The sequence below is a fragment of the Saimiri boliviensis genome, chromosome 2 (genome assembly GCF_048565385.1).
Source record: "Saimiri boliviensis isolate mSaiBol1 chromosome 2, mSaiBol1.pri, whole genome shotgun sequence".
In the NCBI taxonomy this organism is placed as follows: domain Eukaryota; kingdom Metazoa; phylum Chordata; class Mammalia; order Primates; family Cebidae; genus Saimiri; species Saimiri boliviensis.
In genome coordinates, this window is record NC_133450.1 from 43,101,105 (window position 1) to 43,173,193 (window position 72,089).

Genomic DNA, 72,089 nt, shown 5'->3' on the forward strand with positions numbered 1-72,089 from the left:
GAGTTCAAGACCAGCCTCACAAACACGGTGAAACCTCATCTCTAATAAAAATATAAAAATTAGCTGGGCGTGGTGGTGGATACCTGTAATCCCAGCTACTTGGGAGGCTGAGGCATGAAAATTGCTTGAACCTGAGAGAAAGAGGTTGTAGTGAGCCAATATCATCCCACTGCACTCCAGCCTGGGTGACAGTGCGAGACTCTATCTCAAAAAAAAAAAAAAAAAAAAAAAATTATTGAAAAGAATCTTAAAGAAACTTTCTTTTAAAGTGAAGAATTATTTTGTAACTTAAAAGTCATCTAATTTTTCAAAAAGTGAGAACATAAGTACATTCAATGTCCTTTCCTCATAGGATCTTGACCCATTTACAATGTTTCTATTAAGCAATTCTAAATATAATTTCTGAGGAATAAATTCAAATGTTTTCCTCTGAGGATTTTTCTACGTGATACAAATAAAGGTATTGTTTTTAAGAACCATAAGCAGACCTTTATTAAAGATGAGAAATAAAAATATATGTCACTGGAGTACTTAGATTCTGCTGTTATGTATTTTTAGGCATTATACAACATTTTTCATTTTTCTCCTGGTCAAGATGTTGTGTTTAGAGGATTTTAAGAAAATAAAACATTCTTAAAATGAAGACCATAAATCAATAAGTGGAGGTAGAACTCACTTATTAATAGCAGTAGGTTTGAAAGAACTCTGAAATTATATATATGAATAAAAATGCAGAATTGGAGGTACTCCTGTAAATACAAACAGGAAGAAGGAAGTGGGAAGAGAACAACTGCATAAAAACTCACATAGATTATTTATGGTTATGATTCCTGTAAAATGTGGATTGGCCATAACTTAAAAATTTAACTTTCTAATGTAAGACATTTGCTGAACTGAAAATCAGATGACACTAGGCCTAGATAGGACTGAATTACCTAGAGGGCATGCAGCTAGCACCCTGGGGATCTCAAGGGTAAGGTAGATGCTCTGTACAATGTCAGTCTTGGTTTTTTAGGACCATCTGACTCTGGGTTTAGCAAAATAAAAACAAAATGGTGAATTTTAACACTTCCTTTTGAGTTGGGAAACCAAACCAAAATCCACTTGACCCTCGTGGCTGTTATTTGCCTCAGGACACTGTGATCCTAAGCCTGTCTCTCCACGACTTTGAGGTCACATTTATTTTCATGATATTTCATAAGTTTTAAAAAAGGGATAGAACAGTTTGAAATGACAAAGATGAAGCATCAGTAAGGAATGAGCAGCCAGAATGGCTCCTGTAGGAAAATGCTTGATTGCACATACAGAAAAACACACTTAAGACAAAAGGCTCTCATATGGGGATTATGAGAAAACCTCCAGCTGTGATTTGGATTTTTGGACTCATGTCAGAGGAGCCTTAGGAATATGAAGAACATGGGAATTGTTTTAGTAAGACTTGCCTCTTTGTTAAGGCTTTCAGAGTTGAGGGGCAGGGGTGAAAGGAGACCTCATAAAAGACCATAAATTACCAGATTCTGTGAACATTTCTCTCCACAAATACAGTTAGTACCTAGTTTTGAATTATGAAGTCCTAAAAATGCTTTTGGGGATGAGAATGGGGGTGGGTGTAGAGTAAACATCTTTTATTGAAGAATAACATACACAGAGAATTGCACCAATAGTGAGACAGCTTGATACATTTTTACAAAGTGAACATATCCCACTGACGACTACCTAGACCAAATATAATTAATACATTATCAGCACCCTAAAAGCTGCCTTTTTGTTTCCTTCCAGTCATTACTCATCCTTACAAAAGGCAGACACTATTTTGACTTCTGTCACCGTAGGTTAACTTTTGATAGTTTTGTTCTTTATAGAAATGCAGTCGTACAGTATGCGCTCTATTATACTCATCCTTATGTCTGTGGAATTCATCAACTTTCTTTGCATGTGTAGCTGTAGTTTGTCCTTCTTGTTTACTATATTTTATTAGTCCATTGAATGCACTGCAATTTATTTATCTTTTCTGCTGTTGAAGAACATTTAAGTTGTTTCCAGATTTTGACTATTGTGAGTAATGCTGCTATTAACTTCCTTGTACATTTCTTTTGGTGCACACATATCTGTGAATTGCAAGAGTTAAATTGATGGAAAATAGTGTATTTGAATGCTCTTCTTTAGTAGATACTGCCAAACAGTTTTCCAAAATGGTTATACCTATTTACACTCTTACTAGCAATATGTAAAAGTTTTTGTGTTGCTCCGTATCTTCTCCAGTACTTGGTATTGCTAGTTTTTTTAAAAAAACCAACCATTCTAGTGAGCGTGCAGTGGTATCTCATAGAGGTTTTATTTCACATTTCTCTGATGAGTAATGATATTAAGTACTTTTTAATATGTTTATTTTATTTCAATTTTTAGAGACAGAGCCTCATGTCACACAGGCTGGAGTGCAGTGGTGTGATCATAGCTTACTGCAGCTTGAAGCTCCCAGGCTCAAGGGATCCTCCAGCCTCATCCTCCTGAGTAGCTAGGACTACAGGCACATGCCACCATGCCTGGTTAATTAAAACAATTTGTTTTGGTTGGTGCAGTAGCTCACACCTGTAATCCCAGCACTTTAGGAGGCTGAGGCGGGCAGATCACCTGAGGTCAGGAGTTCGAGACCAGCCTGGCTAATATGATGAAGCCCCATCTCTACTAAAAACACAAAACTTATCTGGGTGTGATGGCACATGCCTGTAATCCCAGTCGCTCAGGAGGCTGAAGCAGAATTGCTTGAACCCTGAAGACTGAGGTTGCAGTGAGCCAAAATTGCACCACTGCACTCCAGCCTGGGTGACAGTGAGACTCTTTCTCAAAAAATTTTTTTTTTTCTTTTGTAGAGATGATGGTCTCCTATGTTGCCCAGCCTGGTCTCAAAACTCCTGGGCTCAAACTATTCTTTCTCCCTGGCTTCTCAAAGTTTTGGGATTATAGGCGTGAACCACCATGGCTGCCCTTTATATGCTTATTGGTCATTTGGGTAGCCTCTTTTTTGAAGTGCTTGTACAAATCTTTTGGCTATGTTTTTGATTTGTCTTGTTCTTATTTATGGGAGTGGCTATGAGTTCTTTGTCAGATATATGTATTGTAAACATAGTTGTGTGTTGCTGAACAATGGGGATATGTTCTGAGAAATGCATCTGTTAGGAAATTTCATTGTTGCGTGAATGTCACTGAGTGTATATACATACGTCAACCTAGATGGTGTAATCTACTACACACTTAGGCTATATGGTGTAGCCTATTCTCCTAGGCTACAATCCTGTACAGCAGGTGTCCCCAAACTTTTTACACAAGGGGCCAGTTCACTGTCCCTCAGACCATTGGAGGGCCGCCACATACTGTGCTCCTTTCACTGACCACCAATGAAAGAGGTGCCCCTTCCTGAAGTGCGGCAAGGGGCTGGATAAATGGCCTCAGGGGGCTACATGCGGCTCTCGCGCCGTAGTTTGGGGATGCCTGCTGTACAGCATGTTACACTACTGAATACTTCAGGCAATTGTAACACAATGGCAAGTATTTATGTACCTAAACATAGCAGCATAGAAAAAGTACAGTGAAAATACGGTCTTATCATCTCATCTAATGGAACTACAGTTGTATAGGTGGCCTGTTGATGACCAAAACATCATTATGTGGTGCATGACTGTGTACACTTCCATTCTGTGGCTTGTAACTTTTCACTCTTCATGGTTCTTTTGATAAACAGAAGTTTTAAATTTTAACAAAATCAGATTCATCAGTATTTTCCTTTATGGTTAGTGCTTTTTGTCCAGTTTAAGAAATCTTTGCCTATCCATGGACATGAGATTTCTCTGCAATGCTATTTTCTTGATCTAGAAGCTCAATTGTTAAAATTTCTTGTTTCAGCTCCAACATGTAAGGAGCTTGGAAGTCATTATTTCTGTCCTTACAACAAAGATGAAAATCAATTACTTTTCTTAATATTCTGTAAGAGCATTGAGGTCACAGGACAAACCAGCACCCCAAAATCTGGAGTGACAGATTAATACAGAAAATCATAGCTGGGATCAGCTTGCTGGGATAAGAAACCACTGGAGTCATAAACTGTTAAGAATGCATAAGCGGTAACTTTGATTAATTGTTGTAGACTGAATTTGAATTAGCTTGGAAGTGAGAAACTTCTGAGAATTGAAGTCTTAGGAAGTCTCCTTTTATGAGTTTTACCTCCAGAAATTCCGCCAGATTCTCACAGTAAAAAGCTAAGCAAAATCTTCATGTTTCTGGAAGGCAAAGAGAAAAGCAACCATGGTGAAATACATCCAGAGTATTCTCCATAACAGAGGCATACTCAGGAACAGAAAAGACTACCAGAGCCTTATCTGACATGAGGGAAGGGAAATTCCCCACTTCCAGCCTCCTCTACACTTTGAGCCTCACCTAAGGGGAAAAAAGAGATTACAGCCCAGGGACAGGCTCCTTGAAGGACTTAATCACAGGGCTATAGAGCACTTCCTCACCACTCTTCTGGTTGGATACCTCAATACCTCTCCTTCAGTAATTGATAATTCACACAGGCAAATAATCAGTAAGGATGTAGTTGAGCTGAATAGTGTCATCAATCAATTTGATCTAATATTGACATTTATATAATACTTCATCTAACAACAGCAAAATACACATGCTTCTCAAGCTAACATGAAATATTTGCCAAGACAAACCATATTCTGGACCTTAAAACATACTTGAATAAACTTAAAAGAATAGAGATGATACAAAGGTTATTAGTATGTTCTCAGACCACAATGGAATTAAATCAGAAATCAATTTAAAAAAATCCAAAATATTAAACAATGCTAAATAATGCATTGGTCAAAGAAGAAGTCTTAAAAAATTAGAAACTCTATTATTTTATCTTTGTTGTTTAGGTTTATAATCTATCACAAATTGACTCATTTTATGGAATGAGGCAGGGATCAACTTTTGCTTTTTTTCTCTGTGAATATATGTCAAGCATATACAAGAGAAGGCAAGGCCAAGAGCAGAATGATTTGGTCATAAGGATACAATGTGCTACTTCTATATTCAGACAGTTTATTACTTACATAGACAGTGAAAGGGTGAAACATAGACAGTGAAAGGGTGAAAGCTCTTCCATGATTCTTGTCCCACACACCAAAAAAAAAAAATGGGGGACAACGAAACAAAAGGGATCAGAGATTTGTGGGATATCTCACTGTAAAAGAAGCCAATTCTACACTGCAGATAAGTGGTTTTATATTCTGCAGCTCTATCTGAGGTGAAAGGTGAAGCAGAAAGACTTGAACATCATCAGAATCCAGGAGGCAGTGAGAAACTGTCTCACAACAGCTTCTCAGGGGAGATAAGGAAGTAATTAGAAGATAGAATTGGAGCAGACCCTCACAAGCCTTCCATGCTCTTATACTCTGGGTGGGTCACAAAGTGTTCTTCCTTGAGAAGCCAAGACACAGACTGGCTATGGTTTAGTTCTTTTCCTGCATGGCCTAGATAAATACATACAGGGTCACCTGATTACCCTGGAGTGCCCATTTCTGCATAATATCTAACTGATGTAGCATTTTATTTTTTATTTTTTGAGACAGAGTCTTGCCCTGTCACCCAGGCTGGAGTGCAGTGGTGTGATCACAGCTCACTGCAGCATCAACCTTCTGGGTTCAAGCGATCCTCCCACCTCGGCCTCCCAAGTAGCTGGGACTAAAGGTGTGTGCTACCGCTCTTGCCTAATTTTTAATGTTTTTGTAGTGACAAGGTTTCCTCATGTTGCCCAGGCTGGCTTCAAATTCCTGGGCTCAAGGGATCCATCTGCCTCAGCCTCCGAAAGTGTTGAGATTATAGGCATGAGCAACTGCACCCAGCTAGATGCAGCAGCATTTTAATTAAAAAACACACACACACAAAAACAACAACAAAAAAACCTTTTCCTCATTGAATTGAAGTGGCAATTCAGTTTTGACTTTTGATTCATTAATTGATTTAAGTAGCAAATTCGAAAATCAAAGTTACAAGTACAACATCATTTGTCTTAGTTTGTTTTCTGTTGCTGTAACTGAATACCTGAGACTGAGTAATTTATAAAGAAAAGAAAGTTATTTCTTACAGTTCTGGAGGCTTGGAAGCCCAATTCCAAACTGACATCTAAGCCAGCTTCTGATGAGGGCTTTGTGCTATGTCAGAACATGGCAGAAGGCATTACAGGGTGAGAACTCAACTGCCTCAGATCAATTCCCATGATGATCCATTAATCCATTAATTAATGAATTGATTAATCTATTCATAAGGGCAGAGCCCTCATGACAAAGTCACCTCTTAAAGGCTCTACCTCTTACTACTGTTACATTTAGATTAAATTTCAACATAACTTTAGGAGGAACAAACATTCAAATGATAGCACCGTCTAAACCTCTAAGAGCCATATCAGATGTTTGATATTTTTAAAGAAGCATAATGAATTTACAATAGGGCAAATAACATGGTCTTTGAGATGACACAGATATCTGGTTTTAGCAAATTAAATAGCCAGATTTTATTACTGAGTAACTCTGTAGTTATCTGTGAGAAGACATCAGCACCTTCACTTCTTTTCTTTTCTTTCTCCTTCCTTCCTTCTTTCTTTCTTTCTTTCTTTCTTTGGTTCTTCCTTCCTTCCTTTCTTTCTTTCTTTCTTTCTTTCTTTCTTTCTTTCTTTCTTTCTTTCTTTCTTTCTTTCTTTTTCTTTCTTCTTTCTTTCTGAGATGGGGGTCTTGCTATGTTGCCAAGGCTTGTCTTGAACTCCTGGCCTCAGGGGTTCCCCTGCCTTGGCCTCCCAAACTGCTGGGATTATGGTTATGAGCCACTTCACCCAGCCAGAACCTTCATTTCTTTCTTTTTTTTTTTTTTTTTTGTTTCAAGTTTTAATCAAAGCTTGTATATAAGATTATTTTATTCCTGCATCTTCTTAATTGTTTCTTCCTTGTATTTGCCTTTTTCCTTTCCTACTTTGCCAGCTTTGGCTTCTGTTCAAAGATCTTTTTGCGATCTTTATCCAGTTTTAGCCTAGTGATAACCACCTTGCTGGGGTGAATGCTTACATGGACAGTTGTGCCATTAGCCTTTTCCCTCTGCACCCGTTCAATGGAGATTACAGATTTCTTCCTGTAAACCTGGACTACTTTGCCAATCTGCTGACCTTTATAGCGTCCTCGTACAACCTGAACTTCATCAGCCTTTTGGATGGGCATGGATCGCATGTTGTACTTCTGTCTCAGCTCTTTGGAAACAGGAGAAGACATAATATTCCTGCGAATGTTGGAAGGTGCATTGAATGCCTTTTGTTGTTCTTGCTTTGGTCGGAGGTCACAAAGGGATTGAACTTCATTTTGGTTGCTCCCACTTTGGTGATGGCAGAAAAAGGGAAGAGCCAGAACCTTCATTTCTTAGTCCATTTGGGCTTCTGTAACAAAATATCATAAATCCAGGTGGTTTATAGACAACAGAAATTTATTTCTCACAGTTTTGTGTGTGTGTGTGTGTGTGTGTGAAACAGAGTTTCACTCTGTCACCCAGGCTGGAGTGCAATGGCACCATCTTGGCTCAATGCAACCTCTGCCTTCCAGGTTCAAGTGATTCTCCCACCTCAGCCTCCTGAGTAGCTGTGCTTACAGGCACCCACCATCATGCCCAGCTAATTTTTGTATTTTTGTAGAGAGAGGGTTTCACCATGTTGGGCAGGCTGGTCTTAAACTCCTGACCTCAGGTAATGCTACCACCTCGGCCTCCCAAAGTGTTGGGATTACAGGCATGAGCCACCACCCCCAGCCTATTTCTCATGGTTTTAGAGGCTAGGAAGTCTAAGGTCAAGATGCCTGTAAATTCAGTGTCTAATGGGGGCCCACTTCCTTGTTCATAGATGGCCATCTTCTTGTTGTGCCTCACATAGCAGAAGGGGTGAGAGAGTACTCTAGGGCCTCTTTGATAAGGCCACTAATTACATTTATGGAGTCCACCCTCATGACCTAATCATCTCCCAAAGGCCTCACCTCCAAATACCATCAAATTGGGGATTAGGTTTCAACATACGGATTTTGGGAGAGACAGAAATATCTAGTCGATAGCAATTAGTTTTTCATCTATGAAATGGAAACTATATCTTTCACAATTATTAAATGAGATAATGTATGTAAGTAGTACTTGGCAAAGGGCACTTTATATAATATATGTTCAGAAAATGTGCAAAGGTGGTAAGTAATTGGGATACATTTTATTCAAGATTGATAACTCCTTAGGGTCCCCAGTTTATATAAGCACAGGTATAAAAGGAAACATGTACTTGTCAGGGAATATAACTCAAAAATATCTGTTTCTAATATTTATCAAATGTCTGTTGGATAGAATAATGTGTGTGTGTGTGTGTGTGTGTGTGTGTGTGTGTGTATGTATGTGTGTGTATTTTAGAGATGAAGTCTCACTATGTTGCCCAGCTTGGCCTTAAACTTCTGGGCTCGAGTGATCTTCTTGCCTCAGCCTCTCAAGTAGCTTGGACTACAGGTGTACACCACCACACCCAGCTTAATACCTATTTTTTAAAAATAGGCTGATTCTAAAGTTACTAGTTAAAATATAATACATGAGTCTAGCTAAGCTATGAAAAACTACTAATAGGTAACAGAATCAGGGGAAACTTGCTCTAACAGGTATTTAAAACATATCTATACTAATTAATACCACTGACAGTAGTGAAGGAACTTATCAGTGGAGCTAAGGAGAGTATCCAGAAATTGGTCCAAATATGTAATTAGTGTATGAAAAAGGAAACTTCAAAATAAATAGTAGGAAAGATGGTTTATTTGATGAATAAATGAGTGAATAGCTTTAAGGCAACTGGCTGGTTATTTGGAAAAAATAACTCTGGTTATGAATTTCACTTTATAACAAAAGAAATTCTAAATGGAACCACTGCTTAAAAATTAAGTCATAAAAGTACAGGACAAAAGTGTGGAAGTATTTTTATATGAGTTGGAATGGAGAAGGCCTTTTAAAGCAATATCTCAAATTTAAAACCCACAATGTAAAAAAATGTTAGATTGGTTTAACTACATATTAATTTAGAATAACTGCACTGTAAAATATATCATAAACAAAGTCAAAAGAAAAATGAGTCTCTTGGGGGAACATAGACTAAAAAACTGACGATGGCTTCCTTCCTTCCTTCCTTCCCTCCTTCCTTCTTTCCCTTTCTCCCTCCCTCCCTCTCTCTTCTTTTTCCCTTCCTTCCTTTCTTTCTATCTTTCTTTCTCCTTCTTTCCTTCTTTCCTTCCTTCCTTCCCTTTCTCCCTCCCTCCTTCTCTCTTCTTTTTCTCTCCCTTCCTTAGTTCCTTCCTTCCTTCCTTCCTTCCTTTTTCTCTCTCCCTTGCTTGCTTGTTTGCTTGCTTGCTTGCTTTTATTCTGTCACCCAAGCTGGAGTGTTACGGTCCAATCTTGGATCAGATCACTGCAACCTCACCCTCTTGGACTTAATTGATCCTCTTTCCTCAGCTTCCCAAGTAGCTGAGACTACAGGCACATGCTACCATGCCCAGCTAATTTTTGTATTTTTTGTAGAGATGAGGTTTCACTATGTTGCCCAGGCTGGCCTTGAACTCCTGAGCTCAAGCAATCTATCTGCCTTGGCTTACCAAAGTGCTGGGATTACAGATGTGAGCCACTGCACTCAGCTGGCTAATATTTTTAGTATATAAAAGTCCTTAAAATTAATACAGAAAGTATCAACAAATCAATAGACCGTATTTGTATGCATGCATATCAGAGGAAAGTAAATACAATGAATTTTTTAAATAAGCATAAATAAAACATCATTTCACTGAAACTAACATTGATTAAATAAAACAATAATAAAGCCTAATTTTGTGCCTAATCTGTATTGCTCAGGGCTCTCCAGAGAAAAAGAACCATAGAGAAACAAAACCATATATATTCATATATATATATATATATATATATATATATATATATATATATGTAAAGAGATTGTTATAAGAACTTGCTCACATGATTATAGAGGCTGAGAAGTCCTGTAATCTGCCATCTGCAAGCTGGAGACCTGGAAAGCTGGTGAGATGTTTCCTGTCCAAGTCCAAAGGCCTGAGAATGAGGAGAATACATGATGTGAGTTCTGGTCTAACTCTGAAGGGCTGACAACCAGGAGTGTAAGTCCCAGTCCAAGGGCGGGAGAAGATCAATAGTGTTTAATCAAGTATTTGGTCCCCTCATAACTCAGTAAAGCTGACCCATAAAATGAACCATCACAAATATCCATTGATAAGAACAGGTTAAGAAGGTCTAACATTCATTTAATTGGAGTTCCAAAAGGGAAGAATAGAGAGTATGGGAGAGACATTATTCAAAGAAATCTGTGTAATGATTTTCAGAATTGATGAAGACATAAATCTTCAGATTCAGGAGATACAATGAATTCCAAGTAATACTGTATAACACCAAAGACAAAAAGAAGTTTACAAAAGCAAGAAAAAAGAAAAGCCAATTTACTTACAAAGGGTATGATAATTACAGTGAGAGAATTCTCATCAGTGATATAGAAAATAAAAGGCCGTGGAATGATATATTCAAAGTTGTGAGAGAACAAAACTGTTAATCTTAGCTCAGCTATCATAAAATAAATATGCTTCCTGACTAACAAATACTGAGAATTTTTTACCTTCAACTTACTTACAGATCCTTACTAAAGGTACTTCTAAAAGGATGTACTTCAGGAACAAGAAAACTGTTTTCTCAAAAGAAAAGCATGAGATGTGACGAGAAATTGTGAGCAAAGAAAACAACTGAATAAAAATACTAGACAGGAATAATATGTAACATGATAAGAAAGGGATCCTAACTCACATGCCAGGTTAAATACAGTTTTCAGGAAAACAGAATATGGAGCTAGACTTCCTGGATTTGAATCTCAGTCTCGTGAATTGCTATCTTTGTAACCTTGGCAAATTACTTAACCTCTGAGGCCTTGAATGACTTCTTATAAGTAAAATGCATAGGACAGTCCCTAACAAATAGCAGGCAACCAATAAACATTTTTTTTTGTGTGTGTGATTGTAAAGGTCCTGAAATTGTTTAGAGAAAAGTTGACATATGAATACCTTTACACATCAACCCAAGTACAAGAGTTAAAAATAGAAGGATAATTATTAAAAATACAGATATAGAGGTTATACTTTTCTCATCACAGTGAGAGGGAAAAGTCTCTAGTTAATCCAAAATCAGACAGTAAAAGTAATTTAAAAAGCAGCTTATAAAAATAAAACATCTTGAAAATTCTTGAAACATATGGTGGTAGACATTCATGTAAGAAAATGAAATGTAAGAAAATATATGTGAATCTACTCGTTGTGCAAAAGAAATATGGAAAGGATAAACTAGAAATTAAAGAGGTTGGTGGGAAAGGAATTCTCCAGCACACATGGAAGATTGTCGAAAATTGAACATCAAGCAAGTCTCAAGAAATTTCTAAGAATTGGTAATATATTGATCACATTTGCAGAGTGTAATGCAATTAATTTAGAAGTCAACTACAAAAAATAACTGACCCTGTTGGTGGGAGTATAAATTGATCCAATCACTTTGTAAAAAATGCTTGTAAAAAAATACTATATCATCTAAAGCTGAATATACATATAACCTATGACCCAATAATTCATTTACACTAGTGGAAATGCCATGCATATGTTCAACCAAAAAATGTGTACTATAATTTTAACAGCAACACTATTCTGAATACCTTGAACTGGAAACTACCCAGGTGTCTATTAACAGTAGAATGGATAAAGAAATTGAGGTGCATTCATAAAATGAACTACTCTGCAGCAATGACAATTAACAAACTATAGTTACATGCAGCACTATGTATGAATCCCAAAATTTAAAGTTGAGCAAAAGAAGCCAAGCAAAACAGCCTACATATTGCATGATTCCATTCATATGAAATACAAGAGCAGGCAGATCTATGCTATTCGAAGTCAGGGTAGTGTTCACTCTTGGAAAGGGATAGTGATTAGAATAAAGCATATGAGTGGCTTCTGGAGTTCTGGCAAAGTTCTCCTTCTTGGTCTTGGTGTTGATGACATAGTTTTATTTCATTTGTGAAAATTCACTGAGCTGTGTGTGTTTATGATATTTTTTATGTATATTATTTTTCAATGAAAAAACTAAACTCATGTAATGCTTATATATTTGGAAATTTAAAAGCATTTTGCTAAATAATTTATGAATAAGAATATAGGTAAAATTAAAATTTGTAATGCTTAGAACTACCTATAAAAATACTAAATTGAAATTCATGAAATATAGCAAAAGCAGAGGAAATTTCTATTTTTGAATGTTTACATCAGAAAAAAGAGAAAGTTGAAAAAAAGCTAATCATCCAACTTAAGATAGCAAATGATCAGCAGGATAAACCCAAAGAAAATAGGAGGAAAGAATAAACATAAAAATAGACATTAATGACAGAAAAAATAAGATAAAATAAAGTTCTTTGGAAAGGCTAATAAAATAGACAAAACTCTGGCAGACTGATAAGACAAAAGAGAAAATAAATAAATAAACAGTGTTAGAAATGAAAAAAGATATTGTGCACTTCAGCAGAAATTAAAGATAAGTGAAAACTACAAAGGACGTTATAACAATAAACTCAAAAATGTAGATGAAATAGACAATTTCCTAGAAACATATAACTTGCCAATATAAATTCAAGAAGAAATAAAAAGACGGAAGAGTACCAAAGAAATAGTGTTAAACAAATTGAATCAGTGATTAATAATTTATTCTTTCTGTCCTTCCTCTACCCACATAGATACAAGATGAGATCTAGTAATTTTCCAGAGGATTTTATCAAGCATTCATGGAACAGATAATTCCAAACCTACAGAAACTCTTCAAACAACATTTTAAAAAGAACTGTTCCCTACCTAGTTTAACCAGAGAAGAACGTTGAGGGATGAACATTATGAAAAAAGATGATAATAGGTAGTTGATTTAGATTATCATAGATATTGTAAGTTGGGTTAATTTCAGAAAGAAAAAGATAGTCGAAAATCTGTATAAGTAATATAATTGACCTTTTAGAAATATTAAATGAGAAAATTAATATGATGAGTTTTTCAATGGATATAGAAAAAACACTTGATTATGCTTAATTCCCATTCATAATAAAAACTTCAAATAAATTAGAAATAAAACTTTTTTAAGTGGGAAAAACATAACTACCAAAAACCTACAGCAAACATAATACCTAACGGTAAATGTGATTTATGTTGGTGCAAAAGCTATTGCTGTTTTTGCCATTGCTTTTACTTTTGCACCAACCTGGTAGTACTATTCACTTTAAAGTAAGAATGAAATAAGTATACTTGGTCTTATTACATCTATTTAACATTATACTAGAGATCCTAGATAATGCAGTTGGATAAGAGAAAGAACTAGAAAGGAAAGAAATATCGTCAACATTTGTATACAATATGATTGTCTAAATAACCTAAGAAAGTTTATAGAAAGACAATCATAAAATTATAATCGATTTTATAGTTCAGCAAGATGGCTGGTATGAGATATAAGAGTAATGTATAAATATCAATTCTAAACCTAAAAAAATGGCTGCAATGTATAATTTAAAAATGATGCCACTTACAACAGCAACACAAGCATAAGATATGTGAGAATAAATTTATCCAAAGATATATATGATTTGTATGTAAATGTCTATGAAGCAGGCCAGGTGTGGTGGCTCACCCCTGTAATCTCAGCACTTTGGGAGGCCAAGGCAGGCAGTTCACTTGAGGTGAGGAGTTTGAGACCAGCCTGGCTAACATGGTGGAACTCAGTCTCTACTAAAAATACAAAATTAGCTGGACTTGATGGCATGCACCTGTAATCCCAACCACTTGGGAGACCAAGGCAGGAGAATCAATTGAACCTAGGAGGTGGAGGTTGCAGTAAGCCAAGATCACGCCATTGCACTCTAGCCTGGGCATAAAGAGCAAAACTCTGTCTCAAAAAAAAAAAAATTGTGAAGCATTACTGAAGGGCATTAATAAGCATCTAAAATTCTAAATAAATGGAAACATATATCATGTTCTTGAATGGAAAGGCTCAGAATACAAAGCTGATAATTCTCCCCCAAAATAATGTAAAAATTCAGAACAATATTAATTAAAACCCTTGCAGAGTTTTTATTTATTTTTGTTGGACGCAAGAAGTGTGGAAAGAGAAAGGAGAATGTGATGACTTATTCTCAAATTCTTAAGAAAGAATAAAGGACCAAGAATAGCCAAAATAATTTTGAAGAAAAAAAATACGTTCCTGGAGTGGTAGCTCACATCTGTAATCCCAGTACTTTGGAAGACTAAGGCAGGAGGATTACTTGAGTCCAGGAGTTTGAGACTAGCCTCAGTAATATGGTGAGGCCCTATTTCTACCAAAAAAAAAAAAAAAAAAAAAAAAAAAAGTCAGGTGTGGTGGTGTGCCCCTGTAGTCCCAGCTACTAGAGGAGATGAGGTGGGAGGATCACTTGAGCCCAGGGTGTTAAGGTTGCAGTGAGCTGTTATCCTGCAATTGTATGCAGTCTGGGCGACAGATTAAGACCATGTCTTTAAAAAAAAAATAAAAAAGAAAAGAAAAGAAAGAAGAAATGTATCCCAGATTATCAAAGCTTAATCATGAAGCCATAATAATCAAGATGGTATGATAATGTGGCAAAGTGTACAAAGACAAATGAATGTAATACAGAGTCTAGAAACAGAACCAAATAAATATGCATATTTGATATATGACAATGGAGCATTGCATAATGGTTGAAGAAAGGATGAACTATTTAATAACGGTTTGGAGCCAACAGACTATCCATGTGCAAAATTCAAATCGTATCCCTAATCATCATCCCACTCAGAAAAATAGCTTTGAGATTGATTAAAGAGCTATACAAATAAAAACTCTAAAACATGTAGAAGAGAATATAAAATAATATTTTTATTATCTAAGGTGAGAAAATATTTCATTAAGCAAGACAAAAATTTTTAAAGGAGGAGTGTAAAAATAGAAACATTTGAAAAGTAATGGAGAACTTAAAGCTTCAGATCATGTCAAACTGTCACTCAAACTCAAGGACATAATAAACATATTCTCATTCATACAGGCCTCTGAAAGTTTTCCAAACACAAAACCATAATGAAAACAAATGCAGGAGATGTGACACTACTATATGTACTAAAGTGATCAACTATTCTCGTAAAGTTTGTTATCTTTAAAATATAACTAAGTCCAAATTAAGTAAAGAACCTAATTCTGTAGGCCAGAATTAAGTCTACATAATATCCATGTGATGAGGGTTGGATTAAAGGAAGTAAAGGCTTAGAGGTGTAAAAGTATGCTAATTTTTTTTTTTTTTTTTTTTTTTTAGACAATGTCTCACTTTGTCACTCACATTGGAATTGAGTGCTGCAATTATGGCTCACTGCAGTCTTGACCTCCTCAGCCTCAGGTATCTTCCCACCTCAGCCTCCTGGGTAGCCGGGACTACAGGAAAATACTACCAGTGGACCAGGCTAAATTTTGTATTTTTTGTAGAGATGGATTTTCACCATGTTGTCCAGGCTGGTCTTGAACTCCTAAGCTCAAGTGATCTGCCCCTCCTAGACTCTTAAAGTACTGGGATTACAGACATGAGCCACCATGCCCAGACTAAATTTCTTTTTTATGAAGGGGGATAGGTGGGTATTGTAATTTTTGTTTTTTTCTTTTCTTTTCTTTTCTTTTTTTTTTTTTTTTTTGAGACAGAGTCTCCCTGTCAAGCAGGCTGGAGTGCAGTAGCATGATTTCGGCTCACTGAAAACTCGTCCTCCTGGGTTCAAGCAATTGTCATGCCTCAACCTCCCAAGGAGCTGGGATTACAGGCGCCCGCCACCATGCCAGGCTAATTTTTTTTTTTTTTAAGTAGAGACAGGGTTTCACCATGTTGGCCAGGCTGGTCTTGAACTCCTGACCTCAAGTGATGCTCCCACCTTGGCCTCCCAAATTGCTGGTATTATAGGTGTGAGCCATCACACCTGGCCAGTTTCTTTTTAAGAAAAAATAAAAAAAGAAAGGAACAATCTAAAGTTACAAATTCAAGTGGTGAAATAGGTCAAAATATATCAATAATCATAACAATAACTAAAAATGGACTAAGTTTATAGTTAAAAGACAAAGACAGTTGTTTTTCAACAAATCTAGACATGTAAGGGACACATCTTAAAATAACAACTCAAAATTCGAAAGCAAAAAGATGAATAGAGACAAATTGGGTAAAGCCAAAAGAAAACTATTGGCCTATATTACTATCAAATAAAATGTACTTGAAGATAGAAAGCATTATTAGGGATGCACAGGGTCATCGTATAGTGAATATATTATGATTTAATATATGTTTGCACTGAATAAAACAGCCTCAAAACATATTAAGCAATTCTATAGAAAGAAATAGATATAAAATCCAAAATCCATGATTACAGCGTTACTGTGGAAGATTTCAAGTAATTACTCGTAATTGTTGTTAGACCAAGCAGACAAAAAGCAGCAAAGATAGAAAAACTGGGTCAGGTGTGATCACTCATGCCTATAATCCCAGCACTTTGGGAGGCTGAGGTGGGTGGATCACTTGAGGCTAGGAGCTCAAGACCATCCTGGTCAACATGGTGAACCTTATCTCTATTAAAATACAAAAAATTAGCCAGGTGTGGTGGTGTGCACCTGTAGTCCCAGTTGCTTGAGAGGCTGAGGCATGGGGATTGCTTAAATATGGGAAGCGGAGGTTGCAGTGAGCCAATATTGTGCCACTGTGCTCCTCCTGGGAGATCACGCCACTGCAATACAGCCGAGGTGACAGAGCTAGACTTGGTCTCAAAAACAAAACAAAACAAAGCAAAACAAAAAAAAAAACCAAAAAACTGGACAGCACAATTAATAAGCTTAATCTAATGCATGAATATAGAGTTCTGTATCCCACAATTATCAAGCACTTTTGAAATATCTTCAAAAAGTATTAATGTACCACTGATAATCTCTGGCCACAGTGCAACTAGATTGGAAATTAGTTACAAAAATATAAAAAATTGAAGACTGACTGCATATTTCAAAATCTGTAAAACACAATTTGCTGAATAACTCATAGTTTTCTTAAAAAGCATAAATTAAAAAAACCCTAGAAGTGAATAATAATTACTATGTAGAAGCCTGTGGGATGTAAGAAAAATTTGTGATTCTAGGAAATTTACTTGAAATTAATGACATTAATGCCCATTTTAAGGTATTGGTGAAAGAAAAAAACAATATGCCTACAGAAAATATAAGCAAAAATACAATAAAAGTGACATATAAAGCAAAGATTAAATAGAGGTCAATAAAGACAAAAGTTAATTTTTCAAAACAACTAACAACATGAATTGCTGACAAGATTTATCAAGAGAAGGAAGAAGCTATAACCAATTTTGTGAATAAAAAGAGGAACGTAAATAAAGTAGAAATTCAAAAATAATGATACTATCAACAACTCTATGCCAATGTTTTTGCAAATTTAGTTTAAAAGGATAAAACCCTAGAAAAAATATGATTTGCTAGAAGAAAGGAAAGACCTGAAGAGTCTTAAACTATTGCAGTAATTGAAGTAATTAAAACAGTGGTTAAAATCTTCTCACAGAAATAAATAACCCAACTAAAAATATGGGCAAAGGATCTGCATAGACATTTCTCCAAAGAAGACATAGAAATCATGAGCAGGTATATGAAGAAAAAAAAAATGCTTCTGTAATCCCAGCACTTTGGGAGGCGGATCCACAGGTGGATCACCTGAGGTCAGGAGTCCAAGACCAGCCTGGCCAACATGATGAAACTCAGTCTCTAATAAAAATACAAAAATTAGCTGGACTTGGTGGCATGCACCTGTAATCCCAGCTACCTGGGAGGCCGAGGCAGGAGAATTGCTTGAATCTGGGAGACAGATGTTTCAGTGAGCTGAGATCACGGCATTGCATTCCAGCTTGGGCAACAGAGCTAGACTCTGTCTCAAGAAAAAAAAAAAAAAGCTCAACCAGGGTTGAATCCTTTGTTCTCACATAGCAGAAAAAAACGGACGGGTCAGGCAGCTCTCTGAAATCTCTTTTATTATCCTATTCATGGGAGTGGAGTGCTCATGACTTAATCACTTTTTCAGAGGCCCCATCTCTTAATACCATCACCTTTGAGTTTAAGTTCCTACATATGTACTTTTGGAGGGACACATACATTCAAATCATAGCAGTATGTGAGGAATGTAATGGATATGCTAATTAGCTTGATTTAGCCATTCCATAATGTGTACATAATCAAAACATCACATTTTACAATTTTTATTTGTCAATTAAAAATATCTTTCCACAGAGAAAACATAGATAGTTATATAGAAAATTTTTATGAGTTTTTTAAAGGACAAATAAAATACTCAAGTTATTTCATATAATAGAAAGAGAAAGAATACTGCCCAATTTGTTCTACAAAGGTAGCATACTTTCAAAACAAAACCAGGAACACGTTATGAGAAAGAAAAATTATAGGCCCATTTTCTGGTGAATACGAATATAATAATCTTAAATATTAGCAAAATGAATCCAACATTGTATCAAAAATAGTACATAGTAATAAAGTTGGATTTATCTTAGGTATGCAAGGATGGTTTGCTATTAGAAAATCTATAAACAAAATCCACATTTATACATTAAATGAGAAAAATCCATTTGTTCATATCAAAGCTTGAAGAAAAAGCTTTCATCATTAAAAATAAACACTTAGAAAATAGCAATGGAAGGGAACTTCTTTATGCTGATAAAAATATTCATTAAATACATAGTGCAAATGTCATGTTAAATAGGGAAACATTTATAGGTCCTTTAAAATCAGAAATGAGACAAGTACGCACACCATTACTACTTGTATTCTACATTGCATTTTCTTTTTACATAGACAGTATAAGGAGACATGAAAGAGACAATGGAAGCTTTAAGATTGTCTTTGACCAGCAGAATGTGGTAGAACTAACTTTCTGGGACTTCCAAGCCCAGTCCTTAAGAAAATTGTCTACTTCTATTTTCTGCCTCTAGATGTTCAGCCCCCATGGAAAATGTCCAGCTCCCTTGCTGGAGAGACCCCATAGTGAAATTACGTGGAGAGGCCACATGGACAGAAATTGTAGAAACTGAGAACTTCAGCCAACAAGAACCAAGGCCCCACAAGTATGACCTCAGTTGGCTGTTCCAGCAAGTCCCCAGCCATTTGAGCTGTCCCAGCTGAGGCTGCAGACATGTGAGTAATAATACCTTCTTGGGCATCCTGGCCCCACAGACATCTGGTAGGGAAGAGATAAGCTAGCCTGCTTTGCTGTGGCCTGTCCAAATACTGACCCACAGACTCATGAGCAAGATAAGATTATGATTGTTTTAAGTAGCTAAGCCTTTAAGTAGTTATCATAGATATTTGAGACACCAGGTGTCTAACTTCATACACTTTCTCTTAAGCTCTGTGATAGTATGTGTATGGTATGTGTGTGTGTGTGCCAATGTATTTCTCTATCTATCTGTCTATCTAGATATGTACCTATACAAATGAGAAATGTTTAAGGCCTTTTATATGAACCCTTGCTATAGAAAAGTTTTCATTTAGTTGACAATTTGTATGGTATAATATGGATTGTGTCAGATAGATGCCAAAGTGACCCCCAATGATTCCCATCTCCTAGTTTTTACACTCTTGTGTAATCAATCCCCTCCCCTTAAGGGTAGGCAAGACTTATGGTTTCCTTCCAACAAAATGTAAAAAGATGATGGAATGTTACTCCAGTGATTAGGTTATGTTATGTTATAAAGATGATGAAACATCATCCTGTAATTATGTTACATTATATCAGACTTCATCTTAGTAGACTGGAGCTAGAGATTCCCCTTGCTGGATGAATAAACAGCCATATTGAGAAAGCTCATGTATTGAAGACCTTTAGGCAGCCTCTAAGACCTGAAGGAGTCAATTACCCCAGTCAATTGCCAGCAAAAAGTCAGGGCCCTCAATCATACAGTCACAAGGAAATGAAGTCTATCAACAACTGGAAGAGCTTAGATTCTTCTTCCAGTTGAGCCTCCAGATGAAAATGTAACCTTGTGAGACCCTGAGCAGAGGATTCACACAAGCTGTGCCTAAACTCCTGACCCATGGAAACTACAAGATAATAAGGGGGTTTTTTTGTTTGTTTTTTACTGTTTTACAAGACTAGTGAATGTGTGTGGTTTTTTAAAGCCACTAAATTTGTGGTAATTTGTCACATAGCAGTAGAACACAAATACAGGAAAATTTGTTTTGGGGTAAGTATTGATGGAGCATTCCTATGTGACCAGCAAGGAAGAGCATTGCTAGGCAAATAAAAGAGATGTAAATGAAATGGCACATATCTCTTTGTTCACAGAATATAGCTGGTAGTCATCAATATGCCTTTTGATTTTGACTCAGGATTAGAGAAAATGGTGCAAATAAGTACAAATTCATTGCAATAATAAATGCATGGATTTATTTCTGGGTTCTCTACTCCCTTTCATTGGTCTATGTATCTGTTTTTATGCTAGTATCAGGCTGTTTTTGTTACTATAGGTTTGTATTATAATTTGAAATCATGTAATGTGACGCCTCCAGCTTTGTTCTTTTTGCTCAGAATTGCTTTGGCTTGTGGCTCCATATAACTTTTAGGATTATTTCTTCTATTTCTATGAAGAATGTCATTGGTATTTTGCTAGAGATTGCATTGAATATGTAGATTGCTTTGTGTAGTATGGACATGTTAACAATATAGATTCTTCAAATAATTGAATATGGAATATCTTTCCATTCTTTGTGTCCTCTTCAATTTCTTTTCTTTTCTTTCTTTCTTTCTTTTTCTTTTTTTTTTTTTTTTTGAGATGGAGTTTTGCTCTTGTTGCCCAGGCTGGAGTGCATTGATGTGATCTTGGTTCACCACAACCTCCACCTCCTGGGTTCAAGCAATTCTCCTGCCTCAGCCTCCCGAGTAGCTGGGATTACAGACATGCACCATCATTCCTGGCTAATTTTGTATTTTTAGTAGAGATGAGGTTTCTCCATGTTGGTCAGGCTTGTCTCTAACTCCTGACCTCAAGTGATTAGGCCTCCAAAAGTGCTAGGGTTACAGGCATGAGCCACCATGCCCAGCCCCTGTTCAATTTCCTTCATCCATGTTTTATCCTTTTTGTTGTAGAGATCTTTTACTTTGGCTCAGTTTATTTCTAGGTATTTTATTTGCAACTATTGTAAATGGAATTACTTTCTTGGTTTCTTTCTCAGAATGTTCACTGTTGGCATATAGAAATGCTACTAATTTTTGTACATTGATTTTATATCCTGTAACTTTCCTGAATATGTTTATCAGTTCTAGTAGTTTTTTGATGAAGATTAGGCTTTTCTAAATTATTTTTACTTTTTCTGAAGGGCTTATTTTGAACAATTCAAGGGTGTTATTTGAAGAAGTCATATAAAACTGTGTCTTTCAACTACTCCCCAAAGGCCTCCCTCAGCATGGTAATTCACCTCAAATAAACATAAATCTAACTTCAAGCATCAGTATTGGGGTTCATTAGAGTCTTCTGGGCACAGAGTGAATTTCTTGGCAAATTATTCCCCCAGAGCTCCCAGCAAAACTTCCCCCAAATCCTTCTGCACAGCTTTCTCTCCCAAGTCACATACTAAGCTACATTTTCCTCCTCATCTCTTTTACTTAACTGCTCCTCAAAACTCTGCCCACCTCTCTTTCCTCCTCTTTCTTCTGCCTCTTAGTGGAGTCTTTTCTTCAAGAGAGGATTCATGCTGCCACTTTGGTAAATCATTCTGCTCCCTTTTCTCTTCCTTAATTTTGGACCTTTACCTATTAGCCCTGGCAACACATAAAATCATCCATGTGCAGTCACAGAATTGTCCTCAAAAGGCAACTGAGGGAGACAGCCATGGACAGGGACACTTGAATATTCCTCCCCCTACCCCCTACCTAATGCATTGGGTTTTCTAGAGAAGCAGACCAAATAGGAGATCTATCTATCTATCTGTTGTGAACATATATGAATATACACATATAAAGAGATTGATTATGAGGAGTTGGCTCAAGTGATTATAAAGGCTAAGATGTCCTGAGATCTGCAGTCACTACACTGGAGGCCCAGGAGGGCTGGCTTTGTCGTTCCAGTGCAAACACCAGCATGCTCAGGACCCAAGAAGTGTTGATGTTTCAGTCTGAGTCTGAAGGCAGGAATAAAATGATGTCTCAGCTTGCAGGCAGTTAGGGAGGAGGAATTCCCCCCTATTCACTTCAGGGTCAGCCTTTTTGTTCTATTCAGGCCTTCAGTTGATTAGATGAGACCCACTCCTGTTGGGAAGGGTAGTCTGCTTTACTCAGTTTACTGATTCAAATGTTAATCTTATCCAGAAACACCCTCACAGACACACACCTAGAATCAGTTTGACCAAATGTCTGGGTGCCCTGTGGAGGAGTCAAATTAACACGTAAAATGAACCATCCTACCTCATCACATTTGCCTCTCTTGCACAGTTCTTTATCATATGGGCGGGCTTTCTAGTCTCATTTCTTCTCATTTCCCTTCCCTCCTCTCTTGCTCCTTTCACAGCAGGAGTGGTTCCCATGTCCTGCAGTAGACTCTTGCCTTGCAACCTTTCTGCGCTTCAAACACTGTGGCTTTAAGATTGAGCTCACATGTCACTTCCTCTGTAAAGTGTTCCTTGACTCCTTCCCATCAGACAGAATTGCTCTCTTTTCTGCATCCCCAGCACTCTATGTGACTCTCAGTCAGGTACGGATCACAGATGACTTGTGTTCTATTTATGTCTGTTTCACATGTCTGTGTTCTCTAAGTGATCCCCTAAAAGTTGAGAATGTAGTTGAAGTGATGAGGAGGATATATGTCATATATGCATAGAAATGGTATCAGTAATTATATTTGGCATGCCAGCAACTAGTTTCTCTTCATCTATAAAGACACTTTAGTTGAACTTGGTTTAGCTTTTAAGTAGAAATGTTAGTAATAATACACATGGCTAAAACATAAAATCCTTATTAACATGTTGGGTAGTACTCAAGTTATATATGTTTGCATATATGACTTTATTTAATCATTACATTAACACTAGGTGGTAAGTCATTATAAACCCACTGTACATATGAGAACACTGAGGTAGAGAGCAGTGACATAGCTTAGCAAGGTCACAAAGCATGTGGATATGGCATAGGAGTTTGTACCCAGGCATAAGTGTGTAATACCCATATAGTCACTGGGGAAAGGCAGAGGTCTATCAAGTTTTCCAAGAGGAAAACTGCACATCTATGCCATCTATTATACAGAGTCTTGATTCACCAGACCCCTACAGAGCATAGCATTCTTTTTGTACTTTTATTATTGTTATTATTGTTTTTTTGAGATGGAGTCTTACTCTGTCATCCAGGCTGGAGTGCAGTGACATGATCTGAACCTCTGCCTCCTGGGTTCAAGTGATTCTCCTGCCTCAGCCTCCTGAGTAGTTGTGATTATAGGCATGTGCCACCATGCCTGGCTAATTTTTGCATTTTTAGTAAACATGAGGTTTCACCATGTTGGTCAGGCTGGTCTTGAACTCCTGACCTCAGGTGATCCACCCGCCTTGGCCTCCCAAAGTGCTGGGATTACAGGTGTCAGCCACTGTGCCCGGCTTTTCTTTGTGCAAAGGTGTTTCTTTGTTCCTTTTCTCCTCCATTTTCTCTCCTTAGAAATGTTGCTATTATGATACAACCCTTTCTGGAAAAGCACCATCAGGAACCACGTGCATTCCAAACCTGGTTTTCATTACCAGATTTGCTTTCTACATATGCTTCTCACAGTGAGCATGAAGTTACAGTGTCTGGCCTGTGACTGTGCTTTGTGGTTGGTGCTGCCAACCTCAGGATTAAACAATAAAGAGCCAATTGTATATTTCAGAATTATTATACCATTTAATCAGGATTTTTAAAAATTGTATTGAGTAATGGAATCTGTAAATGTGTTTATAAAATTAATGCTAATTTCATTTTACTGAGTAAAAACACATTGTGTGAATTATAAAGGGAGAAATTTCTTAATTTTTCTTTAGGAATGAGCAATTTTTTATCCAGAGTCTCCCTTCCCCAAACAAACAAACAAAAAAAACCCACTATAATTTTCTGTTAGAAAAAAATGGGAATTAGTCAATTAAAATATATTTCTATACCATAAACTAAATAAAAACAAAATAACTAAACAGGAGGATATTACCCACATTACTATACACAAATAACTTTAGTGTCTTTAAGTTTCATACTGCAATTAACTAAAAACTACTGAAATGAAGTAAATATTCTTATAACTTAATTCTCGTCTTAGGAATATTCTTACCAGGATATTGTAAAATGTGCTATCGTACAGATAGCTAGGACATTTACCTTGGAGGAAAATGATCGTCAGTATCTAAGTAGCTACTGCTTATAAATCATGGTATTTTTAGAGCAAAATCACAGCTCTTTCACATTTTTTGATTAGCAAATGAGATTAAAGAAAATAGCTTCACCTCTCACAAATCTCTTTTTGATGTAAGAATGCATAAATTGGGCATTTAAATGTAAGAATGTGGGAGTTTTCAAGAGGATTCTTTGGTACTAGACCTGTCCATATGTGGCAGTCTCTGGGGCCAAGAAGTGGAATGTCTTGTGATAGTTTTGCTTTGTGGGACCATCATGGGTTTTAGTAGCAAGCCACTTATTATGAAACAGCTTGGGGAAGTCTTCCAGAGAAAATATGAGAAATCTGCTATGCATTTGGAAATACCCTTTTCCAGACATGGAAGCGACATTACTTGCAAAACTAAAATATTTTGGAAGAGAAATATTTGGCCCATATCCACTTAATTAAGATGTTTCAAGAGTCTTTACCCTGGTTGGCATAGAGAATAACTTCTATTTCACATCAGCCTGATATCCCAACCAAAAAAAAAAATCGCTTCTGCCTTTTAAATTCTTTTTTGGTGACTTGTTAATTCAGACTATTTTGAGAAAGAAAAAATTAGAGTTGTCAAATTGTAATAAAAGTTTCTGGGGCCAAGTTTAGATTGACCTTGGGCAAGTCATTTACCTTTTTGGGTCTGGGTTTTTTTTTTTCTGCCTGCTGTGTTTAAATAAGTTGGATTGGATCCCAGATTTGCTGGTCTGATAAAAGAGGAAGATATGTCCTTGGCTGTAGAAGTAGAAGGTGATGTGATAATTTAAGTGGCTTAAATTAAATTAAAGCTTTATCTTTAACTATTAAAGACTTGCTTTCCTAACTAGAAAGTTAGAATGGTGATATGTATTTGTTAAGAATTTAATCATGAAATGAGCAGCAATAATAGGTGTGCAAAGTATTTCTTCTTTGTTTCTTCTCTCAAAGATCATAGGTATAAGCCTGTCTCTAATTATATGTCATTTAGATGTAGCACTTTCATTAGAGGATGTCAAGGTGTTTGCAAACATTAGTTAAGACTTATGTCTTCCCGGTGAGTGATTATGATTGTTTTCCTGCTACATAGAGCAAGAAACTGAGACATAAAGCACTTTAGAAGCTGCCCAAATTACCCTCATGAACACTGCCATTAAGAACCACAAGGATTGTTTGTAGGTTACTCGCTCTAATCTGCAGCATTATATAGTTACTTGGTAGAAGTCAGCTAAGACATTTTTGAAAGAAGGCCAATCAGCCTTGGTGCCACTGACTAAAGTTCTCAGACGTGTCGAAATTCTTGTCTTCTATGCACAAGTGGAGGCAATTTCATCTAAGTGAGGGAGGGAAAGTTACCATGAGACTGACTGGCTCTGACTTCTTTTCAGAAGCTACAGGCTTCATTCCCACCTGGCATCTGGGTAGATTCTATAGCATTAGGTGGAATTCACAATGGTAGTGTTTCTGAAGAATGGAGATGTCCTCCAAGGTATTACTGTGAATACCACTGGGGGTTCCAGGGTCTAAGGGAGCAGGCTAAGGATTGGATAAATGGTACCTATGCTGCCTAATTTCACTTTTCATAAAAGCACAAGCGGTAGAAATCACCCTGGAGACTGCTGTAGTAATCCCTAAATGCCTTATAGGATTATTGAACTATACTTTTACAGGTTCTTTCTCTTGTTCTTTTTTTTTCTCTTTCTTATTTAAGAGATGATGCTCCTTTAAGTTGTCTAGGCTGTCCTTGAACTCCTGGGTTCAAGCAATCCTCCCACTTCAGCCTCCTGAGTAGCTGGGACTACAGTTGCATGCCACTGGCCCTACATTATTGATTCTTAATGTGGGAAGATTTTGCTTTTTTGAGTGTCCACTTGGTGTCATGTGGAGAAATGGCAGACAGACAAAAAAAGTACTAGTTGCAGTAGAATTTATTCATTCTTCTTCTGTCATTGCCTCACTCCTAGACCACTGCCTCAGGAGTTTTCTCATTTTCAGTTATTCCCTCTTCAGTCCATCCTGTGCCCAACAGCCAAATTAGTTTACAGAGCACTGCTTTTGTGGCACAACTCCTAGACATCTCCTATGGCTCTTCATTGTTCAATAACATCAACAATAACAGCAACACAACAGCAACTAATATTAGCCAAAGGTTCAATTATAAGTAGGCATTGCACGAGGGGCTTTACATATTTTAATTATAAACATTTCTGCATAACTTTGAAGATTCCATTAAAATTGGATCTGCTCTTCCCATCTCTTTGGTGTCGACCACAGAAGCGATATGATGAAGGGAATGTCATTGTTTGGAAAGTGTCACAATAAGATGCACATGTTGTGCCACTGCTGCAGCTTCAAGGTCTACCACCTTCAGAAGTCAACCTGTGGCAAACGTGGCTACCCTGCCAAGTGCAAGAAGAAGTGTAACTGAGGTGCCAAGGCTAAAAGACAAAATAGCACCGGGACTGGTCGAATGAGGCACCTAAAAATTGTGTACTGTAGATTCAAGTATTGATTCTGTGAAGGAAAAACACCTAAACCAAAGAGGGCAACTGTTGCAGCATGCAGTTCATCTTAAGAATTTCAATGATTTGGCTGGGCTTGATGGCTTATGTCGGTAATCCCAGCACTTTGGAAGGCTGAGGTGGGCAAATTAAAAGGTCAGGAGTTCGAGACCAGCCCGGCCAAATGGTGAAACCCTGTCTCTACTAAAAATACAAAAAATTAACTCGGTGTGATGATGGACACCTTTAATCCTAGCTACTCAGGAGGCTGAGGCAGGAGAATCTCTTGAACCCAGGAGGCAGAGGTTACAGTGAACTGAGGTGATGCCACTGCACTCCAGCCTGGGTGACAGTGCAAGACTCCATCTCAAAAAAAAAAAAAAAAAAAAAAAAGAATTTCAATGACTAGTCACCCAATAAATGTTCTGGTTTAAAAATAAAATTGGATCTTACCCACCTTTTACAGTTTTATTTCCTTCTATTCTAACGTGAACAACCTGTTCTGGAGAGACGGAGTCTCATTTCTGTGCCCATCCTTGGCTCATCCTGTTTTCCATTCACTGAATGAGCTTTCTTTCCTCTGCACATCTTTCAATTCATCTTCCAAAGGAGCAGGTTGAATTCCAATTCAGGGCTTCTATCAACAGTTCTATTTCTTGTCTCTCTATTTTTTCATTATAATTGTATTGTTAGCACTCAATTACCTGCCATCTATTTTTTCACAGACTATCAGGGCATATTGAGTACCTATGTGTAAAATGTTTTTTGATTCTTCCATTTTCTCTTGAATCATGTCCTTCTAGACTTGACTTCTCTATCAGGCAGTATAGGCTAAGTTATGTTGCAGTAATAAGTAAACCCCGAATCATAATGGTTTATGGTAATAAAGGTTTATTTGTTACCTCTATTACATATTTATTGTGGATTGGCTGAAGGCTGTGTTTCATGTCTCCTTGTTTTGGGACTAAGGCTGATGGAGCAGTGACATCTGGAACATTGCCTAATGCAGTGACAAAGCAAAAGCGATGTGGCTATCAGTGCACTAGCTCTTGAAGCTAGACACATATCTCTTCTGCTCACTTTTCACTTGTCAAAGCAGGTTACCTGGCCATGCCTAACTTCAAGGAAAACAAAGAAGTACAATTCTACCATGTACCCGGCAAAAGGGAAACCAGAATATTTGCCAGACACTCTGACAACACAACTTCCTTGTCTATATGGCCTAGAAAAGTGGTTTTCAAACTTTTTAAACATATTCCATAAGAAAAATTACCTTTCACATTACAACTTAATATATAACGTGTGTGTGTGTGTGTGTGTGTGTGTGTGTGTATTTAACTGAGACAAAAGTTGCTAAATGTGATTCAGTTATTTTCTGTTCCATTTAATTTAGCTTCTTTTTTTTTTTTTTTTTTTTTTTTTTTGAGATGGAGTTTCACTCTTGTTGCCCAGAATGGAGTGCAGTGACACAGTCTTGGCTTATGGCAACCTCCACCTCTTGGGTTCAAGTGATTCTCCTGCCTCAGCCTGGGATTACAGAAATGCACCACCACACTCGGATAATTTTGTACTTTTGGTAGAGATTGGGTTTCTCCATGTTGATCTCGAACTCCCGACCTCAGGTGACCTATCTGCCTTGGCCTCCCAAAGTGCTGGAATTACAGGTGTGAGCCACCGCGCCCGGCGTTAGCTTCATTTTTAAAAAAGGACTGGATGTGACTCACTAAATTGATTTGATGAGTTATAATATAGGACTTGAAAAATATTGGCCTAGAAGCATGAGATAAGCATACTTAACCCTTTCTCACTGCAAATCCCAAACATTTTCACTGCAAATCTCACTCCATACATCCACCTTCTCTGTATCTATGCCCTTGCTGCTGAGTACTGCTGGTGAAAAATAACACACTTAGGAAGACCCAGTGGAAGCTGGAGATAATATATTTGTAGAGGTTGATCTGCATAATAGTGTAATTTCTTCTAGCAGCTCCTCATGTGTCCTATCCCATCATTATTCCCTCTCAAGCTAATGTATCAGCCTGCACACATAATTGAGGCCATTGGGGAACATGTTCCTTTAACAGCCCACCTCACATATATGACCTAATCAGTATCTATATTCTCTCTCATCTTTCATCTCTCAGAGAGGTAGGTGCTGCATTATGATGTCTTAAGTGCTCTTATTATTATTTATTCAGGTGTTCAGCTGCTTCCTCCAGGAGCAGTTCTGTTTCACTGGGCTTGCCTACTTTCCCCCCCTACATTTTTTTCCCTGAGACAGAGTCTCGCTCTGTCACCCAGGCTGGAGTGCAGTGGCAGACTTACGGCTCACTGCAGCATCAACCTCCTGGACTCAGGAGATCCTCCTACCTCAACCTCCCGAGTAGCTAAGACTATAGATGCATGCTGCCACACCCTGTAATTTGTGTTTTTTTTGTAAAGATGGAGTTTTGCCATGTTTCCCAGGATAGTCTTGAACTCTTGGGATTAACCCATATGACTGCCTTGACCTCCCAAAGTGCTGGGATTATAGGCGTGAGCCACTGAACCTAGCTGGGCTTGCATTCTAATCATTCTACCTGTTCCACCACTTTCTGGCTAGTGGACAACCTTAGGTAAGATATTATTTTTCTCTCTGGCTCATTTAGAGCTTAGATCTTCTTGCTATTTTTTTTTCCCCTCCTAAGACAGAGTCTCATTTTGTTGCCTAGGCTGGAGTGCCGTGGCGCAATCTTGGCTCACTGCAGCCTTGACCTCCTGGGTTCAAGCATTCCTCCCACCTCAGTCTCCCAAGTAGCTGGTACTACAGGCGTAGGCCGCCATGCCCAGCTAATTTTTTGTATTTGTAGAAACAGGATTTTTGCCATATTGCCCAGGCTGGTCTCAAACTCCTGAGCTTAAGTGATCCTCCCAACTCAGCCACCCGAAGTATTGGGATTACTGGCACACACTGCTGCACCAGGCCTGCTGTGTCTCAAACGGTGTGTCTCAAATGGCACAGAAGCAAGGCAAAGGGGTCTTTGACCTGGTAGTTGATGCTGTAGAGGCCTGTAGAGTAGAGATGCTGGAGGAGGCCTTCTGCTGCCTGCCATTCCTGTACCCTGCTAGCTTAGAAGTCAGGGAAGACATAGGCCTACCATTAGCTCTCTCCTGGCTTTTGTGGAACAGGGAGATGAGCGTATTCACACATGGAGTCAAGGTTGATCATTACCGGAAGCCATAGTTTGCCGAATGACAAGCTCTCTCCAGTATTCACCTCTATCAGCCTGCACACATAATTGAGGCCATTGGGGAACATGTTCATTTAACGAGTTCATTTTACTGGGAAGGAAACACCACATCATGTTGTTCTACTGTGACCCCGTGTAGCCGTAGCCTCATCTATACCCAGTTGCCTGAAGGTCCTAGCAGCCCCATGACTCAAGAGAGGCAAATAGCTTGTGGGAATGAACAAGAAGGAGTTGCCTTCAGGATGCCTTTTTCTGGGATCCAGATTAGCTAAGTGTCTGCCTAGTTACCTCATTTATTTCTTTCATTCACTACTAAGCTGCTAAAAAAATAAATTGTACCTGTTTTCTCCCTTTCCATCTCACGTTTGCTTTAGAATCCACTACAATAAAACATCAGTTCTACCACTTTCCTGAAATTGCTCTGACAAAGGCAACCATTGACCTCCTGGTTGCCAAATCCATTGTAATCTTCATGGTTCTCAGGTCTTTCTTGATCTCTCAGGTGCATTTGCCCTTGCTGGCCACTTCTACTCTCTTTGTGACTCTTTCTTTGGCGCCCATGATAATATTGCCTTCTAGTTCTTCTCTTATCTCTCTGATCCTTCTTAGCCTCCCCTTCTTGTTTTTACATCTCTCCTATCCTCTTAATTTTGGAGTCATCCATAGTTTTATTCTGTTCTTTTCATGCTCTCTTTGCCTTGCGCTGTATTTTGCCATCTTCATGTGAATGATTCCTAAATTCAGGTCTCTAAGCCAAATCTCTCTTCCAAACTCCTCATTCACTGATGCAGTTGTCAGCAGGACATTTCCACCTGGACAGTCCACAGGTATTCTGAACACAACAGTCCAAAACGGAAAGTAATCTTTTTCAGTAGTATTGTATAGTTCAGAGGTTACCAAACTGAGGCCCATAGGTCAAATCTGGCATTCTGCCTGTTTTCTGTAAGGCTTGCAAAGTAAAAATGGTTTTCACATTTTTAAAAGGCTAGAAAAATCAAACGAATGATAATATTTCATGACACATGAAAATTATATGAAATTCAAATTCATCATTTATTAGGAAAGTTTCATTATAACACGATCCCACTCTGCTTTTTGTTATTGTTTATCTTTGGTTATAGCTTTCTTACAATAGCAGAGAGAAGTAGTTGAAACAGATTGTATGGTCTGCAAAGCCTAAAATATTCACTATGCCGTCCTTTACAGAAAAAGTTTGCTGACCCCTGGTGCAGTCAAATGGACCTAGCTTGAAATCTTGGCTCTGCCACTTACTCTCTGTGTAACCTGTACAAATTACTCCGCATCCGTAATTTTGGTTTCCTCATCTGTAAAATGAGAATAATTATATTTACTGCTGAAATTCTTTTGTAGATTAAAAGAGATTGGCCAGGTGTGGTGGCTCATGCCTGTAATCCCAGCATGTTCAGAGGCTGAGGTGGGGGAAGCACGAGGTCAGGAGATTGAGACCATCCTAGCTAAGACAGTGAAACCCCGTCTCTACTAAAAATACAAACACTTAGCTGGGCATGGTGGCATGCATCTGTAGTCCCAACTACTCAGGAGGCTGAAGCAGGAGAATTGATTGAAACTGGGATGGGGAGGTTGTAGTGAGCCGAGATCATGCCACTGCATTCCAGTCTGGGTGACAGAGCAAGACTCCGTCTAAGAAAAAAAAAAGAAGAGCTCATGCATGTAAGATATTTGGCATTGTAGTGCCTAATGCATATTGCCCTGTAAGTGTTAACCACTGTTACTTCTCAAACTTACTCTTCCTCCTGTTTTTACTATCTTTGTGAAAGCTGCATGGTCTACTGGTCACCCAAGCCAGAAACCTGGGAGTCATGCTAAGCCTTACATCCTATTTGTTGTTGATTTTACCTCCATGAAATCTAACATGTCTGTTTTTTTCCTTTATATTCACTGATACTGCCTTAGCTCACACCTAGTCTTCTCTTACCTGAGCTCTTTCCTAACTTGTCATCTACAAAAGACTATACTTTGTGCATAGTTGAGTATGCCCCCCTGATTTTTTTTTAGAGGCAGGGTCTTACTTAGTCACCCAGGTTGGAGTGCAGCAGTGCAATCATAGCTCACTGTAGCCTCAAACCCCTGGGCCCAAGTGATTCCCCTGCCTGAGCATTCTGAGTAGCTAGGACTACAGGTACCACTACACCCAGCTAATTTCATTTTTATTTTTTGTAGAGACAGGGTCTCACTATGCTTCCAAGGCTGGTCTTGAACTTCTGGCCTCAAATGATTTCCCCCCTACCTCAGCCTCTCAAAGTGCTGGGATTACAGGGATGAACCATTGCCCCCCACCCAGCCAGACATTCCCATCTTTGGGTTCCCATAGACTCTTATTTCCTTTAGTTATAACATGTAATTATGATTCTGGGCTATAAGCTCCTTGAGAGCAGGATACATATTCAAATCCCAAAGTTTAGTATAATGGTTGATACACTGGGAAAGCTTACACATGTTTATCAAAGAAAAGAATAGGTGGGGTGTGGTGGCTCACGTCTGAAATCCCAATATTTTGGGAGGCCAAGGCGAGTGGATCACTTGAGGTCAGGAGTTCAAGACCAGACTGGCCAACATGATGAAACCCCATCTCTACTAAAAATACAAAAATTAATTGGGCATGGTGGTGCATACTTATATTCCCCACTACTCCGGAGGCTAAGGCAGGAGAATCACTTGAACCCCGGAGGGGAGGTTTCAGTGAGCCAAGATTGAGCCATTGCACTCCAACCTGGGTGACTAGAGCAAAACTTCATCTCAAAAAAAAAAAAAAAAAAAAAAAAAAAAGAAAAAAGAAAAGAAAGAAAGAAAGAATAAACAAATTCCTGTAAATGTATAATAAAGATACACACATAGATACTGAAATGATCATTTATCTACCTGTCTTTTCACTCTGTGATGTTTCAGAAAATCAAAATAATTCTCAAAGTGTGGTCTCCAGTACCAGCATCATCAGCATCACCTGGGGATTTATTAGAAATGCATATTTTAGGCCCCACCCTTTTCTTCCTGAATCAGCAGTTCTGAAGGTTGGCCCAGCACACCAGTTCAGTAAGCCGTCTAGGTAATTTTGATGCATGCTAGAGTTTGCAAGCCACTGCTCTAGACAAGTTTTTCTCAAACTCTGACTATGGATTCCATGTATTAGAATCACCTGGGCTGATTGTTTAATGATACCAGACCCCTATTCCAGAGTCTCTGAGTGCATGAAATAGCTGTGGTTTCAGAGCTGGCTGCACATTGGAAGTCACTGGGCAGGACTTAAAACAATAACCAGTACTCTGACTTTATTCCCAGAGATTCTGATTGTTTGGGTTTGGTGTAGAAACTGGCACAGTTTTATTTTATTTTATTTTATTTTTGAGACAGAGTCTTGCTGAGTCACCCAGGCTGGATTGCAGTGACAGTATCATGGCTCACTGCAGCCTCAACCTCCCGGGCTCAAGCAATCTTTCCACTTCAGCCTCCTGAATAGCTGGGACTACAGGTGTATGCCACCATACTCAGCTAATTTTTTCTTTCTTTCTCTCTTTCTTTTTTTTTCTGTGTAGATGGAGGTTGGAGGAGTCTTACTTTGTTTTCTGGACTGATCTTGAACTCCTGCCTCAAGCGATCATCCTGCCTTGGCCTCCTAAACTGTTGGGATTACAGGCATGAGCCACCATGCCCAGCCAAGTTTTTTTTAAAGCTCCCAAGGTGATACAAATGTACAATATACAGCCAGGGTGGAGACCTACTGCACTGTGAACATGGGCTCTGGGGTCTAACGCCTGTCTTCTAGTCCTGATGTCACCACTTCCTAGCAGTGACTTCTGGCAAGTTAACTCTCAGTTTCTTGTCTGTAATGAGGATTAAATTAGGAGATATATATGTGTGTGTATATATATATATATATATATATATATATATATATATATATATATAACTTAACACAGCCTAGCCTATAGCAATCTCTTAACAGACATTAATAGAACCCTTACGGTTCCTTATGTACACACATTTAGGAACTATGGAGCTAGAGAATATCATTATTCTCTGAAACCGATTGAGTGCTGAAGGAATTTCTTTGCTCTTAAGCAGATTTAATCAGGAGCCGTGTAAATGCCTCAACTTTCAGTTCTGCTGTTTCATCTGGACAATCAGTCCTGTTTCATTCTGATGGTGGTGACAAAGTGCAGCTGTACCTACAGAGACACAGAGATTGGAAGTGCTTTGAAAGTGTGTATCATGCCTTCTTACTCATACGTGTTTAATAAGTGTATCTTTTCTTCCCAGATAAATTCTGAAGCTTGTGGGAAGGGATTGTGATATGATATTTTCATCTCACAGTGCCTAGCAGAGTGCCAGATACATGAAAGACCCTCAAATTGACTGAAACATGGGCTACCCCTGCCAGTTTTGGTCATGCCTGGTGTAATCCTGATGGTTTCTAAATTCCCTGTGTCTTGACATCCTCATCTGAAAAAGGAGGGGGTTAGCTATTTCAATGTACTTCCTGAGGCTGCTCTGACAATTAACAAACACAAATGTCCACATAGCACCTTAGCAATTCTAGTGTGCCCTCAATTTGCAAATATTAAGAGAAAATAGACACAAAGTTTCCCCACAGCTGTTGTTGGAGCTCTGAGTATTTATTTTAGGTTGGTATTGCTGGTGTTACCAGGTATCTTAGCACTGCCTTTTTTCGTTGTGATACCTCATTGTGAATGTATAAATGCCCATTATAAAAAATTAAATTTTCAGACACAACTGTTTTCCAAGACTTAATATTTCCTTTTTATTTTCTTCCTCTTGAAATCTAAAATGATATCTATTTTCTAAGATTTAATTGGCACCTTTAAGAAGGAAAATCTTCATTATGTTAGAAGCACAGAGGGCCACCATTTAAATCTCATATACTTTATGGACTAAGAGTATGTTAAACAGATGAAAACTGTGATTTTCATCCAAGATGAAATATATACCCTTCTCCCCCAGGACTTTGGTGTAGCTATTTCAGTCATCAGGGCTTTATTAATGTTGCCACCTACATGATTTTTATTATTGAATCCAAATAGGAATGATTGTCCCCTTTGAAGATTTTTTTGGTCAGAAATCAGTACATCAGAGACTAGTTTCTTAGAACTGTTGTTAAAGCAGAACTTCGAGAGTCAGAAGCAGGCTGGGGTTATTCCCAAACTGACCTCTCCATACTACCGCTATGTTCTGTACTTTGTTCTATCCCTACCTAAATCACATTGTTCTCAGATGTTTATATATACTTATTATAGTGCTTCAGGCAGCTGGTTTTTATTTTCATTAGGATTAGTCACACTGTTCCCTGGCCTTGGAATTTGTAAGAGGTTTGGATGGAGAGACTGCTCTTGGACGCTGAGGCCTGTGTAATTTTGTTAAAGTTTTCTTGGCTTGCTGAATTCACTGCTGTGGTTCTTGATAGATGAAGGATGTGTGTGAATTGCCTGTAATTTTTTTGTTGTATCAGGCAAAACTCCACATTGGGTAGCTTTTAATAATTCAGTTTTATTTATTTTCTGAACGTTTGAGCATTACATAGGACTCCTAGAAAGAAGCTGAGTAGTTGTAAGTGCTCTTAGATTGTTTTATCGCTGTAAGATTGCCCAAATTGTTTCTAAAGGTATACTGATATGTGACATGTATTTAGGTGTAGGATAATTCCAGCAAGTTGGTTTGAGTATTAGGTCTTTATTACCTATTTCCAGAAATGCTTGCTTTCATAATTCATCGTTCAGGCAAGTCAATTAGAAATCACTTAATTTTTCATTGAAGTTTCCAGACACATCAATGTACTTTTGTGTTTCAAACTTGGTTTCGTTTCTTGTAATTGGTCAAATTCTAAAGGTAAATTTTATAACGTAACCTGCAGAGCTATTTGCAGAAAAACATTTAGTATTGATGTTAGATCTAATTTGTTTTCCCATCTAAAAATTCTACTGAGTTCTTTACATGTATCAGATATTTGTTAAATCTCTACCATGTGCCAACTCTGTGCCAAAGGCTGGGATACTCTGGGAATAAAAAGATGGAACAAAGTCTCTTCTTTCTGGGAGTTCAGGGTCAACGCGCTGCCAAGTGAGTAAACAAATCGTTACAACATGCTAAAGACTATACTGGACATAGTGCTTACAGAAAATTCCCAAGATTTTGCCCCTCTGGCCAGTTTAGGTCTTTCTCTGTCTGCACCTTCTTCTGAAAATCTGGCAAAGACTCTGTAACTCAGAACGCAGACAGTGTAGGCTTCTAGTTGATTCTTGAGGAAACAAAACAAAACACTTTTGCACACGAGGTGGTGCTGCTGCTCTGCAGCAAGAACTAGCCGCCACTCAGAAGCGGTGGAGATTGTCATCTTTTGGCTTATGCTGAAAAGCTGAGTTCTAGGTCTTTACCCTCCTTGACCTTAGAGGGTTTTTAATTCCCGGGTACATCTACTTTTGGAGTGCTTTTGCTTTTGCTGAAAGTTGTCACAGCTTTCCTGAAAGTGTTCTTGAGAAATACGGTATTTGCTACCTAAACGCCCTGAGTTTTTGTTTTGTTTGATTGGACTGACAAATTTTTGGCATAGTCTTGGCTCTTGAAAGGCTTTTTTTGGAAGGGGGCAATGGAGGCAGGAGAGGGAGTCCCAAAGCACTAAATTGCATTAGAGATTGTTGGGTTTTTCTTTTTTTAAACAATTGCTGTAGTATTTCTGGTAAGAAAAGTTATTAGGTGTTTATGGATGTTTCAAAAGACCAAGGGAAAAAATGCAGATTCCATGATAAAATATCCACCTGGGGACCCTTAACACTCAGAACAGAACCTAAGCTGGGAATGCTAAGGGGTGTGATCAGCGTAAAGCAGCAGTTGTTTCTCACATGGGGTGTTAGCTGGATTCAGTCCAAAAGAAAAGGGGTTGCCAGAAACCTCCCCAGGGGTGGATGGGTTGGGTTGGCCAGGTAGATCAGGAATATAGGGTTTCTTCCTATTGAGCCACAACCACCTTCTCCCTAAACAGGGAAAGGCCAGGCTAGTTGGAGGGATCTCTTCTTATCTTCCTCCTCGGAATTATTGTGGGAAGCAGGTTTATAAGAGGAGGTAAAAAATTAGAGTTCTACATGTAGCACATAGAGGAAGTATTTCAGGCTAATCATTCTGGGTTGCTGTTTTAGAATAATATGAATTTCTCCCCCTTGGGGATAGGATGCTTTAAATTATTTTTTGCAGGGCAGGTGAAGGAGTGGCTTTAGCTTGGTCCACTCTTATCTGATCTACTTTAGAATCCACAGATCGTATTTGCTGTTCAGAATCTAGCATTTGATCACGGTTTCGCTTGGCATTGAAGTTTTGGAATATTTTTCGGGGGGAGGTTTTGAACATATGTTTATCCCCCAAATACTGTTTTGAATAGTTGTGTGAATAGTTGGACTCAATGTTCATATATTTCTAATCTCTTCAGTGCCAAGTTCATAAAAATAGAATGTACTGCCACGTAACATCTCATGATACTGCTTGTTCCTAAATTGGTTATACATATGCTTTCTATATTATATAAAGTACCTGTAATATATGCATATGAGACAATTATATAATACATTGTGCATTAGAGATTTATGCAATGTTCATATAGGTATATAATGCATACTCTATGCATTAATGTATGCAGCTACCTTTTATTGTATGTTGTGGGACGACAGCAAGCAATAAAAAGACTACCATGTATTCAGTAACACTTAGGGTTATATATATTAGTAATTACCTATTCTAAAGTTTAAATCCAATTAAACTTTAATTTGGCAGACACTCTCTGTAAAACTGTTTCCTAATCACTATTTGGCATATGCATAAGTTCGAGACAAAATTATGAAAAATTAAATAAAATCAGCCAAACCCCAACTTACAAATGGGTTATGTTCCAAAAGTTTCTTTTAAATATTTGTTTTATAGGAACACATTTCCACAAAAATGATCATGTATGACAGTTAGTTTTTCTGACTAGTCAACAAAAGCTCAATTAAACCATAATGACTTTCACAATAACTGTAGTCTGATTTCTGGGGCTTGGAGAAAGGAGCCATGCAGTAATAGAGGTGAGAAGGAAGTAGAGTCTTTTGCTTTTATGAGGCAGAACCAAACCAAGGCAAAACATTTTAAAGCAAGAACAATTTCTATTTGTACAGTGCCCACTTTCTTTTCTGCACCCTTCTCCCAGGATGCAGGACTCCCATGCTATCTTAAATGCTTCCCACCTGTGGTTTCCCATTCAAGTCTAACATATTCCCAATGTGCTTTGTGCTCTAGAATTACGTGCCCCACTGATTATATCAGAGTTAGGAAGTATGGTCCTTCCAACAGCTTGCATTGGAATCCTCAGTGGTGCTTGTTAAATACAGATTTCTGGAACCTACTCTAGACCTGCTGAATCAAAATATCCGAGGGAGAGGGGGGGCCTGCAAATCTATCTGGATTTGTAACAAACTCCTTGAATCACTTATGCACATTTAGATTGTGTGCCTCTGAAATGAAATCTCTCATTTCATCAGAAGAGCTAATGTTGGAAATCAGTATTTCTCAAACTTTGGCATGCATCAGAATGCCCTGGTGGGCTTATTAAAACACAGATTGCTGGGCTCTGATCCCCTGAATTTCTGGTTCATTTCAACCTAATGGATCTCAGACAGTGGAGCAATGCAAAATGAAAATGAGAAGTGAAGGATTAGAAGCATTGGGTAGAGGCTGAGGGTGTGTGTGTGTGTGTGTGTGTGTGTGTGTGTGTGTGTTGTGGTGATTGGGCATCTGAGATCTATCTAACTAGAAATCTGACTCTTTTTTCCTCCCAAGTCAAAGTCTGTTTTTCACAGCTTTTTTCTAATTCTCTCTAATATAATCTCAAATCTTCCCCTAGTAGTTCCAAGAACAGTGATACTAAGAGGATAAACTGGGTGAGGAGAGGGAGGGCGTGGTGCTCCATTTATTTAAATTTTCTGAAATTAGAATTTTACTTTGGCCACCAGGGGGCTCTCCTAACATCGTATAATGTGGAAGAGAGGAAAAAAGGATCCTTTAACCTTAAAAGACTAGATGACAAAATTTGCAATTAGGGAGTTTCTACACTATTTGATATCAGATTTTCCCTGAAATTATAATAATATTTAATATGCTATAAATATTGGTAAATAGATAAGGACTATACAAACTGGTAAACAGATACTGTATCTCTTTGTAAACAGATTAGAACAATTTATTAAACAAATGCAGGCTTGAAAGTTTGAATCTTTACTATAGATGTTGGCTAATAAAATTTGTAGTGTGATAATTGCCAGATGCATGGGACAGAGATGTGAGAATTAGTAAGTTTTTAAAACAGACTATTCCATACTCAAGAATTTTTGTTTTTTGTGTTTATTTATTTATTTTTGGGGCACAGTTTACTCTGTTACCCAGGCTGGAGTGCAGTGACTGGATAATGTGATCCTCCCACCTCAGCCTCCTGATTAGCTAGGACTACAAGCATGCTTCACCACATCCACTAATTTTTGCATTTTTTTTTTTTTGTAGTGACGGGGGTCTTCCTCTATTGCCCAGGCGATCCACCCACCTTGGCCTCTCAGTGTTGGAATCACAGGCATGAGCTGCTGTGTCCAGCCGCTTGTTTTATTTTCTAGACCAAGAAGTCTTCGTTCAGAGTTAATATTTCATAGGTAAGTTTTTTTTTCATTGTAGAGGAGGTTATGAAGTGAAATTCCCAAATGTCTCTACAAAATCATTCTATAGTTCTTCCTTGTATTCATCTTGACAGAGTGAGGGACCTTTCAATGCAAATCAGGCTGTTTAAATAGACAATGATATTGCTCAGAGATTAGTTACTTGTTAGAGATAACAGTGAATACCACATTGAGAAGATGACATATTTCCTCGCCATTCCAAAGAAACTACTTCACTACTTCCTAAAAAATAAAAGTTTGGTTTAGTAAAGAGTGGAATCGAGGGCGGTTTCACAGCCTGTGACTTGTGCAGTCAGACAGGGCCCTGTAGAGGAACCTCACGCTTGGTTTAATGCTTGCCTCTTCTCATCTTGAAGTCTTAGTAATTTTGAAACGAGGAGACCCATATTTTCATTTTGCACTGGGCCTTGAAAATCATGCAACTGGTCCTGAGTGGAATAGACAATTGTTTTCAATCCTCCTGTTGACTTTTCTTTAGAGAAGTCGTTCTCAGCCTTAGTTGCACTTTAGAACTGCCTGGGGAGTTTTTAAAACTCTTAATGTCCTTAATGTCCCAGACCACTTACATCACAATCTTCAGGGGTGGGTACCCGGCATTGGTATTTTTTAAAAATTCCTCATATGATTCCAGTGTGCAGCCCAGATTGAGAACCGTGGTGCATTTGGAGCCTAGCTTCTAGAACCTTCCTTCCACACTAATCTTTCCTGCTTGAATTGTTCTTGCAGTTCAATGAGTTTGTAAGATTTTAGATTCTTCACACAGGCTTATGTGTTCCAAGAATAAAAGTGTATGGAATTTGAATTCTTTATGTGATATGTTTTATTTTTATTTTTATTAAAGATTATGGCACTGCAGAGAAAACTATCTTTCTTAAATGTGGTTCTAATCACCCTATAGTCTCTTTAAAGTAGCAAATTAATTACCCAAGAAAAAAAAAACCTCAGATATTCAGGGAAATTAAAACCGAACAGGGAAATACATAGATTTTTTTTCTCTTTTGCTAATGGCTGAATATTCACTAAGAAGCTTGCCCTGGCTGGGCCTGCTTCAGGTTTCATTAAATACCTCTTTTCTAGCTGAAGGGTTTTTGGGGCACTAATTGTTTTTTCCTTTTGAGTCACCTGTGGGCTTTGGCAATAATCTAGAAGCGTCTGGTCTCAATCCTTCTGGATTACAGGAATTGAAGGCCCCAATTAGAGACCTGGGGTCCTGCAAGGGCAAATCCTTTTAACCTTAATTCACTGGGGGCCTGCTCTGAACAGAAGCTGTTTTTCTGCCTTCAACTTTACAAAACAGCACAAAAGGAATTGCTTTTTACTTAGTGTGTCTTCCTAAAGTTATATATTCGTACAGGTAATTTAGGGATTAATTCCAACCCTACATATTTTATGAGACAAGAATTACATTAAATCTTTCCACTTGTTTAGCCTTAAATTGGGCATTGAACAGAGAAATAGTAACTTCATTGCAAAGTGATTAAATGTTTAATGAAAATATTTGTAAACTGGAACCCAAAGGAAGATGAAAGACAAAATTATCCATTGACTCCTGGAGCTTAGAGATTCGGACTCAACGTGGAGGCAGGCTTTATTGCTACGATTTATGAGCAAGTTAGATTGATGGTGAAAGCAAAGTTTAGTATAAGGTATTTTGGTATTAAACAATTTCTCTTCAGCAGAGTCATTGGTAAGAGTGACCTACATAATTTATGTATATAATTTCAAATTTTGAAAAGTGAATGTGTTCTTTACATATATTATTCTTTTAATTGAAACTGTTTTTTTTTTCTTTTTTTCTTTCTTTCTTTTTTCTTTTTTTTTGTTGAGACAGGGTCTTATTCTGTTGCTCAGGTTGGAGTGCAGTGCCCTGAAGACAGCTCACTGCAGCCTCAACCTTCTGGGCTCAAGTGATCCTCCTACCTCAGCCTCTCAAGTAGCTAGGACCACAGGTGTGTGCAACCAGACCTGGCTAAGTTTTGTATTGTTTGTATAGATGGGGTTTTGTCACATTGTCCAGGCAGGTCTTGAACTCCCAGGCTCAAGCGATCCACCCACCTTGACCTCCCAAAGTGCTGGGATTATGTACATGAACCACCATGCCAGGCTGAAATGTGCATTTTTTTTAGGTTCATGAGAATACCATTTGATAAGCACTCACTGGAAACCAGACATTATGTTAGGTGTTTACACATATTATCTCTAAACCTCAGAACAACCATGCAAACTAGTGATTATTGTCTCATTTTATTCTTTCTTCTTCAAGCTTTTAGAAGAGTTTGAGAATTGGTTTAATCCTTTAATTGCTGGGTAGAATTCAGTAGTGAAGCCATCAGATTCTGGGCTTTTCTTTGATAGGATTCTTTTTATTATGGATTTAAAGCCCTTACTCATTATTGATCTGTTCAGATTTTCTATTTTTTCCTGATTCAGTCTTGGTAGGTTGTGTGTCTAGGAACTTACTCATTTCTTCAAGGTTATCCAATTTGTTGGTGTACAATTGTTTACGGTTGTCTTTTACAATCCTTTGTATTTTGTGGTATCAGTTGTAATGTCTCCTATTTCATTTCTGATTTAATTTATTTGAGTCTTTTTAAAATTTTATCTTTTTAAAAAGCCACTCTTAGTTTTACTGTTTTTTTTTTTCTACTGTTTTTCTAGTGTCTATGCCATTTATTTCTGCTTTGATCTTTCTTATTTCCTTCTTTCTACTAAACTTTGGGCTTAGTCTGTTCTTTTTCTAATTTATTGAAATGTAATACTATGTTATTTGAGGTCTTCTTTTTTTGATGTTGGTGTTTATTGCTATAAACTTCCCTCTTAGAACTTATCTTTTCGGTATCCCTACTGTCCCATATTAGACATGAGAAAACAGAACCTTTGAGAGGCTAAATGACTTTCCCCAGGTTACACAGCCTGCAAGTACCAGAACTAGGACTCTCAACTACCTCTTATCTTCAAACTTGGCCTCTCTCTATTATAATAGAAGTTGTAGGCATAGTATTTCTTTAATGTGATAAAATACACATAATGCAAAACTTACTATTTTAAGTGCACTTAAATTATTGTGGAGCTGTTACCATTACTTATCTCAAGAATGTTTTGTTTGTCTCAAGAAACTCCGTATCTGTTAAACAGTAACTACCCATTTCCCTTTCTCCCCAGTTTCTGGTAACTTCTATCCTACTTTTTTGTCTCCATGAATTTGACTGTTCTAGACGCCTCATATAAGTGAAAGAATGTAGTATTTCTCCTTTCTTGTCTGGCTTATTTCACTTACCGTAACGTCTTCAAGGTTCATCCATGTTGTAGCACATATGAGAATTTCATCCCTTTTTAAGGCTGAATAGTATTTCATTGTATGTATATACCATATTTAAATTTTTTTTAATTTTAGTTTTTGTGGGTACATAGTAGGTATATATATTTACGGGGTATGTGAGATGTCTTGATACAGGCCTGCAATGTGAAATAATCACATGATGGAAAATGAGTATCCATCCCCTTATGCATTTGTTTTTTGTGCTACAAATAATCCAATTACACTCTTTTAGTTATTGTATAATGTACAATTATTATTAACTATAGTCACCTTGCTGTGCTATGAAATATTAATAATAGGTCTTATTCATTCTTTCTATTTTTTGTACCCATTAATCATCCTCACCTCCCCCATCAACCCCCCACTCCCTTTCCCAGTCTCTGCTAACTGTCCTCTACTCTCTCTGTCCGTGAATTCAGTTGTTTTGATCTTTAACTCCCACACATAAGTGAGAAGAGACAATGTTTGTTTTTCTGTGCCTGGCTTATTTCACTTAACATAATAACCTTCACTTCCATCCATGTTGTTGCAAATGATAGGATCTCATTCATTTTTATGGCTGAATAGTACTCTATTGTATATAAACATCACATTTTCTTTATCCATGTATCAGCTGATAGACCCTTAGTTTGATTCCAATTCTTAGCCATTGTAAAAAGTGCTGCCACAAACATGGGAGTGCAGATATCTCTTTGATATACTGCTTTCTTTTCTTTGGGGTATACACCCAGCAGTGGGATTGCTGAATCATTTGATAGCTCCATTTTTAGTTTTTTGAGGAACCTCCAAGCTGTTCTTCATTAGTGGTTGTACTAATTTACATTCCCACCGATGTGTACAGGGGTTCCCTTTTCTCCATATCCTCTATACCATGTTTTATTTGTCTGTTAATCTATTGATGGTCACTTGGGTGGTTTCAACCTTTTAGCTGCTGTGAATAATGTTGTGAACATTGGTGTTCAAAGATCTGTTAAAGTCCTTGCTTTTGATTATTTTGGGCATATACCCAGAATTGGAATTGTTATATGTTTGGTAAATTCTGTATTTACTTTTTTGGGAATTACTCTACCGTCTTGAATGCATGAATTTACATTAAAGCATGTGATTTAAAAAGCACAAATCTTCTGTATAGAATACTGAGGTACGATCCAACTACAGAATAGCAAATGGACCAACAGGACCAGGTGTGTCTCCTTGGTTTGTGGGTTCTGATCAGGAATAGAATTAAGGGAGCATGGAAGTCAGTGAAGGGGAACATGATGAAGAAGAGATCTTCCTTGCCTCACTGTGAGTCCTTTACCAACAAGTGGTCAGCCATTTCTGTCTGGTTCTTGCCCTGGATGTTTGAATAAAAGGAGGTTCTTCTGAAAGTATGCACTGGTAGGGTTATCTTTCTTAATAAAACTAAATACAAACATTCTTTCCAGGCTCTGGAAAGAGCAAGTGTGAATCTCTGATGATTTTATTCTGCAAATTACAGATATACAGAATCACCCTGCAACCACACATATTGCATAATCACATCTTAAAACTAGTTGTCATGTTTTCATATCATAATAGTGCCAATAGATACAGCTGCTGTTAGGCTTCTATGTGTGGTGAGGCCAAGTAAGAACCAGTGGGAAAAAAAAATAAAAACAGCATTTGGCAGGGTGGATGTTGGACAATTAATGATTATTTACTAATAGATTTTAGTTGTGCCTCTAGTGCCTTCTGCATTAATGGATATTTAATGATGTCCTATGAATTTGCTTCGACAATAATCGTGTGCACCCATATTTAAGTCAGCAAATGTTTATTGCGTGTCCATTCTGTCATGCTACTAGGAATAAAGAAACAAAAAAACTACAGGGCACACCAATGATTACTCATATACTTTATCCGATACTTTTCCCCCTAGGTGTACACCCATAGAACTTGAAGGAGATCATAGAAGTTATCCAGTCTAATCTCTGTCTTCCTGCTCTGCTTTCTCAGTCTGTTACAGGTGAAGAAACAGGCCTGTAAAGATGGAGTTGTTATGAACACAGTTGGAGATCTGGGTTTGAATCCCTACTTATGTGTGAGGCTTTTGAGTAATTTACTTAAGTTTTCTTAGTCTCAGTTTCTTCACCTGTGAAGGTGAGCTTCAGACACTCCCTTCATTCTGAAACATTCTCTCCACTTGGCTTGTGTGATACCATATCTTTCAGATTTTTCTTCTTTTCCTTGTGTTGTCTAGTCTCTCCTTTCTATAGTCCCTTCTTGGCTTGTCTCTTAAATATTGGAATTCTTAGAGCTTGAACCTCCACCCTCTTCCCTCATTACTTTATACTCTTTTCTTGGGCAGTCTCATACATTCCTGTCTATAGGCCAGTGACTCCTAACTCTGTATCTCCTGCTGTGAAATTTCTCCTGAGCTCCAAACATTATACCCATTTTTCTGTGGGGATGCTATAAGCACTTCACTTCAAACTTCACACAATCAAAACTGATCTCAGGATCTTTTCCCCTGCCTTTTCTCCAGTGTTTTGTGTTTCAATAAAAGTCACTGAAATTCACTGAGTTTTCCAAGTTGGAAATAGAGGAATCTTTTATATCCAATCAAATTGCCAAGTCCTGTTGCTTCTATCTACTGCATATCTCTGGTATCCATCTATGTCTTCATCCATACTGACACTCTGTTACCAGCATCTTCCTTCAGAGTCCCATCATTCCCTGCATACGACCACTATCTCCTAAATGATCTTCTCACTTTAACTCTTACTCCCCTCCAATCTATTCTCTACATTATACTCAGAGAGATCTATCACTAAAACACATCTGATCTATCACTCAAATACGTCTTAAATAGAGGAACACCTGTATTGAAAACCCTCTCATGGATGGCCTTCTGTTGTCCTTAGACAAAACCCAAACTTCTAAGCCTGTGTATCAGGGTGGAATATTTATTATCATAACAACTGGAAATATAGTTTTTCTTATTAGATAGAAAATGGTCTTTGTTAAGAAAAATAATTCAACGAATTACTGGGGTGCAAGAAGCTCTGATTGCATGAGATTCCAGAAGCCAAAATAACAAAATAAATGCCAATTATAATAAATAGAAGTATGAACTTAATGAAAGTCCTGATGGTGAAATGGTTGAGGACTTTGGAGAATTGGAATTTTAGTATGCACTTTAATTTGTGTATTGCAATGATATAACCTTTTTATACCTTCTGTAAAATCTGCTACTCACACAAATTACCTGGGTGTGTGGGTGACTGTGTCTTTGAATATGTGATAGAATATGTCTGCATGTGGGGGTGTGTGTAAAAGTAAACAAAGGACCTGCTCCCATGTCTTGGTCAACGTTGTGCAGGAATAAGACCAGGACTAATTTTTTGAAGTGATAATGATCCACTAACTGAATTAAGCAGGAATTCAGAGCCAGTAATAAAAACCTGTAAGAAATTGGCCAAAATTCTGGGAAAGGCTTTGGGCTCCTGAGGAATGATCTATTATCCTTTCATTAGGTGTCAGCTGTTTAGTGAACCTGAGTTTGGTATTTTTCTTCACCCATATCAGTTAGGCTTTGGTAAATTCTAGCCTGTGGAATTGGGGTTACAGGCCTGCTTATCTAGATTATTATCTAATTGTCACTGCACTTGATTTATAATATCTTCCATTATTTCTCCACTGGCTTTCTCTTCAAGTTTATGTCATTTCTCTTCCTGCTGGACTCCAGCCCTGCTCAACTTCAGCCCTACTCAACTTCTATTTACTCTTCCATCGCCTCCCAATTCCTTGCTGTTGTAAGTGGAGCACTGATCTCCTGATTTTTAACTGGGCTAACTCCATTTTCTCTTTGTATGGAAGTTTAAATGCCATTTGCTTAGTAAACCTTGCCTGATATTTATCTGATCCTGTTTAGGAGATGGGCTACAGATGGATTAAGATCTGATCTATATGGGAAAGGTAAAACCATAAAGTTAATAGAAATAATATAGAAAATATATCTTTATAGCCTAGGGTAGGGAAGCAAAATCATAAGGAGAAACATTTATGGTCTTGAGTCTATCAATAATTATTTCAATCAAATAATAGTAAAGGCAAAGATAACAGATGTGACAGATTGGCAGAAAATACTAATAAGGACCTAATATAGAGAATATATAAGGCACTTCTACAAATCAACAAGAAAAGCACAGAAAATCCAACAAAAATGGGCAAGGGTTATGAATAAGAAATCCACAGTAAAAGAAACATATGAGGTTAACAAACATAAGAAGAGATGTTTGTATTCATTAGTAGTTAGAGATGTGGGCATGAAAATAACAAGCATTATCATCATGTATTAGATAGAAAACAATTAGCCAGTCAGGTGGTGCCATGTACTATCAGGGAGTGAGGATAGATGAACTTTCATACTCTGCTTAGTAACCTTTTTAGAGAGCAATCTGGTGGTATTATTTATTGAATTTTAACAGCAAAAACTGTAATTACTTTTGCACCAACCTAATACATGATCAAATTTAGTATACTTATGAGCCACCAGTTTTCTCTTACTACATATTCTAGGGGAATCCTTCCACAGATCTATAAGAAAACATGTTTGTGGATATTAAACCCTAAGTTGTTTGTGCACTGAGAAATTGGTAGTAAATTACATATCCATCACTGAGGGAGAAGAAAAGAAGAAAATGTGTTCAATACACACTGTGGAATACTTGGAATACTGTAAATCAGTTAAGTAATGAATCAGATATTCACACAGCAATGTGTAAAGACATAAACATGGTGCTGAATGAAAAAGTAAGAAATAGCATGGTTTGTAGCAGAATACCACTTAAGAAAATTTTAAAAAGTACACGAAACAACACAAGTTTATAAACACGTATGAAGACGCTTCTGGTTTCCAGTGTGACATATAAAAAGCTTGGAGGTTGTCACTCCCATCCCCACAACAAGAAATAAGCTAAACAAACAGAAAATCAACAATTCTTCTTAAATCCATCAGAGAATTGAGGTGACTGCCTCAAAACTGCGGAGACAGATAGATACAGCAAATCAGAGGTTAATGGGAGCAGAAGGCCACAGCTGAAACCCCAGTATCAGTAGGAACACATTAAACTTCAATTGATAATTTGCTGGACAATCAGTGTAGACTAGCTTGAGAGTTAAAAACTTCGAGAAATCTCAGTCTTAGAGGGGGAACCCATACTTCCATGGTTTTACCTCCAGAAGCCCTACCAGGTTCTCAGAGGATAGATTAGAGAAAAATCTCCTGGTGCTATTGGCAGAGGGAGAGAGAAGGTAACCACTTTGAAATATTCTCAGAGATCTCCATTCTCCTTAATAAGGCCTGCCTTCAAGGAAAACTATTTTGTCAGAACAGAATCAACTGGGAGTTACCACAGACTAACTGATCTGGGTGAAGGAAAATACCAAACTCAGATTCACTAAAATGCTGAGACCTAATCATAGGTCAATAGACCATTTCCTCTCCTCTGATACCTCAATAGGGATCCTGTATAATAATAAGTGATTGCAGTTAAAAGAATTAAAAGCCTCAGACTCTATTTAAGGAGTCTGTAGGAAAACTTAAAGACAACAAGGAAGACTAACCTCTGACATCACAGCTGCAGTAAACACAGCCTACCTCCTAGCCAAATAAACATAAAACCTCACACTAAAGGCCTATCTATCTCAGTTCTTTTTAGCCTACCATATCCTGTCCTGCTTTCAACAAAAAATGATTAAACATGCTAAAGGAGCAAAAATATAAATAAAATAAATAGAAAGCAAATATTCAAATCAGATATGGCAGGAATTTTTGAATTATAAGACAGAGAGTTTTAAATAACTATAATTAATATGCTAAGAGCTGTAATGTAAAAAGGGACAATATGCAAAAACAGTTGCATATAAGAAGATGGAAACTGTAGGAAAGAATCAAAAGGAAATGTTAGAAATGAAAAATTAACAGAAATGAAGAATGTTCTTGATGGGCTCATCAGTAGATGGGACATGGCCAGGGGAAAAATAAATGAGCTTGAAGAAATGTCAAGAGAAATTTCTAAAACTGAAATGCAAATATAAAAAAGAATAAAAAAAGGAACAAAATATCCAACAACTGTAGGAAAATTATAAAAGGTGTAACATACAAGTAATTTCAAATAACAACCTAACAATGCACCATAAAGAGGTAGAAAAGCAAGAATAAAACAACCCCCAAATAATAGAAGAAAATAGTAATAAAGATCTGAATAGAAATAATAAAAGAGACCAAAAAATACAAAAGATTAATGAAACAAAAAGTTGGTTTTTTTGAAAGATAAACTGAATCAACAAGTCATTAACTAGAGTGTGAAGAGAGAAGACCTAAGTAAATAATGCTGAAAACAAAACAGGAGATATCATACAGGTACGAAACAAATAAAAAAGCTCATTAAAGACTACTATAAACAATGAAAAGCCAATCAATTCAAAAACCTAGAGAAAATGGACAAATTCCTGGACACATTTAAGCTACCAAAATTGAACCAAGAAGAAATAGAAAACCTGAACCAACCAATGACAAGTAATCAGATTGAATCAGTAATAAAAAGTCTTTCCAATAAAAAGTTGAGAACTAGATGGCTACTCCACTGAATTTTACCTAGCCTACAAATAAGAATTAATACTAATTATTCTCAAATCATTCCCAAAAATGGAAAGAAGGAATTCTTTCTACCTCACTTCATGAGACCAACAACCAGAAGAGGACACACACACACACACACACACACACACACAATATAGGCCAGTATACCTGAGGAACATAGCTGCAAAAATCTTTAACAAAAATACTAGCAAACTGAAATCATCAAAGAGATAATACATCATGATCAAGTGGGATACATCCCAGGAATGCAAGGATGGTTCAAATGCAACTCAATAAATGTCATACATCACATCAATAGAATGAAGGGCAAAAACTATCTAAATGAATGCAGAAAAAGCTTTTCATAAAATTTAGCAATCCTTTATGATAAGATATCTTAATAAATTATGTATAATCAATGCTATATATGACAAACCCATAGCTAACATCTTACTGAATAGAGAAAAGATGGTAGCTTTTTCTCTAACACTGGAACAGAACAAGATTGCCCACTCTCATCACACTTGTTCAACATTACAGTGGAAGTCCTAGCCAGAGCAATTAGGCAAGAGAAAGAAATAGAGGGCATCCACACTGAAAGGAGGATGCCAAATTGTCCCTGTTTGCAGATGACATGATCTTATATATTTAAAAAACCTAAAAACTCTATCAAAAAGCTTCTAGAACTGATAAATGAATTTACTAAAGTATCAGGACACAAAATTCAGTAGCATCTCTACACAAGAACAACAAACTAGTTGAAAAAGAAATCAATAAGGCAATCCTATTTGCAGTAGCTACAGAAAATAATAAAATGCTTAGGAATAAATTTAGCCAAAAAAGGTAAAAGATCTCTGCAAGGAAAACTACAAAACATGAATGGAAGAAATTGAAGAGGATATAAACAAATGGAAAGACATTCATACTTGTGGATTGGAAGAATTAATATTCTTAAAATGACCATAGTGCCCAAAGAAATCAAATGATTCAGTGCAATTTCTAGCAAAATAGTAATGACATTTTTCACAGAAATAGGAAAAAAATCCTAAAATTTGTATGGAACCACAAAAGACCCCAAATAGCCAAAGCAATCCTGTCCTGAAAGAACAAAGCTGGTGGTATCACACTACCAGATCTCAAAATATGCTACAAAGCTGTAGTAATCAAAACAGCATGGTGTGGCATAAAAACAGACATTTTAACCAATGAAATGGAATCCAGAACACAGAAATTAATCCACCTATCTACAGTAACTGACTTCTGAAAAATGTGTCAACAACACTGATTGGGGAAAGGACAGTCTCTTCAATAAATAATGTTGGGAGAACTGAATATCCATATGTAGAATAAAATAGACCCCCACCTCTTACTCTTGTAAGATCCCAAATGACAAAAACTACTAGAAGAAAACATAAGGGAAAAGCTTTAGGACATTGGCCTGGGAAAAGACTTTATGAATAGGACCTCAAAAGCACAAGGAACAAAAGCAAAAATAAACCAATGGGATTATGTCAAACTAAAATGTTCTGCATAGCAAAGAAACAATCAGCAAAATGAGGAGGCAATCTGTTGAAGGGGAGAAAATATTTGTGAACTACTCATCTGGCAGAGGATTAAAATCTAGAATATATGAGAAGCTGGAACATCTCAACAGCAAAAACATCAAACGGTCCAATTAAAAATGGGTAAGTGATGTGAACAGACATTTCTTAAAAGAAGACATACAGATGTCCAACAAATATATGAAAAAATGCTCAACATCACTAATCATCGGGAAATGCAAACCAAAATCACAATGAGGTATCATCTCACCCCAGTTAGGATGGCTATTATAAAAAAAGACAAAAAATAACAAATGCTAGTGAGAGTGAAAAGGGAATTCTTATACACTGTTGGTAAACATGCAAACTAGTACAACCACATGGAGGACAGTATGGAGGACTCTAAAACAGTATAAATAGATACAACAAATTGATCACAACTAGTTACAGATTTCTTTGTTCTCTCTCCACTTACAACACTTCACTTAACAAGCCAAAAAACAACGAGGGAAATCTACAAATAGAAATACCATATGATCCAGTAACCCCACTACCGGGAATTTGTCCAAAGGAAAGAAATAATTATATTGGAGTCATAAGAATAAAATCCTGTGATGTGTAGCAACATTGATAGAACTGGAGGACCATTATGTCAAATGAAATAAGCCAAAATCCAAATGTTAAACACTGCATGTTCTCATGTATATGTGGAAACTAAAAAATGCTGATTTCATTCAAGTAAAAAGTAGATAGAGAACACTAAAGGCTGGAAAGGGGTGGGTAAAGAAACAGATTGGAAGAGATTAGTTAACTGATACAAAATTACAGCTGGATAGAAGGAATAAGTTCTAGTGTTCTATACCACTATAGGATGAATACAGTAAATATATCTTATATTTTCAAATAGCTAGAAGAAGGATATTGAATGTTCCTCACACAAAGAAATGGTGTTTGAGGTGATGGATATACTAATTTACTCTGATCTGATCAGCAGATATTATAGGTATCCTATCACTACATATCCCGTTAATATATACAATGATTCTTCATTAACTAAAAAATGAAATAAAAATAAATACAAAGAATTCATATATGTCAACAATTTAAAATTCCCATTAAAAAGTTATCAAAAGATCTGAACAGGTGCCTCACCAAAGACATGCAGATGGCAAATAAACATATAAAAAGATGTCATCATCATCTGTCACTAGGGAATTGCAAATTAAAATGAAAGACCACTACAAACCTATTAGAATGGCTTCAGTGCAAAACACTGATGACATCAAATGGTGATGAGAATGTGGAGCAATATTCATTGTTGGTGGTAATAGAAAATGATATAGCCCTTTGGCAGGCAGTTTCCTGCAAAAGCCAAACATAGTCTTGCCATACAGTCCAGCAATTCTGCTCCTAGATATTTACCCAAATAATTTAAAAGTGTATATCCATACAAAAAATCTGTACATGAATGTTTATAGTAGCTTTATTCATAATTGCCAGAACTTGGAAGCAACCAAGATGTCCTTCAACAGGTGAATGGGTAAACAAACTGTGGTACATGAACACAATGGAATATTATTGAAGGATAAGAAGAAATGAATTCTCAAATTATGAAAAGACAAAGAGGAGCCTTAAGTATTTATTGCTAAGTGAAAGAAACTATGTGATACCAACTATGATATTCTAAAAAAGGCAAAACTATGGCGACAGTAAAAAGAGCAGTGGTTGCCAGATTTGAAGGTGTGGAGTCAGGGATGAATAGATGGAGCACAGGGGATATTTAGGGTAGTAATTCTATTCTGAATGATATTGTAAAATATGTCATAATGCATTTATAGAAATTCATAGAATGTATGACACAAAGAGTAAATCCAAACATAAAATATGGACTTTAGTTAACAATAATGTATCAATACAGATTCAACAATTGTAATATAGATTCCACAAATGTGCTACATCAGTACAATATCTTAGGGGGATATTGCACAATAATAGGGGAACTGAAAGTTGGGGTCATGTAGGGGTGCAGATAAAGAGAATATGGCAACTATTTGTAATTTCTGTCTTATTTTTTCTATAAACCTAAAATGGCTCTAGAAATAAAACTATTAATTTTTTTAATAGAAAAAAAAAACACCCCAAAATGAAAAAGGCATATGTAGATCCAGTGCATGGAAGGGAAATGGAGAAGCCATTGTATTTGGGAGCTTTTACTAAAACTCTTTCCACCTGGAGGTCCTAGGGTCGACAGTGACAACCTGGAAGACACTAAAGAGGGAGGTGGTGCCCAAAGACAGGCCTCTGCCCACTCTATAATAAAGGAAGATGATTTTGTATTCAAAACCTTTGAGGGAAAACTGCCAGTGCTTGAGAGACATCTTTAGAGTGGAGGGCCAAGCTGCTGGCTAAAGTCAGGTGGTTGAGAATAAAAGCTGGGGACCTGAATTGTATCCACTGAAGTATACAAAGATATAAAGATAGCTGGGTGTGGTAATGCATTCCAGTAATCCTAGCAACTTGGGAGGCTGAGGTGGGAGGACTGTTTGAGCCCAGGAGCTCAAGGCCCGCCTAGATAATGCAGCAAGACCCTGCCTCTAAAAGCAAAATAAAGGAGTAAGAAAGTCCTCAAGATTCCAGCTATAAGATAAGAAGATAAAGAGATGATATGAGATTATCAAATCCTTGGAGGCCTTTCTCCCACTTTCCAGTGATTGATGTGGACTTTCGGAACCAGAGTATCTGCAAACAAATGTGAGGTTTGTGCTACTTTTATTATGGCAGCTAAAATTCTCTCTTCCCCATTTAGAATTTGTTTTCACTAAGAAATACTTTAGACATACATTTTGCTTTAATAATTGATTTTGTAGTTCTGCATATATTTATTATCCTTCATTCAGCACTTAGATAACAATTAAGTTTTTAAATGTTTTATGTTTAATAACTGATCCCTCTTCAACTCTTGAAAAAAAAAAGACTTCACATGTGAATAAAAGGATACACATCAAACACATTAGAATGATTACCTATTGGAGAAGGAAATGGAACATAAAAAGGTCTAGAGAATTAAAACCAGAAATGACCTTGCATAGATCAGTGATTATGGTGTACCCTGATCAAAGGATGATTCCTTTAACTCTCTACAAAGATTTTTGAAAATTGTCAGCAATTGTCATTTAGGGAGGAGACTAGGATATCCAAATCTCTCAGGTGTGCTAGGGTGGAAAAAGGGCTGAAAAGAAATAAGTTAGATGGTCTTTCCAACTATAGACATGATGAAGGTTGTTTGATGTAATGAAAGGAACACTGGATTGGGGAATCAGAAGTGTGTTCTGCTTAGGCTACTGCAACAGCACAGTCAAGAGATGAAATCCTGGCTTAGGCAGGTGGCAACAGGCCTGGAAGCAGGAGTGGGGGCAAAAGGCACGATAGAGGAACAATCATTCAAATAGTATTGTTGGGTATGAGGGGAAAAGAAGAGGAAGAAACCAAGGATTACTATGTAATTTCTGTTTTGGATGACTAGGAAGGGAGGGAAAATACGCAGAGAGGGAAGGTTGGGAGTAAGGAAAAATGAATTCACTTTAGTTGTTTTGCAGTTAAGGTGTGTGGAGGTCAGGAAGATGCATCTCTCAAAATCTGCTGACTAGGGTAGTTTGATTGACCAAAAACCCCAGGTGCTATTGCTCTCTGACATCCAGGATGTCAATCAAGCCCATGCCACACCTTCCATGGGCTGCTCCTAGCTAATGACTGGGTGTGGTAGGTATAATGATCAAGCTGTACAGATACATTTCTGTTCTTCCTTTAGTCAGTAATGTTGGCTGGAGGACTGTCCATCAACTTTGCTGAAGTTTCTTAGAACTGCATAGCAGTCTAAAGCTCTTTCACCCAACCTTCTAGTCTTCCTTCTCTTATGTGAATTCTTTTTTTCTTTTTTTTTTTTTTTTTTTGAGACAGAGTCTCATTCTGTAGCCCAGACTGGAGTGCAGTGGTGCAATCTTGGCTTACTGCAGCCTCTGCCTCCCGGGTTCAAGTGATTCTCCCACTTCAGCCTCCTGAGTAGCTGAGACTATAGGCACATGCCATCACACCTGTATTTTTAGTAGAGACAGGGTTTCACCATGTTGGCCAGGCTGGTCTTGAACGCCTGACTTCAAGTGATCTGCCTGCTTCAGCCTCCCAAAGTGCTGGGATTACAGGCATGAGCCACCCTGGCCAGCCCTCTTATGTGAATTCTATTAAATTCACACATCCACCACCAGTTTGATGGCTTTCCCTGCCTCATGAGCTACTACCTCATTTTCCCTCACCAGTGATACCTCTAATTCATCTCTTGTAGGTTTAATCCCATGTACTTTTCAGACAACTCATACTAACACAAAGTGTTATTGAGACATCCATTTGGAGATGCCTAGCTGACAGTTACAAATAAAGGTTGAGTGTTAGAGATATTATATCAATTCAAGTGCAAGTAATAGAAAAATCAACTCAAAGTGGACTAAATAGTAAGTAAATATAAAATCTCACTTAATAGGGAATACATAGATAGGATGGTTTCTAGGCATGGTGTGATCAGGGCTTTGGCTCCATTTCTCTGAGACTGTTCTTCCCAACTCTGTGTGTGCTTTGTCCTCAGGTGATTGTATCAATCAAAAGCCTTCTCATTCTTCCAGGCTCAGCTCAAATGTCTCTTACATTTGAGGCTTATGCACTCAACCCAGTTAGAAGCCATGTCTCAAACTTAAATCTAGTTGGTACTATTTTATTTCACTTGTTAAGGTTAATTGTTTGCATGGATGTCTCCTCTCTTGACTGGAAGGAAAAGTAGAGACTACATTAATTTTTATTCCCATTTAATATATTGTATATATTGGTATACAGTGGACATTTATCCAATTAAATTTCTGGTCATTTCTTTGGATAGAGAAATGGGAACAATCTGTGATAGAATTTAACTTTTCAAAATTATGTAGTAAAGGAAGTACACAGGAAAAATGTACCATTCATACATGGCATCTAGGCTCACTGGATAGTGCAATACCACACTGATGGTGATAAGCTGCAGGAAGGTATAATGAGGCTGTGGGCAGATGGGTCAAGTATAAGACTTGCAATTTGGGAATGATGCATATGGCTAATGAGTTCCAAGCTATGATTTCCAACATAGGGACAGAATTTAGGAGCCCATATGGATTATATCCAGAAGATTTTGACCCAATATGTTACCTCAGCCAAAAAAAAACAGACAAAACCCAAAATAAATGAAACCATAAGTACAGAAGTGAAAAATAGTAACACACTCATACTAAAAACTGGAAACAAAGTAGAGAATGTTACCCTACGTTTGTGCAAATTCCTATCTGTTATAATCTTGACTGCTGAATCTCAAGTAAAGATCTAGAAAAGGCTGAAAAGCTGTAAGACGATTAAGAGAATAAAAGAATTGCTGAGTGAGGATATATTGACAATGCAGATCATAGATATAGAAATGCAAAATCTGAAAGAAAATATTATCAAATTTTAAAAGGATCATTTGTTGAAAAAAGACTATTTCTATCTAATTCAAAAATACAAAAATTTGGGGGCACACTTTAGTATTTGACAAATCAATTTTAGAACAAATAAGAAGAAACAATGTATTTTAATAGGCAGCTACTAAACTCAATACTCCAAAAGGTGATATAGACTAAGAATTGTAATTAATTTAAAGCTATTGCAAAAAGAATAAAATATCTAGGAATACAGATAATCAGGGAGGTGAATTATCTCTACAATGAGAATTACAAAACCCTGCTTAAACAAATCAGAGATGACACAAACAAATGGAAAAATATTCCATGTTCATGGATAGGAAGAATCAATATCATTAAAATGGACATATTGTTCAAAGCAGTTTACAGATTTAATGCTATTCCTATCAAACTGCCAATGACATTATTCACAGAACTAGAAAAAAAACTGTTTTAAAATTCATATAGAATCAAAAAAGAGCCTGAATAGCCAAGACAATCCTAAACAAAAAGAGGAAAGCTGTAGGCATCATGTTACCTGATTTCAAACTATACTAAGGGTGATAGTAACCAAAACAACGTGGCACTGGCACAAAAACAGACTCACAGACCAATAGAACAGAATGGAGAGCCCATAAATAAGGCTGCACACCTACAACCTTCTGACCTTTGACAAAGCTGACAAAAACAAGCAATGGAGAAAGGACTCTCTATTCAATAAATGGTGCTGGAAAAACTGGCTAGCCATATGTTGAAGATTGAAACAGGGGTCCTGTCTTATACCATATACAAAAATCAAAGATGGATTAAAGACTTAAATATAAAACCCAGAGGAAGACAACCTAGACAGTAACACTCTGGACATAGGAATAGGCAGAGATTTCATGACAAACTTACCAAAAGCAATAGCAACAAAAGCAAAAATTGACAAATGGGACCTAATTAAACTTAAGGGCTTCTGCACAGCCAAGGACACCATCAACAGAATAAACAGACAACCTACAAAATGGGAGAAAATATTTGTAAACTGTATATCTGACAAAAGTCTAATATCCAGCATCCATAAGGAACTTAAACACATTTACAAGAAAAAATAACCAACCCCATTAAAAAGTGGGCAAAAGGACATGAACACTTTTCAAAAGAAGACATACATGGAGCCAAGAAGCATATGAACAAAGCTCAACATCACTGATCAGTGGAGAAAAGCAAATCAAAACCACAATGAGATATCATCTTACACCAGTCAGAATGGCTGTTATTACAAAGTTAAAAAATAACAAATGCTAGAGAGGTTGCAGAGAAAAGTGAATGCTTATACACTATTGGTGAAAGTCTAAATTAGTTCAACCACTGTGGAAAGCAGTGTGATGATTCCTTAAAGATCTAAAAATCGAACTATCATTCAACCCAGCAATCCCATTATTGGGTGCATACCCAAAGGAATATAAATCATTCTACCATAAAGATACATGCATGTGATTTTTCACTGCAGCACTATTCACAGTAACAAAGACATGGAATCAACCTAAATGCTCATCAATGACAAATTGGATAATGAAAATGTGGTACATATACACCATGGAGTACTATGCAGCTATGAAAAAGATCAAGATCGTGTCTTTTGAGGGAACATGGATGGAGCTGAAGGCCGTTATCCTTAACAAACTAATGCAGGAACAGAAAATCCAATACCACATGTTCTCACTTACAAGTGGGAGCTAAATGACGAGAACTCATGGATACAAAGAGGGAAACAACAGACATTTGAGCCTACTTGAGGGTAAAGGACTAGAGGAGGGAGAGGATCAGAAAAATTAACAATTGGGTACTAGACTTAGTACCTGGGTGATGAAATAATCTGTACGACAAACCTTCATGACAGGTTTACCTATATAACAAACCTCTACAAGTACCCCGGAACCTAAAATAAAAGTTAAAAAAAAAATAAAGAAATAAAAATTTTTAAAAATCAGGGATACTCAATTTATACTAAGCTATTAATCTTGGACTGGTTTAGAAATACATAGAAAGATTTTGAGGTTGATGTCATAGGGAACTATCCTGCCTATCTGTCAAATACCTTTTATGCCATGGCTAGACTGTTTATTAAGATGAGTATCTCTTAGTCATCTATAGCCACCTGGTCCTCTTGGTGGGTTGTGAATGCATCCAAAATTTTGAGTCCATTGGCTTTCAGTTTTATATATATCTAAGGGACTGTATGGGCTGAATTGTGTCACTCTCCAACCCCAAGTTCATATTTTGAAGCCCTAACCCCTAGTGTGACTTTATTTGTAGATAAGGACTTGAAGAAGGCAATTAAGATTAAATGAGATCATAAAGTCAGGTGATTCAATAGGCTGATGTTCTCATGTGTTAGTTTGCTTGGGCTGCTATAACAAAGTACCATAGACTGGGTGGCTTTAATAACAGACATTTATTTCTGAAGGATGGGAGTCAAAGATCAAAGTGCCAGTAGATTCAGTTCCTGGTGAGGGCCCTCTTCCTGGCTGGTTGCCTTCTCACTGTGTCCTCACATGGCAGAGAGAGAGAGAGAAAGAGCAAGAGAGAGAGCAAGAGAGAGCGAGTGCTCTGGCCTCTCTTCCTCTTCCTGTAAGGACATTAATCCCATGATGGGGGCCCCACCATCATGACCTCATCTAAATCTAATTACTTCCTGAAGGCCCTACCTCCAAATAGCTTTACACTGGAGTTAAGGCTTCAACACATGAATTTTGGAAGAACACAGACTTCAGTCCATAACACCTTAAAAAAAGAGGAGAAAGAAACACCAGAGCTCTTTCTGAGTTCTGCACAAAGAAAAGACCATGTGAGGACACAGCAAGAAGTTTCCATCTGCCAGCCAAGGAGAGATGCTTAACCAGAAACAAACCCTGTTGGTCCTTGATCTTGCACTTTCAGCCTCCAGACTGGTGAGGAAACCAGTTTTTGTTGTTTAAGCCATCCAGTCTGTGTTATTTTGTTATGGCAACCAGAGCTGACTAATACACTTGCTAAATGAATCACTAAACTTTAGTGAAATACTAAAATTTGGAGTCCATAAATGAAAATTAGTATATTACTAGGGATATATATATATATATATATATCTAACATATATATATATATATATATATAAAGCTAACATATATTGACTGCTCAGTATGTGTCAGGCATTGTTCTATGTACTTTACATACAAATACCCCTGTAATCTTCATAATTATACATAATTTTGCTATTATTAACTCCATTTTACATATGATGAAACTGAGAGCCACTCCCCACCAAATGAGTAATTTGTCCAATGTCATGGAACTGGGCTTCAAACTCAGGCAGTCTGACTCTAGACTATGCTCTTAACCATAATAGTGAACATAAAATAATAGTGAATATACTATAATAGTGTTGTTCAGTAAAAATATAATATAAACCTCATATGTAATTTAAAATTTTCTATTAGCCCAATAAAGAATGTTATGGGAAACAGGTAAAAATTAATTTTAAAAATACATTTCACTTAACTCAATATTTTCTAAATATCATTTCAATGTGTGTTCAATGTAAACATTATTATTGTTATTATTATTATTTGAGATGAAATCTTGCTCTGTGGCCCAGCTTGGAGTGCAGTGGCACCATCTCGGCTCACTGTGACCTCTGCCTCTCAGGTTCAAGCAATTTTCCTGCCTCAGCCTCCCTAGTAGCTGGGATTACAGGCACCCACCATCACGCCCAACTAATTTTTATAATTTTAGTAGAGACAGGGTTTCACCATGTTGGCCAGGCTGGTCTTGAACCCCTGACCTCAGGTGATCCTCCCACCTCAGCCTCATAAAGTGCTGGGATTACAAGCATGAGCCACCATGTCCAGCTTAATTATTTATTTAATACTAAGTCTACAAAAGCTAGTATGCTCTTTAAACTTACTGCACATCTCAAGCAAAATTCATATTACATTTTAAGTGCTCAATAACCACATGTAACTACTGGTTGCTATACTGGACAGCAGGTATATATATGAGGATATGGCTTGATAACAAGTGTGGATAAGATGCCACAAAGCTCCTACTCTATGTATGTACATATAGTTGGAATTTCTCCAAATTTTTCAGTAGGATATTTTAATATCACAGTATGCCACTAGTGCTATCTTCAGTTGGTTGTGATTTTAAATTGCTCCTATTGGTGTATTCATGACAATACTAGAATAACTGTTATTTTTCTTGTGATTTTATGTGTGGTTGCCATTTTATTATCAATCTCTTTTTTTCCCTAGAAAGCAGGAACATGCAGTGGAGGAAGATTGCCTGGCCTTTTCTCCAAGTAAGTAAGTTATAGTTAGAAAAAAAAAAAAAAGAAAGAAAAAGAACTACTGAAGCAGATGGATCATTGATCTGATCTGACCTACGCTAGCATAGTTTGTTTTTTTAACAGTAATACACAATTATGAAACATAAATAATGGAATTTCATGACTGTGAAATACAGTGAGGCTCACTGGTTTACATAAATCCATTATGTTGAACATAATTGAATGGTCTGCCCTCTCCTGACCTTACTATATGGGTATAGTTCGGAAGTGTTTCTGAAGGGGTCTTTTCTCTAACATTAGTCTAACTCCAGTGTTATGGAGAAGTGGTTATTTTTAAACAAAGTAAAAAAGAGCTTTGGCATGTTATAATGGCCACGTCCCTTCAAGATAAAAAAAATGATTTTAGGTTATTCCTTTCTGTATCGCTATATACACGTTTGTTGTCTCTAGATTCCAAGGATAAGTGGATAAATGTGATGGTTTGCATTTGCCCTGCAGTAGTTAGAATTGGCTCTCTAAAGCAAATGTTTTTACTCCTTTGCTTTAGCTTTACCAAATAATCTGAACTGAAGCAATCTTTTAAAATGGCCACGATGCACTCAATGTTTTTGAAAGCAAAGCATTGTAACCATTTAGATCCTTCATCATTATTAGCGTACAGTGGCTCTTCTTGCAGGATTAATGCATGGAGCTTCCATTAAGTGTTCTCAGAATCCACTCATAAATAGGCCAATGTATTGTCCTCTCAACGGGGTGAGTGTTCATATGTAAGACTTGAAAAAATTTTCAGAAACATCACCAATCAGGGAGGCAACCCCCCTCCCCCCACATACATCAACTTTGATAACAAAGATGCTCTGAAGAGGATTCTTAGGAGCTTCAGGGGGGTTCCAAGGGGTGGTGGAATAAATAGTCTATTAAGAAAAGCAGGTAGGGGTTTGGAGATCTCATAGTAGCATTCCATATCCCGCAAATGGTTTTCAGTTTAGCAAATCTACAGGAACAGGGATTTTAAAAAAATAAGTTGATTAGTTAAAAAAATGGAAATATAGCCATCTTCAAATGTATGAACTGTGTATTAGTCAAGAAGCCTAGCTGCAAGTATAGAAAGCCAATTCAAACTACCTTAAGTGAAAAAGAGAGACTTTTATTTGTTCACTTAACCGGCAAATCTGAAGAACTTATGGCCTTGGGCATGCCTGGATCCAGCAACTCAAACAATGCTTTTTTTAAATCTGTCTCTCATCTCTGCTCCTTTTGGCTTGGTTTCATTCTTTTGTACTGCATGAGGCATTTCTTCCCATGGCAGAAGTGTGGCCTTTGGTAACACAGGCATCATTAGCCTAAAACTTAAGCTCCAAAAGGAGAGAGAAAGCCATCTCTTAGCCTCCAATTTGAAAAATGTCATAAATTATTGATTGTTCTGAGTTTGACTATTTGCCAATCTGGCTCCTCAAACCAGACACTGTTTCCAGAGGGCTCTGTATTAGTCTGTTCTCATGCTAACAATGAAGACACACCTGAGACTGGATAAAATTTATAAAGGAAAGAGGTTTAATTGACTCACAAGGCAGCATGGCTAGGGAGGCCTCAGGAAACTTACAGTCATGGGGAAAGGGGAAGCAAACACATGCTTTTCACATGGCTGCAGCAAGGAGAAGTGCAGAGTGAAGTTGGGGGATAAGCCCCTTATAAAACCATCAGATCTCATGAGAACTCACTCCCTATCACAAGAACAGCATGAAGGTAACCACTCCCATGATTCAATTACCTTCTACCTGGTCCCTCCCATGACACATGGGGACTGTGAGAACTACAATTCAAGATGAGATTTGAGTGGAGACACAGCCAAACCATAGCAAGCTGTCATCTTGTAGTCAGCTCAGTGTAGCTCCCAGGCTTATACCTTAGTGGGAGTTGGGAGGAGAGATAAGACACTCAGCAGCTCAACCAGGTCTACATAGAATGGTAGAGAGGTGGCAACTCAAACTGAAATATTAGTAGTGTAAAGATAAAAATAATTACATGTTTTCCAAAGCTACTGGAGAAAACATAAATAAGCATTCAAGGAGTTCTAGAAAAATGCTTTTCAAATTTGGAAATTTTGTTGCAGTTTCCAATTCAGTAGGTCTAGAGTCAGGGCCTGAGAGTCTGTACTTTTAGCAAGCTCCAGGCACCACCCTTGAGTAGCAATGTTTTAGAAGACACTTGTAAATTCGAAATAATTTTATAGCAACTCACCAGCAGAGAACTCAAGATGGTTATCTATGTGAGGTTGAGTTTTGAGGGTTTTAGATTCAATTATTTGACTTATTCTTCATCTGGGGCATTATTATACAAATTGTGATGTTCTTTTGGGCCATAATGTTTTGTGATCTGTTAAGTACTCTTGACTAGAAAAAATAGCAATGATTAGCCCACTTACTGTAATATATTTTTGAGAAATACTAAAGTAGGGCATAACCAGAATATATTATTCTCCTTCAGATGGAATATCTTGTGAGAAAAAGGCTAGGACTGGGACTCTGGTCTGTGATGGGTTGAAGAACTCACAGAACAGAGCTGAGGCTGAAGAGTACATCTTGCTGTGAACTATGGAAAGAAGTCCTGGTGGACAGAGCATGGCTTCTAGGTTTTCAGCATCAGAGAAAGTAGGTGGCTCTAGCCCTGGGAGTGGATTTCATGACAGTAATCAAGTGATGTGGGTAAGAATGAGCATAGAAACTGGCATGAGCAAGGCAAAACTATGGAACCTGGGAGATTGAGCATATTACAAAGATAAGTATTTAAGATACATGCTAGAACTGGGATAAAAGGCAAGGGCTTAGGTTTAGAAGCACATTAGTCGAACTCTAGGTGCCTGAGATGGAGTAGGAGACAATAAACAGGCCTAACATTAAGGCTGGCTTGATGTCCATTCCCCTAGTGCTGAGCTAGAGCTGTTCAGTTCCATGATGGAGGGAGTATAAATCTAAGAGCCTGAGAGAGTGGAGGGAATGAGGATATGGGTCTGCATCAAGAGGCTCCAAGTATGGATAGAAAATCAGGTAAGTTATTAATAGGTGAAGAATGTTCCATGGCTTTTATGGGCAAGTTTTTGCTGAGATTTTACAATTACTGAGTCAGTTACTGTTGATTAATTCACCGGTTGAGCAATGTGTTCTTTCTACCAGAGTGGTAGTAATAGTAGGTAGATAAACAGATTTGTAACCAAAGTTTGTATAATTACCCAAAGGTCCTGCTAGTTTTTACTTATTTGAATATGTTTCTTAAAAGAATAAGATTTGGGTTCAAAAGAAGAAATCTGATTTCTTATTTACTCAGAGTATAGTACAAATAACTAGAAATATAATAGATTTGTTATCAAAATTTAATTTTTCTATACCAAAAATGTGTAGAGCAAATTCTGACTCTACAGAGCAAATGAAGAAAGAGAAGTAGGAATAGTCTTAATTGCCATATTTTAGTTGAGATATAAAATAGTCATGGGTCTTTTATTTCCTTGGGATAACTGCTAAACCCCTATTATGGAAGGAGGAGAGCAAAAGAATCTATGCAGAAGGCAATAGTGGTCATATAAGTTTGAGAAGTAATTCAGAGCCAACAACATGTTATGTTTTGTATCTGGGATTGAAGATTAAGTAACAGTACATTTAAAAGAATTCTAAAAAACATTGATCAAGAATGCCACATTAAGAAGTCGATACAAATTAAAAAACAATATGCCCAGTGATTCATGGTGACTCAGCTAAGGTGCCTAAGACAGGATGTTCTTTGTTGTTCTCCTCAGTCTTTTCTGAGGGAAGGGTGGAGGAGGGAGAGGGGAAATCAATTTAATGTTTTCCATTTAGGTGAATTAAAATTATGCAAATTACCTTTCTTGGTTTTTGCATTTTAACAAATGAATAAGCACATGCTTATTTGATGGAAGCTCTATCCCTCCCACCTGGAAACACAAATATTACAATGCCTTCCAGTCAAGAATGGGTTATTTGATTTCAGAATAGGTAATAATATGTTTTTTACTTTTCATTTTATAATAATTTAAATTGGAAAATAGTCACTTCTACTAGCAACTGTATTACTTGTTTTATACTTCCCCTCTGTTATCCTTTAACCATGAGTAAAATTTTATTTGTAAGTTTTGGCTTCATATTAGCTGTGCTTCAGGGATTTCAGTGGAGGGTCTGTTTCACATGGATGGAAATGCAAAGGGTAGAACAGCATCTCCATTTTTGAGAGAAGTTGCAGTGGAAGAATTCTAAGTGAAGACAGCTGTGCCTGGCAATGTAGCAGGCTCATGCCGCAGTAGGAGTGTGATATCATGACAAGGTGCTCATAGCAGAAAAATGTAAGCACACCTGAAACACAGTCTGGGGAAGGGAACTGTCAGGTAGTTTCCTTCAATCAATATGACAAGATTCATCGCTGTAATTTTCATAGGTAGGAGAAGTGTGACCTGTGACCTTATTTTGTAGTTACAGGTTGTTAAAGCCTGGAAATTTGGGATAGACCTATTAAAAATTATCTTGCTTGTTTTAGCCTAACATCCCAGTCTAGTAAGATCACCTTCAATTTTGTTCTGATCATCTATCATATTAATTTTTCTTTTTGGTTATAATTCAGTTCGTTTTAAAAACATGATTTTAAAAACCCTTTAATTAAGTCAAAAATAAAAATGTCAATTTAGGAGAGTTACTTGTGGCACTGCACTGTGATCTTCTTTGCAATTAGAGAAATATAGATAATCTATGGTTTCTACAATCTACCCATTTTCCTCTTTTTGAGCTTAGGAGATCATCTTCCCATTCCAGAATTCTGGTGCCCCTCCCATTGTCCATAGATTCTCTGACATTTCTGGTAGTGACTCAGAGACAGTATTGGCAAGTTTCTCCCGTGTCTCAGAATGTAATTCATCAGGGTTTGGATATCTGGACTTGTTTAAGATGGTTAATTGTTCCTTTCTAATCTCTACCTGTTGGACACCCATTTATTGAAAAGTAAACTGTTAAAATATGAAGATACTTTTGGTGTGGATAGAAAGCTGAAAACTTACCTTGCACAGGATAGGTGCCCAATAGATGGTGAATGGACGGATGATTATAGAATGATTGAATGAGTCAATGAGTTTCTGGCCAGTTTGAGTGCCTATCTAGTGTTAGTGATACAATTAGGGTACTGTTGGTGAAAGTATTTCTTTACTAGAAAAATGAGATTTCTGATTTATGCAAGCTATTATAAGTTTACTACTTAAGATGTTATAAATCGAATACCAAGCTGCTCCCTTAAGCTAATAGGAATGGTATTTTAGCTAATTATAAATTAGAATCTAAGTAGATTATGTGAAAAGACCTGACTCTCAACTTTTAAACTAGCAGAATGAGGTTAAGATTTTCTTGTCTGTAAACATACTTAATTTTATTGCTTATAAGTATTACCCATCACAGTGGTTTATATGATTTCATTTAGGTGACAAAATCTTTAAAGATATGTGGTCCATAATTGGAAACAAAATAAAAGGAATACTTGGATGAAAAGATTGGGGGTGACTAGACAAAATATCTAAGGTCCCCCTCAATCTAATAGTTTACGTGTTTTAAAAATCAGCTTTATTGTGGTATAATTTATATGCAACAAAATTTAAACATCTGAAAGTGTGTATTTCAAAAAGGTCTGATGAAAGGACACATCTCTCCTGCCACTGGAAAGAGAAACACTAGTTAATAGGTGAAGACTATGAACAATTTTGGATTCTTTTATATTGTTTTTAACAGGAAGCAATTTTATTTGAACCCTTCACACTTAGCTTCAAAATCAGTGTCCTTATCATTATGATTATCATGACTGTGTCATTTGCTGAGACCGCTAACAGAATTCAGCACATCATCTTTATCTCTCAGTTATTTGAGCCACAGCACTTTTAAAACCTGACCATGGTGCTATCACTGCCTGCATATTACATTAGGCGTCTAGATTTTTCCTTTCATTTTGTAGGCAAATTATCTCTACCAAAAAACCTACTTTATTATTTTATAATATCTATTAGCTTAAATAGCATTCCCATTAGCTAAAAGGAGCAGCTTGGTATTTGATTTAGAACATCTTAAGTAGTAAACTTAGTAATAGGCATCAATTCAGATGATTTAAAAAATTTAAAGTATGCAAAGTTATACAGTGAAAAGTCTCCCTCCCACCCATATCTCCCATTTGCTCAGTTGGTCCCTCAAACTTCAAACCACTGTTTATAGCTTCTTGTGTGTCTTTCCAGACTTTATTTATTTAGATATGAATAAATATAAATGTAAGGTCTTAATTCCCCACTTAACAAAAAAGAATCTGGCATCCTTTTATACTCACTATCTTTGTCTAGCAATCAGTTGGCCATACCTTCTTTTATTTTTCTTTGAAAAAAATCCTTTAAAAAAATTTGTAAATAACTTCAGCTCATGCAGACTAAACTTTCCTGAAATAAAACATAAGGATTCTGGCTATTCTTTAGTTATGTCTACTCATTCATTTAATTCAATAATTCAGCAAAGATCTACTGACTTTCTGTGGTGGCAAAAATCTTATATACTCAGTTCTTGGAAGATTGCAAAGATTATAGACATTATCCTTGAAGAAAATATAGTAAGTGTAGTGGAAGACATAAGATATGAATCTAAATACTATGAGAGATGCATAAAATATCACAGCAGTTCAGAGAAAGGAGAGATTAGTTAAATTGTATGGATCAAAAGTGTCTCTGGGATGAAAATGACCTTAGAGCTGAGCACTGATAGTTGGGTCTATGTACCTGTGTAGATGGGGTAAGGGAAAATAAAGAACATTCTATTTTATAACTTAGCATTCTTGTTTGCAAGTGATAGAAACTCAAAGTAGTTTAAAGAAATAGTGCAAAGGGAGAAGGATATATGTTACCTCCTGCATCCAAAACACAAGATAAAACTGAACTCAACTTTGGTGTCAATAGCATACAAATATTTTACCAGTCTTAGCCTTTCCATCTCTTCTTCCTCAATCCTGTTCCTTTTTCCTTGAGCTTCCTTCCCGTAATAGGTGATATGGCTGTAGCATCATATTCTTACTGCTCTCCATCCAAGAGTAAAGAGAAAACTGCCCCTCTACTTCTAAGTCATAAATTTCTGGAAAGGACTGGCCCAACTTGGTGGTTATACCTCATTGTGGGTTGCGGGAGTGGGAGGTACTGTTTGGCAGCCTCAGCCAAATCACACAGATTGGGAAACAGCAGTTCCCCAAGTGTGCCACAAAATAAGGCAGGAAGGGATGCAGGCAGACACCAAGTCTATTTGCACCTGCATCATGAGCAGACTTATGAAAGTAGCAAAATGTACTGCATGCTCTGAAGAAGGCAGGTACGAGGGTTTCAGAAGAAGGCAGGTACAAGGGTGAGGCAAGCAAGCATCTATGGTGCAAAATTTAAGGGGGTACTAATTCTTAGACGCCAGTCCTGAACTTGCAGGACCTTGAGAGTGAGTGCCTCTTTAAATTTTGTACCTCAGTCACCTTGCTTGCCTCAACTTAATCCTAGCCCTGTTTAGAAGGGATGCTTCACAAAGTTGAAGATCAACAGACTGAGTAGCTTGAGGACCAAGTAAGTAAAGTGACCTTTGAGGCAACCGTTTTAATGTAATCATGTAAGTAAAAGACAGATTGCACAAGGTTAAGGAGTAAATACCTAGAGAAGAAACTGAGGCAAAGAATGTAGGCTACTTTTTCATGAAGTTGGGTGGTGAAGAGAAGGAATTGCTTCTTGAGGGGAAAGCTCGAGGGGCCTGAAAAGATTTTTTACTTTATTTTATTTTTAATATTGGTGATATCTGACTCCCAGAGCAGTCATTTACTTACAATGGAATGATTTGAAGGGTACTTGGCTCTTTTCCAGTGAAAAATAATTTTCTATTAGTCTGCTAGTGGTGTCTGCATCGCTACCATTAGTGATTTAGGGTTATTGAATTAAAGGATTATCTCCTAGCAGTTAGTAAGTACTCTCTCAGGCCCCCATCTGTAGGTAATTCATCAAGCTTTTAGCAGCTCTGTTTGTACGTTGATGTGAATTGGTTTATCTGATTTTTGTGACAACTGAGAATAGATTTTGATAAATGAAGGGTGAAGAACATTGAAGGACTTCTGACAGTTTGGGATGGGGCACCTGTAAGCAGGCAAGGTGAAGGACCTCCAAAAGGAAACAGAAAGGTAACCAGGTTCAAAGGGTAAATCTGTGTACCTCACAGTTCTACTCAGGGCCATCATTCTAGGTGCAATCTTAAACTCTCTCTCTCCCTCCATTTATGAGTCATTTGTAAAAACAGTGTTTCAGCAGAAACTTATCAAAACTTTCTGAGAAAATACATTATGTCTCAGGTAATAGAAAAGTGTAATGGACTTGGAGTCAGAAAACCTGTTCTCATCAAACACTCACTGGGCCTGTGCACAGGCAGAATTACCTTGAAGCAAATGATACTTGGGCTTCAAGATTCATTACTTGCACAGGTCTCTTCCAGGGTCCTGGAAGTGGTTCTAGCAATATGTTCACAGAATCATGCATTTTTGGAAAATGTATAACATAAGACAATTTAACAACAATGGATCATTGTCTCTTTCCATTCCTAGTTTCCCTCTGTCCATTTCCCTTCATGCTGGGTGGCAACGGAGTAACCATAGTCATTGTTGGGATCTGGCAGTTAAAGGAAACTTGAGTTGGGTATACAGTTAAAGTTTAGTGTTGTATTTTTATAATTTGCTGTTACTTCTTTGTAAGTATAAGACCCTTGATCACAAACTAGTTAATGAATGCTGTCAATGCAAAGATTATTTAATGGGTTCTTTTCTTTCTTTCTTTTCTTTCTTTCTTTCTTTCTTTTTTTTTTTTTTTTTGTGAGACGGAGTTTCGCTCTTGTTATCCAGGCTGCAGTGCAATGGTGCGATCTCGGCTCACCGCAACCTCTGCCCCCTGGGTTCAGGCAATTCTCCTGCCTCAGCCTCCTGAGTAGCTGGGACTACAGGCACGCGCCACCATGCCCAGCTAATTTTTTGTATTTTTAGTAGAGACGGGGTTTCACCATGTTGACCAGGATGGTCTCGATCTCTTGACCTTGTGATCCGCCCGCCTCGGCCTCCCAAAGTGCTGGGATTACAGGCTTGAGCCACCGCGCCCGGCCCTTTAATGGGTTATTTTCAAGGAAATTTGTAGTGTCCTAAAATTGTACTGCCTATATATATAAGAAATTTCACTGAAGCTTTCCCATATTTGATGCCAATCCTAAAAATATGTGGTATTACCAATAATGAGCTATGAAACTGAGAGAAACTTTAATAAGTTACCAGTAATAAAAATATTTAAACCAACCCATAGTAAAGACTGAATTATCTTTCTATTTGAGGTGGTATAATAAAATAGTGGTCACACAAAGGACCAATCAAAGAACATACAGAAAAACAGTAGGGAAAAAAACAATTTTAGAGGTATGTAAGACAGTTAGTGAAGTGAATTTTTTTTTTTTTTTTTAATGTGCCTTGGGGTTGCTCTTCTTGAAGAATATCTTTGTGGTGAAATGATTTTGTTACTTGCCTGGATTTTGTGGTTTGTTGTATTTGTCAGGTTAAAAAAAATTGTAATTGTTGTGATTTATTTTCTCATAACCAATTTTGTACTCATAATTTTACATCTTTAATCTTAAAGAGTGCCCCTCTCTCTCCAAATAGCGTAAGCTTCAAACCCTACAAAATCTGGATTCTTTCCTGGTCCTGTGACTTTAAGCAAGTAACGTGAGCCCCAGTTTCCTCATCAGGAAGATGGTAATCATGCTATCTGCTGATTTACCTCACAAGGTTCTTGTGAGGAAGTGAGATAGTGCAAGTGAAAGATCTTATTATTAACTATAAAAAGAGCCATGCGAGTGTAATTGAAGTGAGACCACTACTCAAATAAATGAACCTTGTATTTTCCACAAAATGTTATGTTACCTTTTCAGTGATCATACTTTATATTTGGGGTTATCCTTACTTGCATGATGGGCCAGGATCCCTTTGGAGAGCTTCACGTAAATGACAAGCAGCCTTAGGCAGAGTAAAGAAGCAAGGAAAGGATAATGGTATGTGAGCACAAGCTCCTCCATTGCCATTGCTCGAAAACCAACATATTGGACCCTGTCTACTGGGGGTGATGAGTGGGCTGCTTCTAGTACTAAAGAAAGCATTTAGCATTTAAATTTAATATTACAAATATGTACTTACATCTATTAAAAACAATTTTTAAGGGGAGTTGTACAGGTTATTTCTTTGCCTTAGCATTTAACCAGGAAAAATGGGGAAAGGGAAGTTCCATTCACTCAACACCTATTATATGTGAGGGTCTGTGCTAGGTGCTTTTACATGCATTAACTCAATAACACTCACAATATTCTTGGATATTATAATTTTTTTAAATAGAAAGTCAGGAGTATACTTTCTATACTTTCTAAGCTATAGAATATGTTTTAAATCGTGCTTAATTTAAATGGGCAAATCTTTCACAGAAATCTTAAGTATCTGAAAATGTTTGAAATCCATAATAATTTATTGCCCACCAGACTTTTCATGTCCCAAATTAATGTGGCCTCTCAACTTAAATATTTGATTTCATGTTAGAAAATTCAATAGTAATCTTTTCAGTAAGAAAAACAAACACTAATTCAGTATTCTCAGGTTGCAGATTGGCAGTGCCAGGC

The 72,089-nt window shown here is 37.2% G+C and overlaps 1 long non-coding RNA gene and 1 pseudogene across 1 annotated transcript; one reads left to right on the forward strand and one right to left on the reverse strand.

Annotated features, from left to right (window-relative positions):
- Positions 1-7,004: 7,004 nt before the first annotated feature.
- LOC101040851 (large ribosomal subunit protein uL24 pseudogene) lies at positions 7,005-7,301 on the reverse strand (annotated as a pseudogene).
- Positions 7,302-19,197: 11,896 nt separating this feature from the next.
- Positions 19,198-42,249, forward strand: LOC141582611 (uncharacterized). The gene is made up of 3 exons (XR_012515482.1): positions 19,198-19,383; positions 39,901-40,043; positions 41,899-42,249. It is a non-coding gene; the product is annotated as an uncharacterized LOC141582611 (long non-coding RNA).
- The last annotated feature ends 29,840 nt before the right edge of the window (positions 42,250-72,089 follow it).